Below are 72,089 nucleotides of genomic sequence, written 5' to 3' on the forward strand. Positions count from 1 at the left end.
ACCCCCTCGCACGATCAATAAGCCATTTGGACCGGTCCTGAAGGGACAAGGGGCCACCTCATCAGCACGAAAGGATGCCGTGGCCGGCTGAAAGGAACACCGAGGCTGGCTGAAATGAAAGCTGAGTGGCTGCCTCACACGATCGATCACACAAACGCAATGTCTATAGCCCTTGGACAAGTGCTACCACTCCTCCAAGGCCTCGGGGGCTACACCCGCGGGTGCACTGACGCGCCCCCATGGAGGAAGCTTCACACTTTCGAGGAAGAAAACCCACAACCTAGCATCCGAGTCACTACTCCGAGGGATCAAGCCTCTGTAGGGCTGATACTCATCCCTACAAAGGCTCAGGGGCTACTGTCAGTTACCATTATCAGGAGCACCTTAACCTAGGGACTAAAACGCCCTCAAAAACACAAAACGCAATTAAGCAATCGGGTCCACAACACCGACCACCTTGTCAGACTCCACAGTCATGACGAGCCAAGGCGAACCGTCCTCCTCCGATCCGAAGGGGAAGAAGGACTACTCGACGGTGATCCTGGAGAGGAAGAAGCCACCCTCGACAGACAGAACAAGCAACCCATCTGCTCACCCACCCAACTGACGGAGGCATTAAATGCCAACCACTCCACTGCTAAGTGCGGGGTCAGACGGCGTCAGGCCACCATGCCTCATAGTAGCTACGACCGGAGTCCCGTCCGTCAACTCCGATCAATGTACCGCCATTCCCGGCACTGTCCCGACCCTGTGGGAACCTGCGACACCCTGTGCGGGCGTGCCTGACACTTCTCTTGCCACTGTGTTGCCAACTCCCCGTACCTTCCCCTACTGCAGAACCCTCGACAAGCATGGGCACAACCCTCGGACGAGGTACGGACCATGACCAGAGCAAGACCTCCGCTAGCAGAACCCTCGGCGCACCGCCAAGTCAAGCATGGGGGATGGTACCTTCCACAGCAACCACCACGACGCCCACAGGAGTCACCAGGACGCCGTCGCGATCTCCGCGAGATCAAGGAGCTGCCCAGGACAACTGCCACGCCCGGCGCCACGCTCACCAGTACTCCACAGTGTACTTCCAACAGTAATCGTCCACTGCACACCCCCGATTCGGGGAGACAACGACGACTTCTGATCTTCCCGTACATGTACTCCGCCCCTCCTTATGTCTATATAAGGAGGAGGCGAGCACCTCCACGCTCAACTAATCCCACCGTGCATACAACCATCGCCTTCCACCCATTCATTCGCACCCAACTCACAGAGCACTCGCTCACTCTCCCGATATTGGCACTAGCCTCAATCACTTAGCAAAGGCTTGGGAGCTTCCCTCTCTCTCTCGCCTCGCTTGTATCCCCTACTACAGGCACTCCGGTGCAAGATAATACAGTGCACTCGCACACCCCTACTGGACGTACGGCCCCGTGTCCAGAACCAGGATAAACCGTTGCGTGTTACCTCTTGCATGGACCATCTAGGGTTATTGACACACAGCATCGTTACTAGTTGGTGCTAGGCCGCCAGGTCTGGACACCGACAGCAATCGAAGCAAAAGGGACAAAGAAATACAAATAGAGCACTTACGTTCTTTTCCAAGTTGAAATGAGGCAGCGAAGTCAGGGACGGGGATGCCCTTGACCCACTGGTTCTCCGGTAACTAGGAAGAGACATACCAACCTGCCTTCATAGGAAAGCAGCGGCAAGCCACAAACTCCTCGATGTCGCACGTGCCAAAGACCTTCGATACCTCATGAAGCACAGTATCATGCTCGGGCTAGTCCTCCACCTTGACACTAGAAGTGTCCCCTTTGTCTTCGATGCTCCTGACCACGAGCGGATGGCTCTTCATCTCTAGGTCGAGGTGGACCTTGTTGTAAAACCAGAATGACGCCCAGTCCCCTGCCATTTGTTTATAGCCGCGATGATAGGGCTCGGTGCAGTGGTGCGAAATAGGAAGGTATAACAGCCATAATGGGGCTTCGCCTCAGTCACTTGGCTGTTGCGGCTTCGAATCACAATGGTCTTCCGCTGATAGTGTACATGATGAACATGGGTGAAGCTTTTGGCGGTGGGAGAAACATGGCATGTCTTGACCAGCCACATGTATAGGTTCTACCAGACAAAGGAGTTAGGGGTCATCTGATGCGTGTACACCTTGTAGAGTTGGAATATATCTACCACGGTGGGGTCTAGAGGAAAGCGAAGGCCCATGGTAAAGAAATCCTTGAACACGATGACCTTGTCCACTTCGGGGCGAGCATGAGTCTGCGTCGACGGGGCCAACCGCACGGCACCGCGGGCGATCACGCTGCGGTTCTCCAAATCCTTCAGCATGTTCTTTGTCATTGCAGTAGGCCCCAAGAAAGAGGTGGGTGGAGGCTTTGCACGATCCCCTTTCGACGCCATGTCCTCTGGAGAAGCCATGGCTGCGGCGACATGCAAAGGAGTTGCCAGCGATGTGGAAGCTAAGCAGCAAGCGGAGCTTCAGCGACAGGTGGGAACAGGGGCTGCAAGTGCGATGAGATGACTGTGGTGAGTAGAGTGACAGCACGGGTGCCCTACCTTTTTAGGGGGCGCGGGAGTCGAATGACCAAGACAATCCTACCCTCACCGCGAGATGACTTGTAGGGGCGCAGTCGGGGTCTCGATCATATTTTTCCCACCAAACAACTCTCTGACTTCCTTATTAATATTCTTTTCCATTTTTCTTTTTACCTAATTAACCAAAAATGTTTCCCAGCAATGTCGGTGCAGGTGTATTAGTATAGGTGATCTCGATCCTTACTCGCAAACACAGTAGCGGGAGAAGTTCCGAAGGGTGGTGCTTCGGGCGGCATCACATGCCACTAGGGGAAATAGTTGCTTCAATGACGAACAATTTTCATTAAGTAGAATCCAAATACGTCTTAAAAGCCGTTCAATGACGAATTAATGATGAATTCTTGTTTGTCAAAAAAAGCCGCATCAAGTTTGGTGTACCACAACGTATTACCCGATAACATCACGAAACTATTTTTTACTATGAAGAAACAAATTTCATGACCGAACCATTTTTGCTTCTATGACGCGTTGTAAAAACATCACCGGACATTCGGGTCCACATGTCTCCATCCACGCTGGCAGCTAACATGGCATGCCGACGCCATTACGCGCCATGTCGGCAGCACGTTTTGCCGGTAGACGAACATGTGGCGAGCTAGGGAAAAGCCACATGCCGAAAGTCAGGAACCACCAGGTTCGACCACGTGTCATGTTCCGGCTTGCCCTTATGTCAATTTCTTGTCTGAACACGTGTTTCATCTAGGTTCTGACACATGTCATCTTTGTACAGGTCCATGTGTCACGTTCGCCATTGGGCCGCGTGTCGCCTCCAGGTCCAGACACATGGCCTCTTCCTGTTTCCCACGTGGCACTTTCGTGCTGCCTCGTGCTTGTGACACGTGGCATCTTCCTGCTTGTCCACATGTCACTTCCTTATTCGGCCATATGTCGCCTCTTGCTTGTGACACGTGGCTTGTTGGTGTGTGTCCACGTGTTTCTTTCTTTCTTGGCCACGTGTCTCCTTAGGGTTTTGACACATGGCATCTTCCAGCTGGCCCGCGTGCCACTTTATCGCTTGGCCACGTGTCGCATCGTTGTTGCGACATGTGTCATTTTCCTGACTGGCAGCATGCCCTTTCCAGGCTTTGCCACATGTCGTATTCTTGTTGCTCCACGTGCCCGTCATGATTTGTACCATGTCCGTTTCTTATTAGACCACGGTCCGTTTCTTGTTCTCCCACATGTCAGTTTCGGACCACCACGTGTTCGAAACCTGGATGTTACACATGTCCATTAGATGTCAACAATGACACAGATCCATTTCATCACCATTACAACAAATGATACGGCATTATTATTCCGAGAAAGTACACCACAATCAATCAGTCACAATCAAATAAGTTCCTGAGACAACCAAATAAGTACATGAGACCACGACAACAAGGTTCAGGATCAAGACACACATGATTAGGTCTGAGAAGATGTACCAGAGGTGTTCTAGAGTGTCCGAAGGATGAGATTGCTCTCTTCCTGGAGCTTCTTGAGCTCCTCATACTGTCTTGCAATTCTCTCTAGCGCTTCCTTTGTTGCTTCATTCTTCTTCTATAATTCTTCAAGTTTGTCATGGAGAACAACTGAACCTTGTTTTTCAGCATCAAGTTCTTGATGTAGCGCCACTTCAGCAGCTGACAATGGAGACTTTGAGGAAGGAGTGGATATACTAGCATTCTTCAAGAACATGCTGTTGGAGTTGTTCTGCGAGAGGACCTTGGAAACAACCTCAACACTTGGCAATGGTGGCTGCCCATCAGCAACAGCTTCTTCCCGCATGGTTTCCATTGAGAGCTAGAAAATGGAAAAAAGAACTATTAGTTTATTGATTAATGTAAAAACAAAGGAGTGTATTAAACATACTGGAAACAAAGGCAGATTGGATTTGTGCTAGTAAATAGTGTTAATGCAATACACCACCGAAAGATAGGGCAGTCATAAATATTAAAACAATATAATGCAGCATGGACAAAGAGTATAAAGGACAAAAGTTTTGCAAAAAGAATTGAGCATGTACATGGACTTACAACTGCTTCTCTAGCAGCGTCACTCATACCCTTCTTGTAGCTAGTATGGCAGACCTTGAACGCTTCCACAACATCAATTTCTTCATCAGCTGCACCAACTTGCGCCTAGGGTTCCTCCTCGTTGACTTCAGTGGCTTCAGAATTAGTGTTCTTGTTCTTGTGCTGATTGATGTACCTAAATGGTGGTTAGAAAATCAGCAAAACCATGAGAAGCAAGCAGGAACAACTAATAATGGGACTTGCTACGAGTGTTGACAGTTACATATGAATGTTAGAGTGTTGGCACTTAAATATGAATGCAACTGCCCAACGTAGCAGCGAGACGCTATTGATTGAGACAACTTACAAGGTTTTCACCCTAATGCCACGAGTCTCAATTGCAACACCACTAATTTGGGTGCAATAGCGTGTTGTTTTGCCCCCAAACCGTGCAATGGCGGTAATATGTGGCCATATTGCAACACTTTTTTTGTGTTGCAATTAGTATATCTTTAATTGCAATTAAAAGGTGCTATAGCAACCATTTCTTGGATTTGTGTTGTAAATGGTTGTGGGTATTACCACGACGGATTGCCGTGGCATTAGTATTATTTTTGTTGCAATAATTTGGTGCTATTGCAACCAATTTAGTTGTGGTTGCTTTTGCGTCACACTATTGCAACGTGTTATTTAAGTTGAAAAAAAACTTCGATGGTGTTGCAACAGGTAGGTGGATATTGTATTGACTACTGCTTCTGAATAATGCTAACATGTTCATATTGCCACAGTTTTATGTCAATATAATAATGTTCGAAGTCGTTGCAATTGCTAGACGCTTATTGGAAGGAACATGCTCTCTGTTTTAATAACGTGTGGCTATCGCCACACTTTATGGTGTTGCTATTGGTATTTCTCGTGGGCCTCTAGGTAGGGTCCTGCAAAATTGCGGGCCTGTTTGCTCGCAGCCCTAGCAAAGCTGCCTAACCCAGGAAGCACATGCAAGCTGTCAATTTTCAACACATAGGCCATGATCGCTGCCTGGAGACAATTGCCAGGCCTAGGGTGCAAACCAAATGAGCCCTACATATGTCGACTTATATCTAGCCGACGGATCATCATTTTTATGTAGAAATAAAAAATGTAAAATCCAAAATAAATTGTTCGTCAGATTGCCAAGTTAACGAATACGATTCTTACGTCGTCTCTTTAAATCCTCCCTCTTATCAAGCCATTGATTAATAATAATATTCTACATAAAAAAATGTACAGGCACTAGATTTAGTTGTGTGTCGAAGACTTTGGATGAAGGATTAGCTGGGAGCAAATGGGATTTATTGGCAGCAGATGGTGCAGTAATGTTACCGGCAAAAAAAAATAAAAGACATGTCTAAAATTGTACTAATGGTTAGAAACAATAGATACAAGATTTTAATTTTCCATAAAAAACTAAACATAAGCATGGTAAGAAACAATATAACATTGTAGAGTTGAGTTGTGCCATCTGCACTAACGCCAGGCCCAATTTGAGTTGAAGGCAGGGCCGGCCTTGACATTTTTGTGGCCCAATGCAGAACAAAAAATGGGGGTCCCCATTCATCATAAAAATAGAAGATAATATGGACAAATTCAGTGTCATTAAATCTGAATAAATCTGTCCATAGCACCTTTCTGTGATTCAATCAACTCATCTTGACGTTTCTTTTTTCTTCTTTTCTCACTGCCGGATGCAAACTTTCTACTGGAAGACATGTGATTCGATTGGGTTACAACAATCCTGCCTATAAACTGAAAAGAAAACTATCATTGATACAAAAATCAAATTAGTTTGAATATATCTAACCCTGCTGTTAGGAAAAACTTTCTACTGGTTGAAGGTACAAAATTTTGAACTAAAATGAGTTGGATGTACACCTAAAAGTCACCAATTAACACATCTATGTCTTCATATGCATGGCATCAGCTTTTGATCTACTACACCGATCTGGCTCGATCGGAATGTCAATTGATTTGAGCAACTGTAAATTGCATCTAATTCCAACACCATCCTCAAGATATCATCTAATTGTGTTCCCACTATCATGTTGGAAACGTGGGCAAGAAATGCTAATAAGTTTGTCTCTCGTTTAACTACATGCTCGGAGTTTCCTTAGCCTATCGCCCGTAATTTGACTCGTTGAAAATGGGTTGACCTATAAATAGCTAGCCATACCAATCAAATTCCAAACATTGTTTACACACTAGTACTACCGATGAGATGAATATTGGACGCTGACATATTTAGCAGGCTAGTTCGTTCGTCCCCTGTTGTTGGACCTCCCAGCATTATTTTCCCGCCTTTTCCTCCCAACCAGAAAGCTTGCTAAGTGACCCTTTCCTGGCCTGCAAAATAAAGCGAGACCCGCAAGAATAACCTAGGCTGACCTCCTCCCTCGCACGGCCTACCGGCCCCACCCCCGCCACCCGTCGACGCCGGCCTCTCACGCTCGCTCGGAGAGTCGGAGGAGCCCGCGGCGGCCGGAGGGCGTCGCTCGTCGTCGCTAACCCAATAATAAAGCCATCTACAGCTAGATAATATATATAACATATATATATACAGCTATCTACTAATTAACCCATGGGTAAGGGCGGTAAGCGCAGCGTGCCTCGGTACCCCGAGGACGAGGACAAGGGCGGCGGCTGCTGCGGGTGCCTGTGCTGGTGCTGCTGCTTCCTGTTCCTGATCGTGGCGGCGCTGGCCGGCACGGCGGCCTACTTCTTCTTCGTGTACAAGCCCAAGGCGCCGTCCTACTCGGTGAACAACATGTCGGTGTCGCGGTTCGACTTCAGCTCCTCCGACCTCACGCTGTACGTGAAGCTCACCGCCTCGGTGCGCGCCGAGAACCCCAACGAAATGATCGGCATCAAGTACGGCGAGGGCTCCCACACCGTCGTCTCCTACCGCGGCACGCCGCTGTGCTCGGGGAAGCTCCCGGCCTTCTACCAGGGCTACAAGAACGTCACCGTCATGGACATCTCCATGGAGGGCCGCCACGGCTTCGGCTCCAGCCTGCAGCAGGCGCTGGAGGAGAGCGAGAAGCTCGGGGACATCCCGCTCGACATCTTCGTCAGCGTCCCCATCGAGCTGCGCCTCGGCACCGTCGACCTCCGGGAGGTCAGGGTCAACGTTCACTGCGCGCTCGTCCTCGACAGCGTCTCGCCCAAGAAGAAGCCCAACATCAAGACCGCAACCTACCAGGCCAACGTAGAGTTCTAATGTAATTAACTAATTATTAACTTGGTATGCATCGTGTATTCCCGTTGGTGATTAACCGAGACGGCGCCCGTCAGTCATGTATGCACACCCGTATGTATGTATACTGATTGCTTGATCGCTATTCAGTTGAGCTGGGGAGGATTTAATCGTACACACACACACACACACACACACACACACACACACACACACACACACACACACACACACACACACACACACACGTGTGTGTGTGTTCATTGTATTATTGTAAGTCTTGGGAACATTATTATTGACTCTAGTCAAATGGATTGTTGCAAACTAGCTAGTACATTGCTTGGTTAATTTTGCATACATACACGTATGCTTGGGCAAAGGGTCCGATTTAGGGCCTGTTAATTTGAGATGCTGCTTTTGAAGCTTTTCTAAGGGTTTGTTTGGTTAGACTTTCCAACCTGCTTTTGAAGCTTTTGAGTCGACCCAGAAACTCAAACAAATAGGCCCTTAACCTTGCGCAACCATCACAACCTATCATCGCTTGATGGACATTTTGTTTCATTTCATCGATGTAATACTGTAATGGCATTTACTATTCTTTTTCCAAACACATTGCAACTAAATACATAGTACACTCACACCTATTGACCGAGGTGGACCCCCGGTACACTGATAGAGGGTCCGACTGGTAACCAGATGGGCCGGGCGGCTGACTACAAGGAAGGGACCTCGACGGCCTCCCACCACCAGCCTCACCAGCCTCAGGGGACTCTCTCACCATTGGCCTCGACGACTTCCAATCCTGAATGATCCTGAATGCAAGGCAATACAAATTCACCCAACGGGATGGAGATATTACACACATCGCGGCCCAAATCTGTCTAAATCGTTGTCTTGTGTTACATCAAGTTTCTGGTTCTGCGATCTCCCTCATCTAAAATCTACTGCCTAGCATACTCCTAGTGGACTTGCCGAAATCCCAATCCGACAGTTGGCATGCTAGGTAGGGGGATCGTGATATGAACGGGGGTGCCCGATCTTCCGTCAGGTGAAGGATAACTCGTTTTGGTCGGAATGCGACACACCGATCCGGCTTCAATGTCAACAACTCGAACCCCGCAATCTTAGCACCACAACTCCTCTGGTTATCAACCGTAGTCACAATCCGGTTGACCTCGCCGAGAAGGCTAATTCCCTGCCTGCGAAACGAAGAACACAAGCAAAAACTCAAAAGAAACGCAACACTCAAATTGTAGTGACAACTGCAGATGAATGATTAAGCTCGAAAGTTGGGGTTCTACAAACCGAAAGACGGCGACTGTTCAAAGACAGATTGATCTAAAGCAAAACCCGAACCCTAATGAGAGCAGCGGCTACTGAGATATAGGGGATAGGGGCGTGGCTCCCCCGTGGACGCGCCCCTAATGGGCTCAACGAAGATACACGGCCCAAAGTCCAAATTACGATGTCACAGCACCGGGACAGATTCTGGACACCAAATTCCTCGGACAATTCCCGACGACTCAGAATGAGTTTGGGCCTTAAACCAACGCCAATAGAAGCTCCATGAAATTAGCTTTCCATCCATATGTGGATCGTCGAATTCCGACTTCGGATGTGGCCTGGGCGTCCAATTTACGTCAGGCTGCTCCTGGACTCCGAGGTGGACTCGAAGTTAAATTGGATTGGGCCTCCATGTGGCTTGGCGGCCCTTGCTGTTCCTCCACGCCTCCATGCTCCTCTCCATGTGTTCCCTGGCCCTCTCCTTGGTTCCTAATCACATTGTAAAAATTAGGTAGCAAACCATTCTCACAATTATTAATAGAAATGCTTAGGACCGAACTCACCTCTAAATTTAATTGTCGCGCGCGAGCTCTTGTGATTGGACCTTGAATGGTTTGAATGTCCAGCAGAGGAACCTCTTGTATATCCATAGGAGTGATGTCCTCATCAGATCGTCAGGATCCTTACAATGAATTTGATGGCAGCAACATCTATCCAACCAGGTGAGACATTCTTGATATCAACATTAGATTGATTTGCTTTTCCATGTGATTAATCAAGAGCCGATCTCTTGTCTAAAATTTTTTTATGCTAAAACCCTCCTCATCGAGCACCGCCAGCCACCGCAACGCACACAACTGCACTATTGGTATTTGTAACATCTTCTCCAGATACAAGGTTACTGATCCTATTTTGGTAATGGCGCCAGAAACGCTTATGACATTTTATAGAGCAATCACTAGGAACAGGGTCAGTCATAAACCATGAATCATTCCGCAAGCGCACAGAATAACCGAAGTAGCATTTTACCCGAGAATATTCCGGGGTATTATTTATATTTCCGCATGGAAGGTGGCGGCTAAGATGTGTTGGCAAGTTTGTGAACTAATTGCAATGGAATATTCAAGTGCATAAACAGGGGTAAGATGAATATGGGATAAAGCTAGTGAGACAAACAAGTATTCTCAGCTCAAATAAAGATAACAAGCAGGAAGATAGGTAGAAGACAGCAGCTTGGGCTTTAAATGTTCTTACATTAATTATATAGATTACTAAGCACTTTACGCTTAACATGTGGATAGCTTAACTCTAGTCAACCTAGTACTACCGGAACAACTGTGCAAAATGACAGACAGATAGAACAGCCTAGCCATCACATCGTTTTATGAACCTCCTACCCCCCTAACCGAACGTGGACGATTATAATGGCACAAAACAGGGTTGTCACCACCTGCAGGCTACCTCTACAAACCGTTGGAAAGGGTGACATCCAGCAACACTTAATTAACCCAGGCACCATGTCTACATTATTAAGCGATACTCTAGTATCTCGCACGGAGCCCCCACCCTTCATATAGACAGACATCATATAGTAGAGCAAACTTGCGAATAATGGAGCGGGTTCCAATGAACTAAGGCTAATTGTCTAACCATGCAAAGAATATAGTAACTAAGCAAACTAATCATAAAATTTATATCTGACACCGCAGGAGATAGATCTTGCAAATATAAATAACTGTAAGATAAGTCTATTACAAACGACCGAGTATTACAAAATAGAACTAGAACCGAACTCATACCTAATCTCCGATGCAACCTCAGGGACCCGAAGACTACTACTTCACCTAAACTCCACTAGCCTAAAACTACACAAGAGAAGGAGCTTGAGCTTGAGGATGGCAACTTGTGGTGTATTCTTATTCTCACCCCCACCCCCACCCCCACCATCATATACATAAAGGGCGCAAGGGCGATGCTCTCGATAGGTTTTGTAGCAGCTCGGGCACCTGGAACCGACCTAAGGAAGGTTCAAGGAAGCTGGCTGCACAAGAGGTAGGTCGGTGGCGCCAGGGGGAAGTCGACCGACCAAGGTGGCCGGCAGATGGCCCACTAGGCCCCACCACCTCCAACTCACTCTAGTGTCCTGCCACGTGTCCCCTGATCCTTGTTCCATATGCCTAAGCTTCTGGTATGTCAGTTTGATGCTGCATGTGGGCCCTTTGATCCATGTGAGTCTGGTTCTTGCGCTCTGATTGATCGATGATTTTTTTTCCTTGAATCAATATGTGCTTGAAACCTAAATTTTAGCTCATTTCCAACATTGTATATTTTCTAAGGGCATAGTGGGTTTAGGCATAGATAAATATTATTGCAAGAAATGCAAACCTCAAGATTTTCTGATCAAATTGACATTTGAAAATAGTCTCTAGCAAGCATCAACAAGATCCCCCAAGCTGTCCATTGCTTGTCTCGAGCAAAGTATCAGGTTCTTGATCAGAAAATCACTCTGAGTCATGCTCGCTTGTCATGTCATAGTTTACAACAAAGTAGTCCATCTAGAAATTTGTATAAGTTGGCCTACGTACCTTTGCCTTACTTCGTACTCATCATGGGGTGTGATGAGGGCACGACACCTTCGGATACGACCATTGATTATAAGGTGAGCTCGTTCCAAATAAATCTGTCATCTGGATTTGAGAATAAATTACTACCTAATGATTTAATTATTGTTAGAAACCATGGAGATGATGAAGAGGACGTTGGGGAGGAGTTTGGAGGCGTGGTGGACCAGCAAGGGCAGCCAAGCCGAGTTGGAGGCCCAATCCAAATCGAGTTCGAGTATGCTTCGGAGTCCAGAGCAGCCCGCACCAAAATCAATGCCCAGGCTGCATACGGAGTCCATTTTGGATGCTATTTATATGGATGGAAAGATAATTTCAAGGAGCTTCTAATGGAACTGGTTTGAGGCCCAAATTCATTCGGAGTCGATGGGAATCATTGAAACAAGTAAATGTTCGGAATCTGTCAATTTGCTGCAACACCATCTTTTGGGCTGTTGGCCCGTGTATCGTGTTGGGGTCCAAGATGGACGTGGCTAGGGGGTTATGCATGCCCCAACACTCATATAATCAGCAGCCACCGCCACATTAGGGTTTAGGGTTTTGTTTAGTTCTTGTGTTTTCCTTCGAGAAACAGAGATTGCATCGTTGTATCTGTGGCGAGAAGTCCTTATACATTGATCCAAGGCCCCCGTTCTTGATCTCCTCCAATGTGTCGATTAGTCCTTTGGAATCGAGTTCTTGAACCCCTCTTGTGATTCGCTTAATCCATATCTGCAATTATCAGATTGCGTGTTTACATCTTCTTGCTTGTGTCCTTCGATTCGCTTGCAAGAAAAGCCTTCTCGGCAAGGTCAATCAAGTTGTGCTTGGTTGATAACCAACGGAGCGGTGGTGTAATGGTTGCAGGCTTCGAATTCGTGTTTGATTAGAAGTCAGATCGCCAACGTCACGTACTCCATCAATCGAATTTACCCTACCTCTCGGAAGATCGGGCCTAGCCTACATCAAGTGGTATCAGGATTCCAGGTTGTCCGTGAGGTATTATCGTGTCCCCCCCCCTTTCGATTCATTTTTTGTCATCACCCATAGTCCACAAAAAGCCCTAAAAAATTTTGTTTCCACTATCCTATAACCCATTTGTGCCCCACAATTTTTTAGTTCAGTTTGCGTTGCTGAATTTTAGTCCCTTGTTGGGTCGTTGTGTTTGTCGTGTCTAGATCTTGTTCGTGGTCTTTAGTGTCAACTCTGGTTTTTAGTTCGCTGGTGCATGTGATTGTTGCACACCATTCAGTTCTGAAAAAAACGGCAAAGAGGTGCTAAAAAAAGAAAAAAAAGCAGCACCAACAAGAAAAAAAAAACAAAGAAAGAATAGGCAGCAAAGAAAAAAAATCAGAAGTGCTTGCATCCTTTTGTGGTCTTGTGGTGAGTTGTATTGTTGTTTGCTTGAACTAGGTCAAGGACGGGTTTAGGCCGGCGACATAGACAATCTTGGGACTACTTTTCAGTCTTGCAATTCTGAATTGAATAATTGCTATTCCTTGCTACTATATTGTGCCTACCCAAAGCTACACATATACTTCAATCAGCACAGGTTCATCTTGCAACTGTTACACCCAAGCTTGACAACTGATTGTGCCGCCTGTTGGCTTTGGTAAGAACACTTGCACGATGGTGGTAAGCCGCTTGAGATATTGCATTCCACTTTCACCACCACCCAGTAGTTGCTAGTTGATAGGGATAATACTTTTGTGTTGTCTTTCGCTGTCTTCTAACAATGACAGGTTCTTCATATCCACCAACATATGATGGTATGGGTGCTGATGCGTACTTGGAGTGGTAATTGCTATAGATAACATATTTGCAACTCGTTGCATGTGTCCAAGGAGGAAGGTAAAAAATGCAGCTAGTGTTTTCCGACACTCAGCTTTAGTTTGGTGGGATTCTTTAAGTTCTTCAGATAAACCCCAAACTTGGATAGATATGAAACTTCTTATGCGTGAAACCTTTGTTAATCCACCTCCTGCTTTGAATTCATATGACGAGGTGCATAACTTAGAGGATCAGTCCATTGTTGTATCTCTTGCACCACCTAACCTTTTGCAGGATTCTGAACAAAAGCAAGAGGACAAGGTTGACATGGACAAAAAAGAGGAGCTCACATCCTCATGTGAAAATTCAGAGCCATCACTTCACAATGCACCTATTACTCCCGCTGAAATTGAGAGCAAAGGTAATGCTTATGGTGCTGCACTCATGGATGGTGACGCTTCTTTTAATGTGCTAAATTCTTCCACAAATCATGCTATGACAGAGCAACTATTATTGGGACCAACTCTTGATTTAACTTTGTCACAATATGATTTGCTTCATATTTCCTGTGATAAAGATGACTTACTTGATCACGAACATGAGAGCACTGAACCACATGTTTTTGCTGAATTTACAAATGTGATTCATGTTGCTAGTGATACAGATGAGATGAAATTGTTGTCTTCTTTACATACCTTGGGTTACATTGAATTTGATGTTTTGTGTAATCTAAGTAATTTAAAGGAGAAACTCTTTATGTGTGCTGATTTGCCATGGTTGTCTAGACATACATATCATGTTATTGGCAAATATAACAACAAAAGACAATATTTGATACATCGGGTTTACATTTGTGCAAATATGAATTCTTCTTTTATTGTTCAAGATTGTAATCAACTAAGTGGATCCGACACTATTGATATTCATACGCCATCTATTCCTATGCTGCCTTTTGTTAGTACTAATCTTTTGCAGGATAGTATTGACAAAGCACATGTGGATTCGGATCAAGGAGCCTACAGGATCAGGTTCGAGTACAATCGGTGCCGAGGATGGATTTTCTTTCAAGAAGGGGAGGATGATGAGAGCACGACACCTTCGAATACGACCATTGATTATAAGGTGAGCTCGTTCCAAATAAATCTGTCATCTGGATTTGAGAATAAATTACTACATAATGATTTAATTATTGTTAGAAACCATAGAGATGATGAAGAGGACGTTGGGGAGGAGTTTGGAGGCGTGGTGGACCAGCAAGGGCAGCCAAGCCGAGTTGGAGGCCCAATTCAAATCGAGTTCGAGTCTACTTCGGAGTCCAGGAGCAGCCCGCACCAAAATCAATGCCCAGGCGGCATACGGAGTCCGTTTTGGATGTTCTTTATATGGATGGAAATATAATTTCAAGGATCTTCCAATGGAACTGGTTTGAGGCCCAAATTCATTCGGAGTCGATGGGAATCATTGAAACAAGTGAACGTTCAGAATCTGTCAATTTGCTGCAACACCATCTTTTGGGTTGTTGGCCCGTGTATCGTGTTGGGGTCCATGATGGACGTGGCTAGGGGGTTATGCACGCCCAACACTCATAGAGTTTAGGGTTTTTTTTAGTTCTTGTGTTTCCCTTCGAGAAATAGAGATTGCATCATTGTATCTGTGGTGACAAGTCCTTATACATTGATCCAAGGACCCCCGTTCTTGATCCCCTCCATTGTGTCGATTAGTCCTTTGTACTCGAGTTCTTGAACCCCTCTTGTGATTCGCTTAATCCATATATGCAATTATCAGATTGCGTGTTTACATCTTCTTGCTTGTGTCCTTCGATTCGCTTGCAGGAAAAGCCTTCTCGGCGAGGTCAATCAAGTTGTGCTTGGTTGATAACCAACGGAGCGGTGGTGTAACGATTGCAGGCTTCGAATTCGTGTTTGATTAGAAGTCAGATCGCCAACGTCACGTACTCCATCAATCGAATTTACCCTACCTCTCGAAAGATCGGGCCGCGTCTACATCAGGGTGTTTAGCCTTCTCCTCGCCTTGAGCTATTGAGAGTGAACAGTGCATAAAGCTATAGTCACTTATTCCTATATCAGCAATCCATCTGGAGATTTTTCTTAAAAAGGTTTTCGAAAAACAAGGCTAAGTTCCTCAAATGACTCTCTCGAATCACTCAATGTGTATAAAACCTTACCAAGGCAATTTTTGCCTCTTTTCTTTTCGAGTAAATTGCACCCATCATACAACAACTTGGTAGGTAGGTGCAAATTGGTCCAATAACTTGTAAAGTGCTCAATTTAGTACAATAACTTGATAGCTGGGTGTAGATTGATCCAACAACTTAGAAAATGCTTGATTTAGTGCAATAACTTGATAAATTGGTGCATTCACCGTTTAAACATTACACGACAATATATTTACTAACGTCAAGTAACAATAAAGAGTACATTCACATCGGAACGTATTATTTGACCATGGATTTTTGTGTCCCAATGGACACCAATAATTTTATTCTCAGAATAAATTAATTATGGTTTTATTAAAAATAATATATTATTTAACCACTATTACAACAGCAACATATAAGCAAAGTAGATGAACATCAATAATTCTTAAATTTTATAAATAGAAATTATTGATAGTGATCCGGTTGTTGCTTTTCAACTATGTACAATTTTTTATTTGTTCAAATGCAAATAAATTTTAGAATTACACCATTAGCATCACTCAAACACTGAAGTCGATAAGAGAGACCCTTTTCTTTTGCGCTTCTCCTCATGTATTCAACAATGCTCATATTTGTTTCTGTTTATTTAGCTCATTTTTCCTTTCTAATAAATATATGAGGCTTTAAAAATATATGTACCAAGCTCCTAAAAGGTATCAATAGTTTGTATCAACGTATTGGCTTTTTTAGTTTAACATTGCATATAATTAAACATATAAAAAATAGTGAGGGTGAATTTTTCAATATTGAATGTTAAATTAAATAGTTTTAATTAAAATTAAATCACTATACAAAAATAATTAATGCAAAGACATAATAATAATTTCTAAACCGTGACGGTTTTTATCCTGGCTAAATACATTGCCACGCAGGCGCAACACAAAAATCAATGGTCAAATAATACTTAATAATTTATATACTCTTTATTGAGACTTTGTGTTAGTTACATTGATGTGTAATGTTTGGACTGTGAGTGCACCTATTTTCCAAGTTATTGCATTAAGTTGAGCACTTTACAAGTTATTGGACCGATCTGCACTCACCTGTCAAGTTATTGCACTGAATTGAGCATTTTACAAGTTGTTGGACCAATTTGCACTCATTTGACAAGTTGTTGTATGGTGGGTGTAATTTACTCTATCTTTTGTGGAGCTTAAAGTAGGACAAAGGAACTAGGCATACTTGCATTTCATTACTGTAAAGTCAAAAAGTGAATCTTTGGAGAAACAAATCATACAAACGGGATCAAGATGTGCATGTGTGTGTGGATGGAATGGATGGTAGGATGAATTACTCTTTGTTGACTCACTCTTTCCTTTATTCTTTCCTCATATTTTATTATTATTATCATTATTATCATTATTTTAGACATGGCAGTCCATCTTTATTTTTTTTAGATCGGGCTAACCATGACATAAATAACTCAGGGTATTTATTCTGGAGAGAGAGATTGTCAATACAAGGAGTATTTATTTGGTGGATGATGGATGATGTTGATTCCCAATGTAGGAATTTCGCGGATGGAGGTGGACGTGTATGTGGACTTTATCACAAGAGTATGAAAAGATTCCCACTAGGGTCACACAGTTTGACAACACTCAATGACAAGGCAAGCAACATATGTAAACGGTTTTGCAATAAAGTACTCATATAGCTCTGGAAGTTATTTATCATCATTGAGGAACTTGCATTTCTTATTTTATTTTAAAATCAAAACTCCAAACTTACAGCACCACTTAGAAAAAGATCACATTGCTCCATTCACTATATTTATACTCACAACAACCTAGACTTGGATTAAGGATTGCAATCTACAAGACTTTTAGGTTCATGGCAAAAGGTTTATCAAGCCAACAAACTCAAACTTAAGAGAACAAGAAGTTTTAAAAAAGACTGACAAACTACGCAGAACAAAGCAACCTCTCATCCTTTCAACTTGTTGGGGAGGCGAATCAACCAAGACAGCCGAGAGGAGAGGAAATAAGAGAGGGAGTGAGAAAGTTCAAGAGGGATAGCCGGCCCCCTTGACCCTTGGATCGTCCGTATATATATAGGAAGGGGAGGTGGTAATTTGCTCCCAGCCTCCCGGTGAGTACAAAATTTAAAATTAGGTCCTTGGGCCGCCACATGAGGCCCATTTTCAACATGGGCTAAGCCATTCCTTCAACAGTAGCCCCTCAGCTACTTTGTTTTGGTTGGTACAACAAAGCATAGTAGCTGAATTCATAGGAAGTGACCCAGCCCTATCTATGACCATGGCCACGGGGATTGTCCTCATGACCGCCCGCTCGTACGCCTCGCTAAAAACACGATCCGAAAACCCAGTGGGACAAAATAGATGGAGAAAAGAGCACGCACGCCTAGCGGGCCCACATATACATGCTGATAACACTCCTGCCGGTAATTGGCTTCGGTTCTAATGATGATGAAGGTCGTCGGCAGTGATGAAGGCGGAATCTTCATCGCTCGACTTCATTGCGTAGGCCTTAGATCCTTGGTTCTCGAGCGCTCGCACCCTTGGCACCGGTTGATCCTCGTCGTCTCCTTGGATCACTCTTCCTCATAGCTGATGTAGTCGATGTAGGGTATGCAGCGTCTTCGGTTCTCCGCTCTCGAGCGCCGGGCAAGACTTGATGCGCAAAGTGATGGTCATAACCGATGTAGTCGATGTAGGGGATGCAGTGTCTTCGGTTCTTTGCTCTCGAGCGTCGGATAAGACTTGATCAGCAAAGTGATGCTAGTGCTCCATGGCCCCACCATAGCCCCTCATGGCCGGGATTCGTAGCAGACGGAGCGAAGATTCTTCAGGAGGCATAGTTGAAATGGCTGATGTCGTGGATGAAGATGGCGATGAAATATTCCTCGCTGATCCCCTCGAGTCGAGTTGCGTCGGCAAGGGCGAGGGCCGAAGTAGTTTTTGCTGAAGTAGAAGGCGAGCCCCTCGAGTCGTACGGTGTCGACAAGGCAAAGGCCGGGTCGTCATTGCCAGAGTAGAAGGCGAGCCCCTCGAGTCGAACTATGTCGACGAGAGCGAAGGCTGAAATCGTCGTCGCCGAAGTAGAAAGCGAGCCCCTTGAGTCGAACTGTGTCGATGAGAGCAAAGGCCGAAGTCGTCATCACCGAAGTAGAAGGCGAGCCCCTCGAGCCAAACTGTGTCGACAAGGGCGAAGGCCAAAGTCGTCGTCGCCAAAGTAGAAGTCAAACCCCTCGAGTTGAACTGCGTCGACGAGGGCGAAGGCCGAAGTAGCCGAAGTAGAAGGCGAGCCCCTCGAGTCGAACTATTGTCGGTGAGGGCGAAGGTCGAAGTTGTCGTTGCCGAAGTAGAAGGCGAGCCCCTCGAGTCGAACTGTGTTAATGATGGCGAAGGCCAAAGTAGCCGAAGTAGAGGGCGAGCCTCTCGAGCCAAACTATTGTCGGCGATGGCGAAGGCCGAAGTCGTCGTCGGTGAAGTAGAAGGCGAGCCCCTCGAGTTGAACCGTGTCGACAAGGCCGAAGGCCAAAGTCGTCATCACCGAAGTAGAAGGTGAGCCCCTCGAGGCGAACAGTGTCGATGAGGGCGAAGGCTGAAGTTGTCATTGCCGAATTAGAACACGAGCCCCTCGAGTCTAACTATGTCGACGAGGGCGAAGGCCGAAGTCGTCGTCGCCGAAGTAGAAGTTGAGCCCCTCAAGTCGAACTATGTCGACGAGGGCGAAGGCCGAAGTAGAGGATGACAATTTATACACCTGCAAGGTCTGAATAATTTCACTTGAGTGGAAATTATTTTTCACATTTATTAGGATGCCTTTGGCTCTTTAGCTCGAAGAGGTCTCATCCTAGCCTTCGGCATTGTGCGTGACAGGACTTTCCTTGCATTCGGCATTTCGCAAGGCAAGACTTTCCTTGCCTTCAGCATTTCACGCGATAGGACTTTCCTTGCCTTCGGCATTTCACACGACAGGACTTTACCTGCCTTCGGCATTTCACACAATAGTACTTTCCTTGTCTTAGACATTTCGCACGATAGGACTTTAATGTCTGTGAAGTGAAGCTAAGAGGTGCAGGGCCACTCTGCTTGTGCGGCCCGTGCTTACTTTTTTCAAGCATTCTTGCTTGCTTCGGTGCACCCTTGTCCATTTGGACGCTCATTCTTTCTTTAGGGGCCAATTAGTACTCAAGGCCAAATAGAATTTCATAAAACCAAGGCATAGTCATTTCCATGTACAACCGTGGTTGTTTCGGGGTGAAGGCCAATAGCCTGAAGAAGAATCTGCATAAGACTTTGGTAATCGAGGCTCCATAAAGAATTTTAATTGCTTCGGGGTGAAAACCAATATCTCGAAGGAGAATCTTGCATCAAACTCGGATAACAGAAGCCCCATATAGAATTTTCTTTAGGGTGAAAACCAATAGCCTAAAGGTACGAAGAGATGGAAGTCCAAAAACTCATGGGACTCAAAGGGTAGACGTCATCTGTCTAGTTCCTTTGTGAATTAACCGAAGCCCAATAACTACAAAAATGCCGGAGCCCATAACTTATGAAGCTCATGAGGGACGAATGCCCATAATTGACAAGGAAAATTTGTGATAAAGGCCTTGACTGACGAAGTCCATAATAGATGAAGCCCATGGCTGACTAAGCCCATTTGTGACAAAGACAATTTCGACTGAAGACAATTTCTGACAAAGGTCCATGACCGATGAAGACCATTTCGGATGAAGGCTATGTCAGACGAAGACCATTTTGGATGAAGGTCCATGACCGACGAAGACCATTTCTGACGAAGATCATTTCTGACGAAGGTCCATAACTGATGAAGACCCAAGGCTGACGAAGGTTGTTGCCTGACCAAGATCCATGGATGATGAAGACCAATGGATGACGAAGGTTGATGCCTGACGAGGACCATTTCGAACGAAGGTCCATGACCGACAAAGACCATTTTGGACGAAGGTCCATGACTGATGAAGACCCAAGGCTGACGAAAGTTGTTGCCTGACGAAGACCCATGGATGACGAAGACCAATGGATGATAAAGACCCATGGATGACAAAGGCCGATGCCTGACGAAGACCATTTCGGATGAAGGTCCATGACTGATGAAGACCCAAGGCTGACGAAGGTTGTTGCCTGACGAAGACCCATGGATGATGAAGACCAATGGATGACGAAGACCCATGGATGACGAAGGCTGATGTTTGACAAAGTCCATTTCGGATAAAGGTCCATGACCGATGAAGCCTATTTCTGACGAAGACCATTTCGGACGAAGGTCCATGACTGATGAAGACCCAAGGCTAACGAAGGCTGTTGCCAGACGAAGACCAATGGATGACGAAGACCTATGGATGACGAAGGCTGATGCCTAACGAAGACCATTTCGGATGAAGGTCCATGGCTGATAAAGACCCAAGGTTGACGAAGGCTGTTGCCTGACGAATACCCATGGATGACAAAGACCAATGGATGATGAAGGCTGATGTCTGACGAAGACCCATGGCTGCGGAAGGTTGATGCCTGACGAAGACCCATGGCTACAGAAGTATAATGCCTGATGAAAACCCATCGATGAGGAAGCCTCATGTTTGGGGTGATATGTTTTCTATTATGAATAATGAAATAGATGCGCTTAAGGGCAAAATCAGAGGGTGCAGTGCTTACAGCGGGAATCTCTTCAACCTAGTTGTTGTTCAGTTTGAAGGATGGCATGACGAACTCCTCGACTCTATTGACAAGGCCACCACAATCCCCCTTGAAGCCCTTCAAGAACTGCGCCTTGAAGTGCTCCACAGCGATTAGGTATGCCTTGCACTCCTCCTCGCTGAGCTCCTCGATCGTCATTGAGATGATATTTTCCTTGCTGACATATGAGGTACTCATCTTCTTTGAGGTAGATTAGACTGGTTTTTTGGAACAACCAGATTAATCTGTTCCCCAGCGGAGTCGCCAAAAAGTGTGTTGACACAGAATCTGGCCAACACACTTAAATGTGCTAAAACGCACGCAAGATCGTCAAAACGATCAACCCCGACGAAACTGTGGGCCGAACTGGTATGACCGATTGTGCCGATCGGTCTGACTGGTGTTGCAGAGCCTCGCGTGAAACCTACCGCCTCGAGCTCGATAGGGACTCCGTCGGATCTCAAGAAACTAGGGTTGTCCTAAAGTCGGTCAGGCCACTCAAAATGCCTTCTAACACAGCCGGGACACACGGAGAACAACAAATTAGGGTTGGAGAAGGGCTAGGGTTTGCGAGACAAAAGTAAAAGTAAATTGTATTGAATAGATTAGGATTACACTCAATGGGCCTTAGCCTCCACATATATATAGACCGGGGAAGATGTACTTCCAAATCGGTTTATATGAGGATTCCTAAAATAAATCTAAATCTATTCGAATTACAACTGGCCAGCTCGGTCGGACCGGTCGGCTCGACCTATCAGACCGTAGGCCATTTTGGAGCCTAATTGGTTGGCAGTATCACCCCCGTCCAGGTTCCGTGGTGCGACCTTGGTTCGTTTGGTTATCTGGTGTGGGTAGCTGACCTAGCTCACGCGTGCAAAAGGGATGCTCGTGCCTGGCTCTCGAGATACGACAAAAATGTGTGTTTCTCCGGAGCCTGGCTCCGGTGGTGCAGGTGCATCGTGGGCGTGCACACAAACTTCAATATGTAGCAAACCAAACAAGATCGCTGAGGTGTTTAGTTGGTGAAAAAGTGTGGATTTTGATACTGTAGCACATTTCATTGTTATTTAATAATTAATATCTAATTATGAATTAATTAGGTTTAAAGATTCATCTTGTATGAATCAGTTAAACTGTGTAATTAATTATTTTTTTATTATATTTAATGTTTCATACATGTATCAAAGAAAATTTGATGTGATATATATTGTAGTAACTTTTTAAGAAACTAAACGCCCGTGAGTATTCAAGCTAGATAAAAAATAGTCAACCAATCAATTAAGTGCTGCATGCATTCGGCCTGGCCGGTGGGAGCCTGGTTCCGTGGCACGAGCCTGGCCCGACTCAGTCACAATCCAAAGAAACCACTATTAGTTTCTATATTTATTATATTATATAGATATTTCTCATGGAAACTATATTTCCAATGGATATTTTCTTCAAAATAAATTGCTATCCAATCATATCTCTTCTCTCTCCCATTTCTCTCCAATGTTCTCTCTTTTTATCTTGATTTTCGTGTAGACATGATTTCTTGCATGAGATCTAGTTTCTTCATACTCTCTTCATCCCATAAAGACGGTTCGTTTAGAAAATTTCAGACATATTATTAGTAGTGGAAGATGACCATATTACCCCTTATTTATCATAGTAGTTGTGACTGAAAACGTGCTGTTTATTTGATTCTTTAGGTTCTCAATAAATGCAACTGCATTGGGACTAGAAAAATAAATATTTGATTGGCTCCATGCCTTTCTCTATGCAATTATTTTTCTTAGTATTTGATATTGCTTTAATTAGATGAATTTTACTACATCTATATGAACAATCTTTGTGGGTCAAAATTTAAAGGCTAAATGAACCGTCTTTGTGGGGCGAGAGAGTATTTTATCTTCTCTGTTTATTAATTTTGCTGCCACCTCAATTTTTTGCTTATATAATAACATATTTAATGCTATAGAAATCAGCTGAGTTAGGATTGGGACTGCTCTCAGCAGCAGACCAATCACGCCCTTGGCTGTCAACAACACGAGCCTTGGAGTGCACACAAACGAGCAGATCAGCCGGCCGAGCTGGGCCCGCGCCGCTGTTCTTCCTCTCCCAACGTCACCAGCCGTTCCACTCCCAACCGAACGAACAAAGAAAATAAACACTCCAAACCCATTTCAATTTTCAAATCTGCTCCTCCTCCTCCTGCTGCTCCGCCGCCGCCGCACGTCCAAACCCCACCCCGTCGCACTCCCTCCCGAACCCTAAATTCGCGAGCCGTCGCCGCCCGTGGCCCGATGGGGTTCGTGGATCCGGCGGCGCCGCTGCTGGCGACGTGCGGCGGTGACACGGTGAAGCTCTTCGACGTCACGGTGGAGTCCGGTGACCCCTGCGTCCTCGCCTACACCCCCGCGCCCGGCAACCCCGTCAACGCCGTCAAGTGGAACCACACCAGTGAGCGCCATCGCCTCCTCTCAGATCTCCTGAATTTGGTAGCTTTGCTTCGTTGCGCAAGGATCTGCAGCGGCGATATCCGTACCAGTGAGAGCCAGCGGATTCAATCCAGCCCTTGGGTTCTTCGTCAAGAGTCGCTTGCTACATTCTGGTTGAATCGCGGCAAGATTCTCCTGTCCCTTGTACTGTGGCGGAATTGTGGAAAGGAGGCGGCCGCCATTGTTGAGTTAATAGTATCCATTTACTGTGGGGGTTATATGGTTGGGTAGTGTATATCCTTGCCCTGGGTCGGAAGCCTCTGGACTTCTTGCCGTGATCTAAATCTAAATTCCACGCTGATTAGTTTCGTAGCTTTTCCTGATCCAATAAATGTTAACTACCCAAAACTTGACATGTATACGATCAATAGGCTGTTTAGGGCTACCAAGATTATGTGTATCATGTTAATATTTTTGGTGTAGAAAGTCTCAAATTCAGGATCTTCCGCTGCACGGATTTCCTCGGAAACAAAGTCATAGGCACATAGGTTCAGACTTCAGTGCCAGGCCAACTACGCCAATAGCACAATTATTATAGGTCATTAGAGCCTGATTTACAAAAGAAAAACAGCGCTAAAGAAATTGAATGCAACACTGATTCACCTACCTCTGCAATTTTTTTTTGAGCGAGGAGAACTTACAATGGCTTAAGCATCTTTCCTTTCTGGATAGAGTCACTCCCTCTATCTTTTCTTACGTTGTTCTCTTTGCAATAGGATGTTCAGACAAACTACGCAAAGTTTTATTTTCTATTGGAGGTTGACCTAGCGAGCGGTTGTCTATTGTGCTTGTGCTTCACCTCACAGAGCCGAATGCTATAAGTAGCATCTGTGGTGCCTCAGCAAAACTATCGTACAACTGATGTTAGTTTTGGCTGTTTAATGCTTGGAGTTAGTTGCATTATGTCCATGAGCAATCTGGTCTTTGCAATGCTATTTCTCTATTCTTTCCATGTTATATAGCAGGAGACATACATCAACCACAACCAGCAACCTGTTATTGTGAATGAGAGGATATCCATTTCTTTCCTACAATAGGTGCTAGAAAAACATTATTAATATACTTCTCAATGCTTGGCATATGAAGACTACTACATAGTTCTAGTTCTAGTTTATTATTTTAGTGAAACATCTGTTTGGTTGCATTGAGTCTACCAATTTGTTTCGTTAATGAATACCTTATGGCAAGATTTTAATCTCGACATTCGAAAAAATGATTTCTAATTGAATTGAACTTTCAAGCTGCAACCAGAAGCACTAACACTGACAGCCATTTTCTTTTAACACGCAGATCTAATTGTAGCAAGCGCTGGGGATGATAAGAAGATCTCATTGTGGCATAAAAAAGGTCAAAATGTAGGACAGCTACCAACATCCACTGTTGATCGTGGTGATGACATAGAGGTATCAGTGCATTAGTTTGATTTTGTGCCAAAAAATATATTCCTTATGGCCATGCACGTGCTACTCCACTACTTTTGATGTAACATTCCATATTTCCATTGGGAAATCTATGTAGCTTCTTGCAGAACTGTTACTCGTTTAACGATTATCAATTGCAGGCTAGAAATTTCAAATCTTTGTTTATAGACATTGCTATTAGTTATTAATTTCGTATCCTTATTTCCTTTCACGCCAAAATCACCGGCAAGAACCAGCTATGTGCAGACTAATTGCCTGCACTGTACTCATGTCTTTCTCAAAACAACTTGTTATTAGGATAAAATTAAATGTTGCACCCAAATAACCCTTGAGGGCCAAATGTCTCATGTCATTTTTATAAACATAACTTTTTTAGTATTTTAGATCATTTAAAATTTACGCTTCTTTAGATTTCTTGTTTGCATTGGCAACAAAGCATCATAAGAAATTACACTGACACCTTTTGAGTATATTAATTTATTGTTAATTGAGTTTCTTTGTATTGTATACCCTAATAATATTAAAAGTATGTTTTTAGTAAATATGCGTATAGTGCATGAGCGGTTCTCAAACTTGTTCGGGTTTATCATATAGGTCTCCATACTATAATCTGACCCCTAAACTTGTTAATTGTGCCGCCCGATTGAGGTCCAAACATCATTAATCAGCATATACTTGCTTGTGTGGCATGCTAGCATGTTCATCCAAGAGGGAGGGATGATGATGTTATGAATGATGAGTTGGGAGTTTTTGGGTGCAATGGATGCCACATTGGCGCCAAGTAGGCTGATCAACACAAGCTAGAGACGTTTGGACTTTGCACATTTCAAGTGAACCACTTAGCAAGTTTAGGGTAGATCCTCGAATAAATAGTCCAGAGACCTAGGTGATACCTTTGAACAAGTTTTGGGACCGCTGGTGCACTTTACTCTACAAAAATTTAGGCACCTTAAATTTTCAATCACTGTAGTGCTTGGTAGATCTGAAATTTTCAATCATGTACCTTATATGTGCATATGACACTTCTTGCCGTGTGTGTGAGATTACTTAATAACCATCTGATAATATTTCAAAACCTTTATTTCTTACTTAACAAGAACATGTGGTTGAACCTGACACTTAGACCACCCCCTCTAGCCACTCCGACCCTAAAACCCAGGTGTTAGAGTGGGGGAGAGGGGGGGTTTTATCACTGGACCAACATTCCCCCTACGGCGAGCGAGCCGCGCCGCGCCGCGCCGCGCCTGTGGCTGCTGGTCTCAGCGAACCCCGCAGGGGAAATCGCGCAGCGGAAGAAATGTGTGGCCGGTGGGTTTCGAACCCGGGACCTGGCTCTGGTACCAACTTAGACCACCCCCTCTAGCCACTCCGACCCTAAAACCCAGGTGTTAGAGTGGGGGGGAGGGGGGGGGGGCTTTATCACTGGACCAACACTGACAACCAATGTTTTCAAATCGAGCGACTAATCGCGATTAATCGCGATTAATCGACCTTATCGGTCCAGCGTGCTCGATTAGGGTCCACGACTCGATCAGGAAGCCTGATCGACCGATCGACCGACTAATCGGCGATTAGAGGCGATTAATCGTCCGACTAGGGGTGTTCTCGATCAGGTTTGTGTAACTGGGCTGGATTGCTTGTGGGCTGGTGAGAAAATGAGAGGCCCAAAGCCCACTAGGGTTAGAACTTAAGAGGCAAGACTGGAGAGGCTCCCAGCCAGGCAGTCACCATTTGCTCTATATTCAGTACTAGACATAGAAAACTAGACAATTTTTTGGCCTGAAATATATATGAGAATATATACTAGTACTTCAGGACTTAACTCCTATATATATATATACATATATACATATATATATCCTAAATCCAATATTTTCTTCTTAGGAGTGCATTTATTCTATCAGTTTTAGCAACAAAGGTTCTCGATATCTTTGCTCTGGTGGGAGTGGCCATATTGTCAGAATATGGGATTTGCAGCGGAAGAGATGTATCAAATGGCTAAGCGGTCACACTGACACAATTACTGGTGTAATGTATAACTGCAAAGATGAACATTTGGCATCGATCAGCATGAAGGGGGATCTCATTCTTCACAATCTTGCTTCTGGAGCACGTGCTGCTGAACTTAGTGATCCAAATGGACAGGTAAATTTATCTACTTCTTTGCATTTTTCTGTAAAATATTCATGCCTCACATTAGGCTAGGAGTACCTGAATTTAGAATTTAACCTTCTGAATTTCTTTTTTTTTCTGCATTATTTATGCAAGGTCAGGTGTTGAGAGTGCTGGATTATTCACGAAACAGTAGACATTTATTGGTGACAGCAGGAGATGATGGTTCTGTGCATCTTTGGGATACAACTGCAAAGTCCCCGAAGGTATCAAAATTTGTAGGGTGCTACTTATGTTGTGCTTATTCTTCTATTGTTTGACTTTCATATAGTTGAGATAATTAATTTTACAGATGATAAGAAAAGTTATTTTATGATAGCCCCTAAAAATGGACTGTGATGCTACCTTTTGTGCAAGTCACCTTTTGTGATGCCAATAGAGAGCTATGTTAGCTCCCTGTTCTAAAAGGTGCTAAGCAGGCAGTATTTTTGCCTCTGTAGGGCACACATGCGGGGCTAGCTGGACAAGGCAGGTTGAACATAGGAAAGTCAGTGAACAGAGTAAGATAAACAGAGATGGAGTTGTAGCTTGGCAATGATGACTTGGCACTTAAGCTTGATTAGCCTAGTGGGTGCTGGGCTGAGGAGATGAGTGATTGGTGGCCGAACGTTGAACAATCCTAAGCTCAAGTCAAGCCAATGTTTAACAACCCTAAACTTAAGGCATATTCTGAGTTCCAACTGCCTCTCACTCTTCAGCCTCTCCCTCCCCTGCCTTCTGCCTTGCTCAACCTTTGACTGCTTAGGAGGGCTGGCCAACTAGCTCTCTGCCTTTACCAAATTCACAGAGGAAGATTTGTGACCAGTCCCTAGGTAGGTGGTTTCAACAGGGCGCATCTTATAACATTGCTAGCTATATTTTCTCCCACCATAGGACTTCCATACTTTGGAGAATTAAATTCATATTCCCTTGTTCCATTTATGTTTGAATCTGAGATTTGAGGTACCGTGAAATACATGCAGATGCACATCTTGACTTTTTCGTTATGCAACTATAATTGATATAATTATTTTCTTCAATTGATTTTTCATTCTGTTGTCTCAATTAATTTGGTAAACTTAACTGACTTAACATTTAATCCATTCATATATGCCCTGGTTATTGTTATTTGTTTCAGAAAAGGTTAAAGTAAGTGATGTACATGGTGTTTGCTATTTGTGATGACTTAATCTGCTGGTCAGCTTCATTCGGTTTGGTATTTGCTGCAATATTCTGAAATTGATTAATCCCTGTTGCGCAGGTGTCATGGCTGAAGCAACATTCTGCACCCACAAGTGGTGTTTGTATCTCGCCATCAAGTGACAAGGTTTTGTAGTTGTCATACAGCTGGTGTTCATTTCTGAATGGATACTGTCTTGCCTGGAATTGAATTTTTATATTTGGTATTTGTAGATAATTGCTACGGTTGGCCTGGACAAGAAGTTGTACACATTAGATTCAACGTCAAGAAGACCAACACACACCATTCCTCATGAGGCCCCATTCTCCTCGTTGGCATATAATGATGATGGTACTATATTAGCTGCAGGCACAAATAGTGGACGTGTGATATTCTATGATGTCCGGGGAAAACCTCAGCCATTGACCATACTTCGTGCCTACAATAGCTCTGAGGTTGGAAACCACAATGATCTCTGAACTCGTTTATGTGTGCGGCTTGTTGACTTAAAGATAATGCACCAGTGGTAGTTTGTATATTGTATTTGCACACATATCACATCTACTTGTATAAAAATCTTTGATAACTTATACTCCCTCTGTTTCAAATATATAATGTTTAGGACAATCTAATTAGTTATGTCACATTAAAAAAATGAGAGTATTATTATTTTATATTAAGCGAACACGTTTGCTAACATAGCTAAAGTATGATTGGAACTAATATATTTTAGCACTGGAAGACTGACATGAGTATTTTCTTGTTTAGCTATGATATGGAGGTCTTTTCATCTGTTGATATTCCAATTTTATATGTATCCTTTGCTAAACAATAACCTCATATAATCTTATTTTGTTGAGGATGAGGAGTTTATTGCTCTGGTCAAATGTCATATACTTAATATGGGTAATTCGCTCTTCCTGCCTACTACTTAATCTTTCCTCAAATGTTGTTTTTACAACTATCCAGTTGTATTCGAAACATATAATGCAACTTAGGTTCACTGCATGAGTGGCTGTTGGTAGTTATATACTTATATTATGGAGGTTGACAGATTTAAAAATAAGGTATGCCTGCATGCACATGTGCAGCTTATGCAGAAATACATTTTTGTGTAATGCTGAATCATTGTCATTAAAACCTGATAAGCGATATATCCTTCTTAATATATTGATGTGCAGCTCTCTTGCGCGTTCGAGAAAAAAAAACCCTGATAAGCGATAGGTTATCAGGAAAAATGTTTAAGGAAAAATGTTTAAAATGATGTGATGGCGTTGACATATAACTGTTTCACAAAATTCTTATGCCAACACTCCACCCTTTTAAGTTATCTTTATCTTTTAACATCTTTGAATTTGTGATGTCAGGCTGTGACAGGTTTATGTTGGCAACGGTCGAAACCTGTCATTGTTAATGAGAACAGTTCTTCTGAAGTTGCTCTTCTTGGTGGAACTACTGAAGAGTCTGTTCTTATGCCAGATCCCTTGCCTTCGGCAACACCTACAAGTTTTTCTTCTGGAGTGGTCACTGCAGGTCTTCGCTCTTCTTTGACACCAAACACATGTGGCTTTCTTTCGACCTCAAACTCTTCTACCATGGAGGAAACTCCATATAGAGCGCGTCCGTTATCTGGAGGACCATTATCAAAGCTACAGGCACCTCGTAGTAACTATAATCTAAAGGATGATATGGATGTCTTTTCTCCACTTGTTGATGTCCAGCCTTTCACACCATCTAGTGGCAGCTGGTGGGATGAGCATGTAAGTGATGATGCCAAAAAAGATGATAAACCAGGAGAAAAGAAGTTGTCAACAACTAGGAAGTTTTCGTATATGGAAGGCAATGATGAGCCTCATCCGATGTCAGATTGGAGGTCTACTGCAAATTTAAGACAGGTCCTTAATGAAAAACTTTATGTTATTGTTTGAGGAGGCATATATGTCTCATCATGGAAGGATAACCCATCTAAACTTTTCTTTATGTTATACATGTTTCCATTGTACAGGACTTCTCATCTGTGACTACTACATCCATGCTATCATGGAAGAATGAACTGTCTACATCTTTGCCAGAGGCAGGTGCTGGAAATGCATTACCAGATAGGCTAACTCAACGTCAACAGCTCTCACGCTTTGGGGCTTCATCCTTTTCAACAGGTGGCTTGGCCTTTACAGCCTTACAAGATTCATCTTCCGCCGGTCACTCGCTGAAGGGTTCTCTAACAAGTAACATTTTAATGAACCTACAAAACAAGGGCATCTTGAGCAACTCACACTCTTCCCTGGATGCATCGTCCCCCAACCTTCAGAGTTCACTTCCCTCATCCTATGGTTCAAAGGCTGTTTCATCTGTGAATCCTGATCAACCAGGAGCAGCACAATCCAGTTCTATGTGGAGACCAACAACATATACTGATAAAATGAGCTCATCCTCTGTTTTTAGTGATGGGTTAGCTTCAGCGTTTGGCTCACCAAAATCAAAGAAGATGGGAGCAGAAACAAAAGATGAGTTGCTCAGTAGTATTTTGTCAAGACAAGAGGCTGCAACTGCCTCTTCATCCTCAAGCCCTCTAGCAAGCAATGTAAGAATTCCTTATTTACTGCTCGTGCAACTAATATGACTTGAATGTTTTAACAACGTGATTTACTAATGAACTGGCTACATTCTATTTTATTAGGGGGTAGGGCCGCCACAATTGTCAAACACAAGTGCTTCAACTGACCAACAGGGAGTTTCTTCCTTCTCACTTCAGTATGTGCAGCGCATGCTTGAAGAATCTCTTGGGTCTGTTCAGAAGTCCATCCATGAGGATGTGAGAAATCTCCACATTGAACTTTTAAGACAGTTTCACATGCAGGAGGTAAAATCACTGACCCTTCAAGTTTGCACTTGATAGATTCAAATCTGATATCCATCTGACCTCGTTTTGTTCTCAATGGCACACACACCAGCCTGCTTCAAGGCCATGCAAGATCTGATAATAGTTTTTTTAATTAAAATCTTGTGGGCTCTCACCTAGATCAGATTTGTCAAAAGAAGCATCATCACGAAGGATTATACAAACCTCATTCTTTTCTTTGTAAAAGAACAACAGAATAAGTACTACAGTAGGTCCCAGATACATAAAAAAACAACAGAATAAGTACCACTTATGCGTTCGTTTGCCATGCTTACCACATTCTCTGTTGAAACAATGTCATACTGTGAAAATAGCTCCCCAATTTTATTCTGTAGTACTAATGCTTTCCTTTGCCATGCTTACCACATTCTTCCTGTTCAAACAATGTCAGTGGTAATCAACCACCTACGCTGAGTGACGCAGGACGCCAGCTGTAAGACTTTAGAATCTCCCTGATGATGTGGGCCTAGATTTATTAGCCCATGCATTAACAATGTCATTTGTTCTGATATATCCTTTTTAAGTAAAAATAATAATTTAGTAAAAGCTCAAAAAAGAGAGATCTGGACGGAAAAGTTTGAGTTCAAACAACAATATTTACATTTTAATAGCTTCATTTTAAAAAATAAATACATTCAAATTATGAAAGTTCAGTCAATCGATCAAGTTATATTCTATTTTCAAATCGATGATACACTTGAACACCATTGTAAAACGCAAGTGCCTATTGACTGAAGTGTCAATGTTGCTCCAAATTAACGACATTAAGTAGTCTTTTTATTTTTTTCCCCTTCTTTTGGTGCTTAGTGATCCTTTTTTGTTCAACCTCCCAATTTTCCCATTCCATTTTTAAAAGGAAAAAGTCTATTTTACTACCCTCCTCAATTCACTTTGTCCGCTTAACTCCCAAACAAAATTTAGGCTCGATTTACTCCCTTAAGCTGTTTCAATTGGTATAATCTACCCCCTAATGGGATTTGTCTTTTTTGTTTCTCTGATTACAAGTTGAATTTTAATTAAAATTTTGTGAGGTAACTTGTAGCATGATATCCTATGTTAGAAAAAGAGTAAATTGCACTCCAGGTCTCCGAACGTAGAGACGTTCCACTTAGGTCCCCAAACTCTCAAATCGTCTAATTGGGTCCCTAAAGTCCTTTAAGTGGTTGATCCCAGATCCCAAACGTGCCACGCGTGCATCCGAAGCCGACGTGGCATGCCACGTGGCGCCACGGTGGCGAATATTTTCAAAAAACCCCTGACATAGTCTTATCTTCTTCATTTTGGTCCTCTCTCTCCCTCACCAATCTCTCTCTCTCTGTCAGTTTACTGACTTCTCTCCAGTCTCACCGTCTGCGACGCTCCCGCTGTGACTGCGGGGGGATGTTAGAGTATATTAGGGATATATCTATATTAGGTAGATTAGGATTATATCCGTATCCTACCATATCTGTAGGAGAGGCTTCTTGCCCTCCAAGTCATGTACCCTTATATATTCAGCCCCAAGACTCAGGCTAATACAATCCACAACATTACGCATCTCTATTCCCTCCTACATGGTATCAAGAGATTAGGATTTGGGATCCTAGGCTAATCTTCCGCTGCTGCTACCCACGCCCCTGCCTTCCTCGTGCCGCTGGTCGTCCACCACGGCATCCATCAAGGGCGCCCCCTCGACGATCTCCTAGCGCGCCCCCGGGGAGGTCGTCTATGACCTCCGCCGGGGGCAGCGCCCCTCTCCGCGGCGGATCAGCTTAATCCGTCGCCAGATCGCGTCAAGCAGCAGCAGATTGGGGAGTACCTCGTCATCCACCAGGGAATCGTCGACGACACCACCGTCCCGCGCTGCCGTGGTGGTAGTCGCGGCCTCCTGCAGCACCCGCCTCCTACCCGTGCTGCCGTGGTGGCAGCAAGGGCTGCCGAGTGCTGCTTACGCCCGTCGCCGACGAACCCCCTTGGCAGCGTCCCGCTTCATCTCATCGCTCCGCCGCTGGGCGCCGCCACCTCCCGGCAGGATCCGCCCCCTCCCCCTCAGGTCGTGGCTCGCCGATCGCCCTGGCGGGATCCGCCTCCGGGCGGGATCCGCCACGGCTCCAGGCGGGGAGCCTGATCCGGCGGGATCCACTGCCGCCCCGACGAGATCCGTCGCCGCAACCGGCGGGGAGCCTCCCGCCCGACGCCTCGACAGGATCCGCTCCGCCCGTCCAGGCGAACCCCCTGCCCTCGGCGCGATCCGCCGGCGGGAGCCTTCCGTCGCCGCTAGTTAGAGCTCGCCGCTCGATTCCTTTTCTTGCTCGTGCTCTGCTTTTGGCCTTTGACAATGGTGGGCTGCGGGCAGAGAGGAAAGAGAGGATAAGGGTTCCAGCTCCGTGCACCCCAGAGGTACTACCAGAGAAGCTGCTGCATCATTTTCTTTCACCCGATAAGAGATCGGGATTATGTCGCCCACCGCCAGTCGACCTTGCGCCTCTACCTCGACGTCGGCGTCGATTTCACCGGCCTCTTCTTCCTCTCCGACCCTGCGGCATGGCGAGATGGCCGGCACCCTAGGGGGCGTTCGTTTGCGCCGCCGCCTACATCGCCGCCTCATCTGCACGTCGACCTTAGCCGGCTCGTCATCGCCTTCACCGATCGGGACGCCTTCACCGACTTCGCCCACCGTCGTCTCGCCTCACGCTACTCGGTCTGATCAGCCGATGTGCGTGATCCACCCGACTCCCTTGAAGTCCGTCCTCGTCGAGCGCGCCCTTCACCGAGCACGGAGGGCTGCCGCTGCATCGCCTCTTCGAGAAGCAGTGGCGTCACCCCGTGGTCTTCTCCGCCGTTGCTTCCTCACCGCCGCTGACCACGTCCACGACCTCTCGTCGACTCGTCGCTGCGCTCTTCGCGCATGGCCTTCGTCAAGCTGTACGAGTTCTTCGCCGTCTCTTTCGAGCGCCGCCGCCGCGTCATCCGGATCATTCGGCCTTGTGCCAGAAAATCTGGGTTCCCCTCCTCGCTTCGTCTAGCACAACCACATCGCCAGCGTCGCCATCTCGTCCCCGACTACTTCGTCTACTTCAGCAACAGCAGGCGTTGGCATCTTCTACCTCGCCTTCTTCTGCGTCTGCGACCGCCATGGAGGCCTTCTCTGCTGGTCCCCCTCGGCGACGGCATCTGGTTGTGCATCCTCCCTTGCACGTTCGGTATTGGTAACACCGGAGCGTGCCCATCGTCCCCGGCGCATTTCCGAGCCTAGCAAACTCGGGCATGTGTCGCCCGATGGCTTGACTGCATCGACTTCGGCATCGCTCCCTCTACGACTGCCTCGACGTGTCGCCATCTTCGTCTCTGGCGTCTTCTCCATTACGCCACCACCATGGCGCCTCCTCGTGCGCCCGTGACTTCATGTGCGGCTATCTTTTCTTCGGCAACCTCGACATAGCTATGTCGACCACGGCTACCCTACGCACGGCATCATCGACCATGGCTACTCGGCTACCTCGACATCGGCATAAAGGGCTATCATCTGCTTGAGCAACCTTGTGGGTTTCTACTCCAGCCACAGCATCTGCGGTGCACTGACCGTTGTGACTGCGGGGGGATGTCAGTATACCGACTTCTCTCCAGTCTCACCGTCGGCGACGCTCCCGCTGTGACTGCGGGGGGATGTTAGAGTATATTAGGGATATCTCTATATTAGGTAGATTAGGATTGTATCCGTATCCTACCATATCTGTAGGAGAGGCTTCTTGCCCTCCAAGTCATGTATCCCTATATATTCAGTCTCAAGCCTCAGGCTAATACAATCCACAACATTATGCATCTCTATTCCCTCCTACACTCTTGCTAGACCTAGGAATGGCGACCTTAGACACCATGGCCCGTGAGGGAGCTCCGGCGGCCCTCCGCCCTGCCTCCCCCACCACCACGCGCGCATCCGCCCACTAGCCTGGGGCGAATGGCGGGCAGCAGGGGCCGTGCCACCCACAGGAGCAGCAGGGACGGCTCCTGCGCCCCCCTCCAGCGTCGCCCAGCGTCGACACCATGCGCCCGCCGGCGCTGGAGGAATGGCCGGCGGCAGACAGCGCGTGCGCACGCCTCCTGCTGCCCAGGGGCAAGGACTTGCAGTCGCCGCTGCTGGAGGAGCGGCGGGCGGCAAGGGCCGCGGCACCCCGCGCGAGCAGCGTAGATGACGCGTGCTCCCTCTCCATTGGATTGGCGCGGGCATGGGGTGCGTGGCTGAGGCAACGTCGCAGGATCACGCGCCGGCCTCCGCCGCGGTTGTCACCGCGCAACGCTTAGAGGAGAGGCACGGCAGGCGGCTGAGGAGCAGCAGGGAGAGGCGGACGGGAGCGTGGGCGCACCGGCCTCCTCGCCGAGCATGTTACCGCGCGAGGTGGCTCCCCAAACCGAGTCAAGGCAGGCTAGAGGCCTTGACCCGCAGTGAGGGTGCGGCCAGGGCGCAGCCCGCGTGCCCACGGCGCGGCACCGGCGACGGCGAACGGCGAACGGCGACGCGGCGAGGAAGTGGGCACACGGCATGTTCCCAGCACGGGCGAGCCTCACACCAACAGCGGATGGCGTGGAACGACGGCGGAGGGGGCGGCGTGGCGAGGAAGGCGGCGGACGACGAGCTCCGGCGAGGGGGGCCCTGCAAGAGGAGCGGCAGGGTGAGGGCCCAAATCGGCCGAGGAAAGGAAGGAGGAGGAGGTGGCGCTGTCAATTGAAGGGGAAACTCACGGGGAGGAGGAATCGAAGGTCGCCGGCGGTGGCAATGGAGTTGGGGCGGCCGCCAATGGTGGAGGAGGGAGAGGCGGACGGGAGCGGCGGCGCACGGGCCTCCTCGCCGAGCACGCTGCCGCGCTCGCTGCGCCCAGGGATGGGGAGGAGCGTCTCCTCGACCGCCGGTGTGGGGAGGGCCAGGGACGAACGGCGTGTGTGGGAGAGAGAGCGGCACGGCGGCAGCCAGCTCCGGCGGATGAGTTGGTGAGAGATTGGAGAGGGAGAGGGGAAGAGAGGGAGAGAGGAGTAAATGTGAGAAGATAAAAAAAATTAGGGTGTTTTTTGCAAATATTCGCCACCGTGGCGCCACATGGCATTCCACGTCGGCTTCGGATGCACACAAGGCACGTTTGGGCCCTGGGATGAACCACTTAAAGGACTTTAGGGACCAAATTAGACGATTTGAGAGTTTGGGGACCTAAGCGGAACGCCGCTACAAGTTCGGAGACCTGGGATGCAATTTACTCTTAGAAAAATACTTATGAATTTGGCAACGTATCAGGTGAAAACCAACCTATTCATGCAACCGTGTAAACTTCTAATCTGGGCCACAAGATCAACATCCAAGGGGCATTGGGGATTGGGTAATTTTACACTTAATTGCCCGCCTCTAATCATACTTTTGCAAATCCCCCTCCCCCTCCCCTGCGCACCCGCTTGGATGTTGATCCTGTGGCCCAGATTAGAAGTTTACACGGTTGCACGAAGAGGTTAGTTTGCACCTGATACCTTACCTATGAATGTTTCACAATAACTTTTCTTGCAATTTTTATCATTAGGATCAATTTAATATTACATATTCCTAACCTATGAAAATAACCATGTAAATACTTATTGTATTTTTCTAACATAAGACATCATGTTCTCTATCCACTCACAAAGTTTAAACTTAAACTCAGCCTTTACATGGAGGAACAAAAGACAAATCTTATTGGGGTAAATTGGACCAGCCGAAATAGTTTGTGGGAGTAAATCCAGCCTAAATTTTATTTGGGGGATAAATCGGACAAAATGGATTGGTGGGGTTAGTGACATAGACTTTTTCCTTCTTGAAACAACAGTTTGCTGTTTCTGTCCGAAAATCACACTAATTCTGAATACCTGAACCTGATTAGTTGTACAATGCTTATAGTGCTTGTTTTCTCACCCCATTAAAGTGAGCTGAACTGGGCTGTTCTGTTTCATTGTGGAGTTTCGAAGCTATAGTTGTCTATCTATTAGAATACATTTGCACATCACTTTTGTGCAACATTTTCAGTCGTGTTACTTTAAGTATGATGAGAATTTACTAATTTTTTTTATGACCTATCTTGCTTTTTGCTGAAAATATGAAGAAATTCATGATCAAGCAAAATATTTTGTTTTTGTTGCTGTCATGCATACACTTAAAATTTTTATTTTCACGATTCTGTGTGTCTGTGGCTATAATTGCACTTGATTCTTTTCCATTCTATATTTGTACTCAGTAGCGGACCAATTTATTTTTTTTATCCAAATTGCTCTTTTTATTTCTGCACCCAGGGAAAAAATGAAAGCAAATACATTAGACTAGTTAAGCCCTTAATCCCCCTCAACTTCCTTTATGGCTTTATCTGATCTGTTTTTACAACTAAATACATTAGACTAGTTAAGCCCTTAATCCTCCTCAACTTCATGTATGTCTGTATCTGATCTGTTTTTACAACTAGGCATTTATTATTTTAAAAGTTCAGGGTAGCTTGCTATTCTTCTGTGCTATTCTTCTGTGTTATCACTAGATTCCTTTGGCACAATCATAATTGTTATCACTAGATGAGCATGCACATTTGTTAAAGAGTTAAATACACCAGCGGCCCTCGAACTTGTCCCCAGGTGCCACTTAGATTCACGAATTCGCAAAATCGAAATCTGGCACCCTAAACTTGATAAGTTGTGCCACTTAGATCCATAAACCTTCAAGGGGCATGAATATGCATGTCCACCTTGTTCCAAGTGCTGAACCCATGCTGGAATATCTTCATGGAGATCTCTATCATAGCTTGCCGGAATATCTGGAAACAGAGGAATGCTTTAATTTTTGAGGGAGTCAGACCTTCCATTAACTCCTGGGCCTCTCACTTCGTTGAGGAGGCCAAGCTGCAATCTCAGAGACTAAATTCTATCAGTAGGGATGAATTTCTGAATTGGGTCAGCTCTGTACAGTAGCTTCCATGTGTAGCCTCTGAAGTTTCTTACTACCTGGGGATTGCATCATCCCCATGCTTTGTACAGTTTTGTTTTATTTTTCTATATTTTAATAAAAATACCACAGTGGGGGTCTCCCCCGCTGTACAGTTTTCAAAAAAGTGCTGAACCCATTCCTAGTATTTCAAAATGTTTTAGGCTAGTTTGTGCTCAGCCTTTTCTTGTACCCTTCGTTTAATTCCTTTTTAACATAATGGAGCTTGTTGGGACAAGCAGATGGAAATGTCTGGCGTGCTGAATTTGGTCCTGGAGAAGGTGGAAGGCCTGACAAAGGAGGTGCAGCAACTAAGAAGGGAGAACCAACAGCTCCGGCAGCAGCTTCTCTAATCTATGCTTGGCAGGATGTGGGTGAACGGGTGCGGTGTTTTCAGTTCGGCATTGTTGTGCTTTGTGGAAGGGGACCGGTTTATCTGACATGATGTGACAATGTGCCTTGGTCTACATCAGATGGGCCCACGCCCATTGGACCCGCGCATCAGCGACCATGTCAAGGGCAGTTATGTTAGAGGATGTCCTTAGGGAAGTGGAAGACCGCAGTATGCACGGATTTCTGAGGTAGGCCCAGATGATTGATTCCTATGTTGGTTTGTCTAGTTCATGACAAATAGGAAGTTCATGTTCGACACCGTTGTACATATAAGCTTCTTAGTTTAGAAGCATATTGAATTATCGGTTTCTCTATTTGGTGGGCACGGTGGCACCTGGGCGCCCTAATTTTGGATGGCCTATGTGAAAGACTAACAACAGAGAGGTTTTAATGTAGCTTTTGTTAATGGCCTTCTGTGATAAACACTCATCCTTAACATAGCATTAGGCTAGTCTCAGTGTACATTTTCATGACACAGTTATCTAGATTGAAACTAGGTAATTGTGCTCAGATGAGTTTTATGGTGATGAAACTTTCCTCACATCTTATGAAACATCATACTTCTCTTTTCTTGCCATGTCAGCAAAATTGATGATATTCATGAAACCCTCCATGAAACTCCCGTTGAGACTGACCTTATATACTACATTGCTTGTCATAGCAGCTGTGAGTAACTAATTGTTGGAGCAACGCGTATAATGAAACCAAGCTGGCTGTGTTTCCGATGTAAGATCAGTTGGCTGTGATTCCGATGAAAGATCCAATACATAACTGCAGAACAGGTGTTCCTAAATAGCATTATTTGAACTGCCAACGTTATGCAGATGTGAATCTGAATACTTGTTTAACGAAGTGGATTCCGCTTTCAAAATGGTTATTTGTAATTAACTAGGCAATTATGCCCGTGCATTGCTATGGGTAAAGTTGGTATAAGTATCGGATACGTATAGCTGTCTGTACATTAATTTATAGAGATATATGGGCAAAGTTGGTATAAGTATCAAATACGTATAGTTGAACGTGTGTTAATTTATAGAGATCTACGTGATCAAGTTGTGGATGGGGAACTTATCCGACTCGTATACCGAATGGATTGAGGCCCGCATGTCAACAATACAAGATGAACCAAATTAAAAATTTAGGTAAAAATCTTACTCACTTTAGAAATAGGTATAAATTTAGATAGATGTAGATGATATAGAATAGATATAGACAGCTACAATATTAAGAAAAGACTAGGTAAAGGCATGTGCGATGCTACGGGCACAATAATATTCGAATAAAATTAAATAATTTTAAAGAAATATGGTACAAGAAGATAATATACACTTCACCATGCTCCAATTATGTTCAACAAAAATGCCAGAAATGTGGAGAAACATCAGCTGATGACAGCTTTGGGAATTAATGTGGAAGCACGCACTGAGAAATACCTGGGGTTGCCGGTGTACATGGGAAGATCCAAAGAGAAAACATTTACACATCTGAAGGACAGGGTGTGGAAAAAGCTTCTAGGATGGAAGGAGAAGTTGCTATCAAAAGCTGGGGAAGAGGTCCTAATTAAGGTTGTAGTACAACCCATCCCAAGCTATGCCATGTCGTGCTTTGATCCGACAAAAACACTGTGTGATGATATTATGACAATGATTTGTCGCTTCTGGTGGGCACAACAAGAGAAGGAGAACAAAATGCATTGGCTGTCGAAGGAAAAACTCTGCACAAGGAAGGAAAATGGTGGGCTTGGGTTTAGGGTTCTACACCTTTTTAATCTAGCTATGCTTGCAAGGCAACGATGGTGTGACTGATAACTTGGCTGGATTCACTGTGTGCTCAAGTGTTACGGGCGAAGTATTTCCCTGATGGAAAACTGGTCAGTGTAAAGGAGAAACCAGGAATCTCTTACTCCTGGCGCAACATTGTACGTGGTGTGCATGCTCTTAAGGAGGGATTAATTTGGAGAGTAGGGGATGGAACACAGATCGATATTTGGTCTGACCCTTGGATACCAGATGGCATCACTAGAAGACCAATTACCCCACGTGGCCAAACACTTCTGCGCCGAGTCTGAGTTAATCGATCCGGAAAGTGGTAATTGGGATAGACAATTAATTGAGTCTATTTTCTGGGAGGAAGACGTGATTTGCATTTTGCGTGTCCCGGTTAAACAAGATATGGAGGATTTGTTGGCATGGCATTATGATAAGGAGGGTATATTTTCAGTGAAATTGGCCTATCATGTGCTGGACGATGGCAAGACACGAGATAGATGTCGCCAGCAGGGGGAAGGCAGTGGAAGCTCAGGATCATCAAGGGCATCCGGTTTCAGTTGGAAAAGAATATGGCAACTAAAATGCCCACATAAAATTCATCACTTCTTTTGGAGGTTTACTCATAACAGTTTGCCCTTGAGAATGAATATTGCTAGAAGAGGGATGGAAATCGACATGACATGTCCTATTTGCTGGAGATTAGATGAGGATGGTGGGCATTGTTTCCTACGTTGCAAATATGTCAAGGCATGGTGGAGAGCTATGAATTTGGAAGGCTTCAGGATCAAGCTGAGTGCCCTGTCGCGTGCAGAACAAGTCTCAGATTGCATCCTGTCCCTAAAGGAGGAAGAGAAAATGGCGACGATTGGCCTACTTTGGTCATGGTGGACTGCCCGGAGCAAAACCAATGTCGGAGAGCATAGGAGATCTACTGATGAGGCGATTTTTAGTGCACGAATGGCTATGACATCTACTGCAAACGCCAAGGGGCCTGGACTGGCATCCGGGGGCCGAAGTAGAAGATGGGAGCCACCATCGGAAGGTGTCTGTAAAATAAATGTAGATGGTGGTTTCTGTGAGGAAATCAAAAGGGGTGCCTGGGGCTTTGTGGTGCGGGACTCTGAAGGAAGGGCGGCAATGGCAGGTGCTGGATGTATTGATGTTGTTGCAGCTGCCATTTGTGCTGAAGCCCATGCATGTGCCGAAGCTCTGAAAGCGGTTGCTGATGCAGGGATGTAGAGCATTGTGCTGGAGTCGGACTCACAAATACTGGTGAAAACTCTGCGGTCGAAGGAGCACAATCAGGCTCTAGGCGGAGTGCTTTTCAGGGAGGCAAAGTTTCTTATGTCAACTTTGTTTAGTTCTGTTAGTGTGAATTTTGCTTCTCGTTCTTGTAATTTTGCTGCTCATGAGTTGGCCAAGCTTGGCCGATATTGGGACCGGAACATCCGATTGTCTAGATGGATCCCTTCCCTGACTCTGTAAACTTTGCTTTGGTTCACGGTCTGGCTGAGCCTGGGTTTAATGAATAAAGCAGCGAGTTGCATGATCAAAAAAATCATGCTAGCCATTTGCTACAAATAATGAAAGAACAATTTCATCACATTCTAATGCACCAACCGGATGCTCATTTAAGGATCACCATTTCACGGTGAACACTAAATCCCCACACCCACATGCAAGCAACAATCCATCCATTGTCTCTGAGATAAGGCTATATGCACTCGTTGTTCTCTGAATCCATCCTCTAAAAAAAATATTCTCGTCTGGTCATCGAGATTCTCTTCTTTACATCCAGTTTTGCTGTACTCGTTCATACTCTATATCTCTACTTTATATCAATTACCAGCAAATGGGACCCACGCATTAGATTTTTTTTAACTTGGCGCCCTCCCTCCCTCATCTTTCTCTCTCCCAGCCTCCCTCCCTCTCCATCATCTCCCTCTCCTCTCTCCGCCATGGCTGAGCTCGCCCATCTCTCTGCCCCCCTCTCTCTGGCCCTCTCCTCCGGCCAACCCTGCGCCTCCCTCCCCCGCCGGCGAGCTGCGCCTCTGCAAGCGGGGGCCGCGGGGCGAGCCGCGCCTCCGCGGGCGTGCTGCGCCGCCGTGAGCTCGCGACCGAAGGGGACTGCGGCATGCGCGGCGCGGGGCAGCTCTGTGCGTGCTGGCTAGGCTCGGCTCTGCTTGAGCCCCTGCGCGTGGCGGGGTGGCCTGCGCGGCGACGGCAGGGCGGGCGTCAGTGGAGCTCCTCGGCTCTGCTTAGAGCGCGGAGGGCAGAGGACGGAGGCGGCGCATGGCGGGGCGGAGGGCGGCTCGATTTGAGGAGTCGACGCAGCGGCGGCCCGTGGCGTGGAGGTGCAGGGCCCCGCGAGCACCTCGTCCTCCCCGGCGGCCATCTCGGTCTGCACGGCGAGGCTCGCGCCGGCAAATCGGAGGAGCAGAGGCCAGACGCTCCTCCCTTTGGGGCTCCCTCCCTCCCGGTGCTTCGGCGCGGGCGAGCTCCGCGCTGTCGCGGGCGGGGGAGCAGCGCCGACTGCTGGTTCCACGCCTCTCTCCTCCCTGCACGCCCGCACGCGGCGGCGGAGGAGCTCCAGCCCTCCCTGCTTGTCGGCGCATCTGCGGCGCCCCTCTCCTCGCTGCTCGCCGCTGCCGGCACCCTCGTGCGGCCTCAGTGGAGGCGGGACGGAGCGGCTGTGGCGCCGGTGGAGGGCGAGCTCGACGCGGCGAGGCGGACCTGGCGGCGACGCGCGGCGGTGAGGCGGAGGCGCGCACGGGGCGAGGCGGACCCGGCGGCGAAGCACGGCGAGGCGAGGCAAGCACAACTTTCCCCGGGCATGGGCAACAGCAGCTCCGAGCATGGGCGGGAGGATCGGCGGTCGGGTGGTTGGGGCCGCGGCCTCTGGAGGCGGTAGCGGGTGCCTCGTTTTCCCGCTAGGAATACCGGACCACGTCTCGTTCGGGACCATACCGGACGTCTTGCCGTCCCCCGCTGCGGGGGATTTTCCTGGAAAGCGGTACTGCAGGGTGGCATTCCGTATGAGTTAGAGTACCCACTGCGGACAGACTAAGATGCTGCTCTCCTGTCACATCTGTTTTTTTTGAAAAAAACCAAATACATAACTATATGTATGCCAGGATCAAGTTTCATGCATATAGTGACGGCATAATGGAATAATGAGCAACGATGTGACGTAAAAGAGACTTACAACGTTTAAAAGGTCTATCAGAGATACATAGTTTCAGCTCCATACTTTACAGGCAATCGACCGGGGGTTGCATGCACCTAGAACTCAGCAACATCTTCAGCAAAATTCAAGCAACTTTCTCTTTTGAGCAATGTGGTTATAGCAAGGGTAAGCACATGTTGTACTCAGTAAATATTTTAAAAATAAATGATATGCAAGGCTTAATCAAGGGTAAAGGATGGCTAAATAAGCGTTATGCATTTTAATTAGCAGTTGAGCATTAAAAGCTATTTACTACTCACGTTTGAAACCGACCCCACATTTATTAAAAAAGAAGTTGATAACTAAAATAAATAAGCCTTGGAACAATTAAGCATCTGAAATAAACAATTAATTCAATTAAGTAGACATGTGAGGGTCCTAGCCGCTCTTGACCGTGAGCACGACTGATATATCAGTTTTCACTCAGCAGAGGTTACACACTTTCACCACAAGTCTCATAGAAGTTCAAAAGAACTTTGGACCCAACCATTTCGTGCTAGCTAGGAACAATACCACACTTCCTTTGGTGTGATTGCATAGGAACGCTAAGAGACTTTTACAAAGACTCCCTAACAAGTAGTAGCCCGCTAAGGTTTCAGCAGCTACGCGAGTGTACCTTCCCCAAGGCAAGAGCCATATAATCCTTGTGGTTGCGTTGTTTTCCCAAATGGTCGCTCCATGATTGATTTTAATTATCATTAACAAATCCATCATATTGTTCCAAAAGATATAAAGTATAGAATCATGTTTCATGTATCATTGTTGTAAACCACCCATAACCATTGTTCAGCAACTAAGCAAACAATCTAAAAGATTTTATGAAAAACAACTCGGCTATTCAAACACAAGGATAAACAATAAGGATAATAGGAACCCACCAATTTAATGCATGCAAGCGAATAATAAAGTTATTAGGATAAAAACATGACCAAGAAATATACTTGCCTTTAATCCAGATAAAAGCTACTTAGAATCTTCAACTCTTGCTCTTGAAACTCTTCACCCTCATAGCTCTCAAATTGCATTCTTTCTACTCACAACAAACATCGGCACAAACATAGAAGAAACAAGCAAAACAAGCACAACTAAGAAAAAAGCACTAAACAAAAGAGAAGCATTAAAAGGGTACACTAAAGGAGAGGGCTCGAAGATACAAACGCGAGGCCGCAAGAAACACTGAAAATAGAACTACGTTTGAAAAGAAACAACTATCGGGAGATTTATATTTATAACAAAAAAGAAAATCTATAAGCTGCATTTAGTTTAATTATTGAAAACACATGTAAAAGATATATTAGAATTAATTCAACTTATATTTAAATCTATAGGATGTACTCTTCAAGCCTCCTAAGGTTCAGCAATGGTCTCATTGGATGCTTGCTGAAAACTCGAAATCCTTCCACGAAAGGCGTTGGTTTTGCCCGCCGGGAAGAACTTCGCGAGGAATGCCTTGGTGCAATTATCCCAAGTATTTACTGAACTCTTATTAGCATAGAACGACTGCTTCATTCTCCCCAGAAGAGAAACTGGAAACAATCAGAGCCGGATAGCATCTTGCGAAACTCCCTTGATAACAAAAGTACTGCAAAGCTCCAAGAATTGCTGGAGGTTGGCGCTGGCATCCTCATTGGCATTGCCATAGAAAGGGCTGGCCTGCACCATCGTAATTAGGCCCATCTTGATCTCGAAAATCTCTCCTCTAGTGTTGACATCTGGCCCAACAGTGACATTGCTGGCAGGAGGAGTAAAGTAATCACGAAGAGTCTTCTAAGCCATAGAGTTGGAAGTGGATGGCGCACTAATGGCTGGTTCTGAGGCCGAGAGTGTACGCTGAGGAGGTACGATACGAGGTCAAACTCTTAAGAGCGACTCTGAATTCTGTGTGAAGTTTTGTGGCAGATCAAAACCGGTCATACACTACACTGTTTTCATCACAACAAAGGAGAAAACAATCCAAGTTAGCCTGTTTAGCAAATGAATATCCATTTTCCTTTTGTTCATGACCTTGCCTACACAATTAACCTATGGCTTCCCCGGCAACGGCGCCAAAAATGCTTGTTGGTATTTCATAACGTCTACTTCAGATATAAAGGTTGTTCAGTTTGATTCCTGTAATGGCATAAAAAAAGCTCGGCGTCGGCGCCAACAATGCCTTGACATTTCATATAGCAATTACTAGAAACCAAACTATCATGAACCATGAATCATTCCGCAAGCGGACAGAATTACCGGTGTAGCATTTTACCCAGAGAGTATTCTTCGGTGTCATTTATATTTCCGCAGGAAAGGTAGCGACTTAGTTGTGTAGGTAGGCAAAATAAACTAATCTCAATGAAATATTCAAATGCATAAATGGGGGTAAGATGAATATGGATGAAGGTAGTGTGATACACAAGTGAATACAGCTCTGATAAAGGTAAAAAGAGCCAAGGAGTTAGCTAGAAGTTAGTTAATTAGGTCTCTCTAATGTTCTTATAGCATTTATACAGTTGACTAGTACTTTATACTTTGCACAAGATATGGTTAGTCTCTATCTAGTTATTCCTAATACAAGGGAGAACTATGCAAATGGCAAACAAATATAACTGTCTAGCCATCACAGCATTTTATAACCCTCCTACCCCCTAACCGAACGTGGAGGATTACGATAGCACTAAATAGGGCTATCACCACCTGCAGGCTATCTCTACATACCATGTGAAAGGGCCACATCCAGCAACACTTAACTAACCCAGACACCATATCTACACTAGTAAGCGATACTCTAGTATCCTGCGCGGAGCTCCCACCCTTCGGATGGACAGACATCATACTAGAGCAAACATACGAATACTGGAGTATGTAAAAGTTATCTAGAACTAAGTCTCTAACCAGGCAAAGCATATAGTAACAAAGCAAACTAATCATAAATTCTATGCCTGACACCGCAGGACATAAATCATGCAAATATAAATAACTGTAAGATAAGTCTATTACACACGATCGAACATTACAAAAGAGAACTAGTAGCGAACCCGAACCTATTCTTCGAAGCATGTCCGGGGATCTGACAACTATTTCACCTAAACTCCATTACCTAGAGTTACACAAGAGAGTGTTTGAGCTAGAGCTTCAACTTGGTGTGTCCCTATTCTTACCCCCCTCCCTCTCATATTTATAGAGGGTGCCAAGGGAGGCCTCTCAGCTAGTTTGCAGCACTCCAAGCACCCCAAACCGACTTAAAGAAGGTGCAACAAAGCAACCTGCAAAGGGGATAGGTCGGTGGCGCCCCTGGCCAATCGGCCAACCATAGTGGTCGACCGACTGCCAGGTGGGCCCCACCAGCCTCCCCTTGTTCTGGTAAACCGCCACGTGTCGTCTAATCCATTTTCCATGTGCCTGGACCTCTGTTAAGTTGGTCTGATGCTATAAGTGGGCCCTTTGATCTATGTGAGCCTGAATTCTGCATTCTAATTGATCGATAATTTTCCTGTGGATCATAAGGTGCTCACAATATGCATTTTAGCTCTTTTCCAACATTGCATAATTTCTAAGAGCATAGTGGGTTTTGGCTTTATTTGAGATAAAAATGCATGTAAAATATTCAAACTCTTAAGATTTTCTGATCAAATTAAGAAATTGGTCTCTAACAAGCGTCAACAGCGGTCTCCCAGTAGTACTAGTATGACTAGAGCTAGGATAATCGTGTGTGTGGTGTAATGTACAATACAAGTTATATAACTAACTTAAGTAAATGAAACCCGAGCTGCTAGCTTATTTCTTTCTCCCTACCTTTATCTTATTTTGAGTTGAGCATGAACTTGTGTCACACTACCTCTATCCATCATTTATGTTACCGCTATTTATACAATTGAATATTCAATCACGCTTAGTTCATGAACTAGCCTACGTATTAACCACCGCCTTCCTTGAGAAAATATAAATGATACTCTGGAATACTCCCTCGTAAAATGCTACAGTGGTATTCCGTGCACTTGCGGGTTTATTCGTGGCTTACGAAATACCTGCAGCACACTTGGCATTTGCGGGCATTGCCGCCTTGGAGCAACCAACCTAGCGGTGATGCTGGTAAATGCCAACAAGCATTTGGCGCCGTTGCCGGGAAAGGCTGTTGGCGTTTCCTAACATCGCTACTAGATTAACTAGTAACGGCACCAGAAAGTAGCCCACGGGTATACTGAGTCTCACAAAAGAATCCGCAAGCATACGGATACTGATGTAGCTTTCACCTTAGAGTATTCCAAGGGTTATCGAATCCAAGGGAACGTGAGTATATTGTCTAAGGCTTGACTTCGTCCAAGGACACCACACTATGGAAGAGATAATGGGCTGAGAGGACTATTCAGATTCAAGGTAAGATCAGACTAAGAATCAGCGGTAAACGTCGGGCACTAGCTTCGCCTGGTCAAACCAGAAGTTCCGACATAAGCTTCTATCATGCAACCGAATATGGAGGATTACGATGGCACTGAATAGGGCTGTCACCACGTGTAGCCTACCTCTACAAACCGTGGAAGGAACAACAATCGAATGGTAAAGTCTAGCCTAGGCACCATGCCTACACTATCATTTACTAACTCTAGTCTTACGCAAGGACATCCGTCTCTATCAGGAGCCTTAAACTAGAGCTAACTACTATAGTACTACTAGACACTCAATCTAGTAACCAACATAAAACTACTAACTAAACATGACAGATAATTATGAATACTGAGTAAGTTACGAACACTTATAGACCAATAAGCATACGTCGAGGTACAAGCAGAGAAGAGTGCTGACATGTCCGGCCCTTCCCCCGACTCCCTCTCACTCTCGTAGAGGTACTAGATGGAGAAGAGCACCAACATACCGACGCCCCTCCTAAGTAATCTCTGCCCCTAACCTTTTCCTAACTTCAAAAGTGAGAGAGGAGTGAATTTGATGGTGTGTAGTGTGTCCCTATTCTTACCCCCTCCCCTCATATATTGTAGAGGTGAATCAGGGGTCCTCAGCCGGGAGATGCACCGCCTATCACCTGGAACCGACTTCTACATCAAATGGAGAGCCGCTACATGAAGATGAAGCCAAGAGGAACGGACCTATGTCTGGCCGACCGATGGGACCGGCCATTTGGCCCGATTATTGTCCTGGAAGCTGCTAGGAAGGTCCTAAGGTTGGTTATGTGTTCCTGGGACCTTCTTATGATGGTTTGCTAGCTCTGGTGGGCCCATGGATCCTCGTGAATGCGCCTGATTCATCGAGAAGGTATCACCTTGGACTGATGACGTGTCATGCTCATGGGCTGTGTTCCCTTCTCATGTGAGGCTGTCAAGTTGGCCCTTTTTGCTTGCGATTATTTGGGAATTCCTGCCTCGGATCAAACTTGCTCGTTTCTTGCATTTTTTGGCCCAATGTCACCTACATACATTCTCAGACTAGCATCTGTGGAATTCGTCAATAAATCATCCTATACTAACATTAATCCCCTTTGATGCTCATAAATTTGCACGAAAGTTGACGGTCAAAATGGGTCAAAATAGACCGTCAATAAGATTCCCCACACTTATTTCTTTGCTCGTCCTGAGTAAAGGATAGGACTAAGGTTGACCTGGCTCCCATATGACATGACACCTGCATACAAATTATTCTATGCTTCACCTTTACCTGTGAATTTTGATGTGTCTACCATAAATTGTTTGGGAAGTTGAATATTGGAACGGTGCTGACTTCAGTCTCCTCCACTTTCCTGCTATATGACTGGGGGTTGAAAAATATATTTTTGCAAGAACCAACCATAGCTTTACTTCCCCCATAGGATCTCTCATGTCGCTCAATGTGTATGAATATTCTCAGCAAAGCATTGCTTCTTTTCACCCTACTTCTAGAGATAGCTTATGTGGAGCTCATGGTAGGTAAAAAGAAAGCATGAACATGTGTCACATATATTGCAAAATCAAATAATAGATCCATGGAGATGACAAATCATACAAGCTGATCAAGATTGTGCACACGTATGGAAAATGGATGGTGGAATATCAAAATAAAAGACTTCTTACATGAATCCCCCTCTCCTTTATTTGAATGACTTGAGAACATGGCTATATTATTTCTCTCTCTCTTTTTTTTCTTGGACATTTGTGTCCATTTTTTTTGGTCGTGCTTCTCTGGCACGCCATCTTTTCTCTCTTGCTCACTGTGGGCCATAATTCTTTGGCATGCCATCTCTCCTTTCTTTCTCACTGTGGGCCATGCTTCTTTGGCATGCCATCTTTCCTCTCTCTTTTTTTATACATAGCCCATGCCTCATTTGAAGGATAATATGGAGAGGGAGATCATTTTCATGGAGTTTTATTTTGCAGAATGGATGGAATGGAATAGCTAGCTTCCAGTGTAGAAGTTTATCTTGTGGCGTGTACATGATCTTGATCAAGCAAGTATGGAATGTATCTCACTAGGGTGACAAATTTGATGAAGCTCAATGCACAACAAGGCACACATGTATAAATGTTGTATCATGAAGGTTGACATATGGCTCTAGTAGGACAAAACACTTAGAGTTGTAAAGCTATGGAGCTTTCCCTTTATATAAAAATTTCCCAGACATATAAGCATATCAAGCAAGGATTCTTTCATCAAATCATATCTCACTGTTCAACAACTTAACAATTATGGGTTCCCTAAGATATGATTCACAAGTTCAGATTTAGCGAAGAACAAAAGGTATGGAAGCCAATCATAGAGAAACACACAACCAGAGGATATCTTTGAGTTTAATTTTAGTGATTAATCATGAATATCATTTAAACTCATAGGTTGGGGAGAGTGAGGGGTAGAGTGCACAAATTGTCGTGATGAAGAACAAAAGCGACTAGAACTTGATTGACCAAACCTGAGGTTCCGCCGACCAACGCTAGATCCCGTTTGCACGAAAGTTGGCGGTGAAAATGGGTCAAAATAGATCATCAACAAAGGCATAGGTTAATAAATAGGCAAACTTATGATCAAAATCAAAATTGGTATTCATTGTCTAAAAGGGCTAGCTTGGCTTGTTTTCTTTTTAATGTGGAATTAGGGTAGTGCATGACCGGTTTTGATCAACCGCAAATTTTCACCCAGAATTCATAGTCGCTTTTAAGAAATTTTATGGCAGATCAAAATCGGTCATACACTGCCCTATTTTAACATTAAAAAGAAAACAAGCCAACTTAGCCTATTTAGACAATAAATATCAATTTTGATTTTGATCATAAATTTGCCTATTTATTAACCTATGCCTTCCCCAGCAACGGTACCAAAAATTCTTATTGGAATTTACCAGCATCACTGCTAGGTTGAATGCTCCTAGGCGGCACTGCCCATAGATGCCAAGTGAGGTGCAGGTATTTCGTAACCCATGGATAAACCCGCAAGTGCACAAAATATCGTTGTAGTATTTTACCCAAGAGTATTCTGGGTTATCATGTATATTTCGGTAGGAAAGACGGTAGTTAATGTGTAGGCAGGTTGATGAACTAATCTTAATTAGATATCCAATTGCATAAATAGGGGTGAGATAAATAATGGATAGAGGCAGCGTGGCACACAAGTTCATGCTCAGCTAAAAATAAGATAAAGGCAGCGAGAAAGGAAGAAATTAGCAGCTCGGGTGTCATGTAATTAAGTTAATTGTGTACTTATATTGTACTTTGAACCAGGGGGGAGGCCAACTAGGCCCCCCGAGCTGGCTGATGGCTCGGGTATCTGACTGGGATGCGGGTTGTTGAGTAGTGGAGTGCTCCCAATGGGGCTCCGTCGACCCGGCCGTCCGTGGCAGGGTCGGACTTCACTCGGATTGTCCTTAAATGGGCGTACCCACTATCGAGCTCACCGAACCCGCCATTCGGGGCCACCTAGGTCAAGTGGCAGGGTTCACCTCCTGCGATCGCAAAGGATCACAGTGGAGTTCATCTACCGTTGAGGTATGAAAAATGAAAAGACAGTGCGGCAAAACTAACAATCAAAAACGCCCCAGAGCGAACTCCATTTCAATAATCATCTCCCTAAAACGATCGGTCGAAAGCCATTGCAACAAACAAAAGCTAGCTGTCCTCAACTCGGGGAAACAGCGGATACAATGGATCAAATCCATTCACTCCCAAAAAGGGAGCAACAAAAGGGGGCTAAGGCAATGGCCGCTACCTGGCAAGCTGGAGTACATGGCCAAAGAACGTCGCAAGACTTCTTGTAGCACCTCGCAAGCCTTCTCCTAGCATGAGCCGCGCCGAGAGACCCCCGGCGGATATAGAGGTAGACGACGTTGTCGAAGAGTTTAATGGAGCTGAGGTTAGCTCAAGCTCCTCGTCGTCGCCGCTTCTGGGTATCTTCCTCAAGCTCTGAAAGATGGGCCATGATCTCCTTCCCCCGGCCGCGACGCCTTCTAGTCGCCCCTCAGAAAACCGCCCGCCTCCGGACGGAGGCGCGGAGACCCATCCTGGCTGCAAGACCACCCTGCTAGACGAGAGAGGAGCCCATGACCGTTGCCCGCTACCACAAAGCACATCGCCAAGCTGTGCCGCCTTCCAGTTGGAGCTGGAAGATGAGGCAGCAGATCCGCGTCAACAATGCGTGATGCACCCACCCGAAATCTCGGGGGAGCGGTACCAACAAGAAGGACGCAGAAGGGCGACCCCCCGTGGCAGGATAGGTCCACCACCGCCAGGACACCGGGCCGACGTCGAGGAGAGACCAAGGAGGCCACCAGCGAAGCTGGGAGCCCCCTGAGCCGATTGTCAAGGGAGCCGGTAGACCAGTGGCCTGGCTTGCCAAACTCTAGCAACAAACCCTCGAACTCCTCGGCGCCGAACAACGGTAGGCGGGATGAACTCGTTGACGAGTTCATGCCTGAGGAAGATCCCCCGCCGCTCGCAAGCATTCTTCTAGCACCAGAGACATAGGACATGCCCGCTCTCATCTGGAGGGCAGGTGTGGGGTGTATGGAAGAAAACTACCAAACAGATTTCCATGATCCGTTTTCTCGTGTGGAACCATGTCTCCATAACGCCCCTATTTATAGGCAAACGTGGACACGAATGGCCCCAGCACCCAACGGACCGGTCAAACATGGCACACCAAAAGTCTCCACCAAACCGACGCCCTCTATTAAATACTGGTGGAACGGGCCCAGCTCGCCGAGTGACCGCCGCATCACTCGGGGCACGGGCGCCGCACAACCCACCAATGAGGGTTGGCCCCGAGCAGGGGGAAGCCGAGGCACCCGCGGCGCAGTGATAAGACGCGACGGCAGGCCTCGAGATTCCACGGTACCCGCTCTTTAGCCGGCCACCAAGACCGGCACGACTCCGTCACGCTAGCACTGGCGCCCGCCGAAAGCTGGGAACGCGGACAGGCAGATGGGACGCCTCGGCCAGGGGTCATCAAACCGAGTCCAGCGGCTCCGTGATTATCAAAACCGCAGAACTACTCGGGGGACTCTGACAGGGGTGTAAACCCGGGACCCTGACGGGCCAGACCCGCATGAGGGCAACCCCGCGAGTCTCCTGGGCCGGACGCGGCGTGGCCCATCAACTAGCGTGGGCGGTTGCCTTCCCTCATAAGCCAACATGGCCGGGAGCCCGACCACCCGGGACACGTGGAGGCTCCTCGACCTAGCGCCCCGGGTCAGAGCCATACCGGACGACCCGGGCCGTGCGCTCCAAGATTGCCGCCCCGCCTGACAAGCGTGCCGGTCAAGATAGGCTCCCGTACAGGCTCCACGACATCTGTTCCCCTTATCTCGCGGCATAGACATAGGCTACAGGGCTTCGCGAGCCCCGTGACACTACGGGAGAGGGCGTCAACGGATGTCGCCTCCCGCGCCGTAATGATGGTCGCACCTGCGCACCACTCCATTACGCCAGCGAGCGTGACCGGGCGTCCCCTGCCTGGCCTCAGTAAGGTACCCCTCACTGGGCGTGCTGCCCTACGAACAGGGGCTACGCAAGGAAGACGTGAAGTAGCCCTGCAGATGAGGAGCGTAGACCCAGGCGGATAAGACCGGAGATGATCCCCGAGCGACCATCCGAGTGACCAGGCCATCCCGACTGGTCTAGGATGGGACAATGCTTGGACAACCCGTTGCCCAAGAAAACCAACCAGATTCAGGCCTCCCCACTCCCGACTGACCGAGTGGGCCTCGACGACTGACAAGGGCGAAGGACTCCCAGACGAGGCCAAGACACAGCGCTAGATATATGTAACCGGGGGCCCCACCTTGGACTATAAAAGGGAAAGCCCCCCACGTAGGAAAGGGTTGGACTCCTAGAGGTTCGACACTGCTTGACACCGCTTGTAAGCTCCCCTCAGAACTTTTGAGCACCCGAGCTCGAGAGCAATAGAGTAAGAACACCACCCCCCATACTGAACGTAGGGCATTTTCGGCCCGAATCAGTCTAAATCCTCGAGTCTTTGCGTGCTAGACCATATCCGATCAAGCGCACAATAAACGAGCAATCGAGTAGTTTAGTAGTCACCCATTTCCCGCAGCGATACGATGATTTTGTCAATCTCGAGAATTTGTCGGCTTAGTTTTCGAAGATGCTCATAGAGTAGGATTTGCGTTCGTGTGTTCATAGGGATAAGTGTGTGTGCACTATAAGTGTCTGAGTTTGTACTATGTAATCGAAAAAATATATGTGTTAGATATTTGTATTTTTCAAAATATAGGGCCACTTTCTGTGTTTCGCACCATAGCCTCGAAAACTTTGGTACGGCCCTGCTGTGGGTCCTCATGCCTAATTCATGTGAGTGGCTTCTGTCCTAAGTCGGTTACGTCTATAAGTGAGCCCTTTGATCTGTGTGAACTTGAATTCTTGTTATCGCCATAAATTAACAGGATTAATTTATGGGCCGAAAGTAAGATGGGCTTAAAGCAGAAAGTTGAAGAAGGCTTGTAAATCGGCTTCTGCGTGAGCGTTTGGGCCACATGGGCCATGTATTTTTAGATTTAGTTTAAGATTAGAGATAGAGTCCGATCGGGACAAGATTAGTTTTGATTGTTTCCCAAGTCTCCGGACTATAAATATGTACCCTATGTTATTCATGAAAGGAGATAATCATCATGTCTCGCAAACAACAATCTCGACGCATCGCCACCCCTAATCCTAGGGTTTCATCCAAGTAAGCGTCATGCTGCCCTGATCGCTTCTTGCGATCAGGGCAGCGTTGTTCTTGCTTTTACCTTGGTGTTACTCGTACTGAAGCATTTTTTATGGCGAGTAATGCTAGTTATCCTGATGTTCGTAGCATAGCTTTAGTAGATCTATCGCGCTTTGTTGCTTATTGTTTACGAACATCATGTTGTCTTTACGCGATTATGTCATCGTCTTATACTAGCTCTTGTTGCATAGAGTTAGTTGCGTAAAGGCAACACCCTACTTTTTTTATATCTAGTAGATCTAATTTGTTACGGTTTGCTCTTTTCTAAAGAGTTGGTGTAATATCTGTTAGATTAGGCCTTGCAAACGGGTTGGATGATCCGGTGGTGTACTAGATGCTTTATCTTATTCTTAATAGGGTTTGTTCCGGGAATCGGCTCTTGCTAGTTCTTAGGCCTCTGTTTTGGGTTATGGTTTAATTATCTGTTGCGTTCATTAGGCCCAATCACGTGTAGGACATTCCGATCTAACAGTGAAGCCTTTACTGTCGTGGATTAGATTAGTTAGATTTAATTGAAGCAGCTTTACAGTTATTCGCTTTATTTATCAATATCCAGATGCAAACAGATCCAATCTGACACCGGGACTCGATCGGCTCCTTAAAGCCGATGCAAGAGTCGTCCCGGGGAGCCGACCACGGCTCGGACTTACGTTTCCACGTGTTTGTGTATGCAGGCTAATCGTTGCAAGCACGTTCGCACCTTCCTGATCGGGTATAGGTCAGGTGGCACGCCCTGCGTCTTCACAAGCCGCGGTGTGTGCTGGAATTGCGGGTCGTCGACGAGGGAGCAGTGCCTGCCAGTGCCCCGGCAACCTCCCGGCTCTTCGTGTTGCCTGTTGCTACTCGCCGGTGGGTTTCGACCGACAACAATTCTATGCACTAATTGGTCGACATGTTTTTACCTCGGATTGATTGGTGCTTGTGGCTTGCATTTTAGCTCAAATTCCAACACTGCATATTTTTCAAAGTCATAGTAGATTTTGGCATTATTTTGGATAAAAAGATGCGTGTAAGAAATGCAAACTCTCATAATTTGCTGATCAAATTGATGCTTGAAAATAGGCTCCAGCAAGCGTCAACAAAAATCTTGACTATGGATTGGACAACATTTATGGGACCCAGAAAGTCAACAAATATAAACTCACAAGTTTCGTTACTTCCATTGATTATGTTGTCACATAATCACCAAATTCACAAAGTATGGCCTAATGAGGCTATGTTTCTTACGTGCCACGAGCAACCTATTCAATCGGAAATCACTTGTACTCCTCGCCAACAAGTCATAGTAGTCCAAAAGGATTATTTTGGGCTGCCTCTTGTTCGAGAAAGAATAGAAAAAGGAGAAGCTATGTGCTTCCATTAGGATGAACATGGCTAGCATTTTATGGTTTTAAGAGAAACATAGTAGTAACAAAGCAGCCGGAGATATATATGGAAGCTAAATTTTAGATGAAGTCCCCAGGTCTAAATTCTTTTATCCATATAGGTACTAGGTAAGCAAGATCGAATAGAATGAATATTTTTTGAACGAGCATGAAGAGAGAGACTGACCCCGCGCTGATGAGATTAGCAAAAAATTGTTTCTACTGTAGCAATGATGGTTGGATAACAAGCCGGCTCGACTCGTTATCCAAACGAGTTAGCTCAGCTCAAACAAACCGAGCAAAAAAAGCTAGCTCGGCTCGATCCAGCTTGGGAGCTAGCTCGGTGAGCTCGCGAGCCAGAACAATATTTTGGCATGGGCTGGTTGTGCTCCTTATCCTCCATGGCTCCATGGTGACACTCTCCATCCGTGTGCCACTCGGAGGAGGCCCGAAGGGAGCCATCTTGGGGCGTGAAAGGCGCTGTTGTGGGGTGGCGCCCATCCCTTGAGTGCCCCTTGCTCAGGCGGCGAGGCACGTGTGAGGGAGGTGGAAGTGTAGGGCGAGGGGAAATCGCGAAAGGAGGACTGTCATAAGAACAACTCTAGTGTACTGGGCTGATAAATTTAGATGAGCAAATGTTTATTTAGAAGTTCATTTTTAAATTTTACTTACTCAAATATATGTTTCTATTCCAACAGACTGAGTAAATTAGATTTTCATTTTTTTCAACTGACAACTAGACCCCACTTGTCATTACCTTAGCACGCCACCCACCTCTCCCACTCATCAGTGCCCTACCCGCGCCGCCGCCGCCGTCCCCGCCCTTGTCGCCGGAGGAACCCCTGGCCAAAGCCTCAAATTTTGCAGCCGCCGCCGAAGCTGGCGTTCGCGTAGGAGGTTGCGCCATCTCCTGGATCCATCCGGTGAGCCGCCGCCGTCTCCTTGTCGGGATACTTTTGCAAGCCGCCGCCGCCCTCAGATGTTGATTTCACCCCCGAGGTTAAAATTTTCTTCACCAGAAGCTATAGGTGTCATGGATGGGCATGCAAAATTACTGTTTTATTTGCTGAATTCAAAATGGCAATCGACTGCTGATGCACTTTGATGCTTTACGCTTATAGTGCTACTGCATTGCTTGTGCTTATATTACAGCTTTAGGCACAAGTATGCAGGGGATTTTAATTCCAGAGATGCAAGCTTCTGTTGTACCCCTAGTTGCTCATGCAGCCGCTTCTGAACTTCTATCTGCATTTGGAGGGCTTCGCTTATATGTGTTCTCTGTTGCAGCTTGAAGTTTCAGAACATTCTGAATGAGCTCCTCAATTGGCGCATTGGAGCTTCATGTTGGGATGATGCATATGCACCTTTCAAGTTTCAGAGAACACTCTGAATGAGCTCCTCAATAATCCAGCTCTTAGGAGTCTTAGGAGCCAGTCGTTTGCGTTTGGCAACATGTGCTGCTGCAAACTGAAAAGGGATTGGCACCAGTAATTCACAGGATATGTATTCATTTTCGGTCAGTATGAAGTGCAGAATCCATGAGTTCCCCTCACTGGTGTCAATAGAACTAAATAAACATTGATTATTTTCTTTTCTTTGGTCTCTCGACCTGTTATCCTGAATTTTGCATACAGTTCATTCTGTTTGACCCTCTCCCTCTCAGGTGGTCTGAACATTGCATTGGCTTCTTTGTGATGATCAGCTAGCAAAAAACAAGTAATTCAGATAGCAGCACCTGATCTCAGACACAAAAGCCTAGCATTTGGAACAGCCCAAGCAACCTGATAATTCAACACTTGTACAAGCTTCTTCTCTGTCTAGTGATGATCAGAGCTCGACAGGTGACAGCCAGACATCTGCGCAAAGCTGTACAGTACAACTCTAGCAAAAAACCTCTATGCACTAAGTTTGAGTATCAGAAAGAGGAATGAGTAGCAAAAAACTCTAGCAAAAAGCCTCAGCCTATGCATCAGTATTTTCAGTTAAAATAAAGACACCCTTATCTGAAAGTGACTGTATTCTAAGGAAGTTCCCAACAGTTGAATGTGCAAAAGCTTTCTGACTAGTTGGTGAAGTGAAATGCAGGCACTACATCAGTATGATGTATTTGAATGTAAAAGCTTTCTGACCAGTTGGTGAGCTACAGGCTTCCTCATCCATATTTGAATGTGCATTAGAACTCAAGAAAAAAGCACAAGAGATTGAACAGAACTGAACAAAATTGCTAACTTATCTTTGTGCACAGAACTGAACAGAACTGATACAATATTTGGCTCATACATGAAGCAAGTTGAGTACACCGTGTTGACAATATTCTGAATTCTGAATTCTTTTACTGGAAGCTTTCCAAAAGCTTCTACAGGAGGCATTCAGTCATATTTCATATTACCAGAAAGTCTCACCAAAAGTGGATGAACCAAACAGAATTTCCTCCCAGTAATTTGAATTTACTACTACCTACTAACAACTCCAAACAGAACCGAGACTCATGACCCAAATCTAAACAATATTACAACTTGGATGAGGAGTTCAAGAATCAAGATGATGGCTTTATGCAACATCGGCATAACATAAATTTCCTCTGCTTGTGCTGCTTCTCAAATCCAGTAATCCGGTCATCGATAATTTCCTCCCAGTCACCGTCAATTGCTTCAAGCTGGAATGGAAAAGAAATACCTGGTTAGGGGCATTCTGCAATGATAACTGGCTACAGATCTATGAATGTTACCAATAATACCAACATTCAAGTAGAATACTGCAGCTGCTCAAGGCCGTTTTCGTCGCATTCACCTGGGCCTTCGATGTGCAGCTAGTGTTCATCTCGGCGATCACGGACGCCGAACCGCGGTGTCATTGCCTCACCGCCGCCTCTGCTGGCAACGCTTCTGATCTCGCACCGGGCTCATGGGCGTGGGGCCGGCCGGCCGTGGCCTCGGTAGTCTCCAAGTGGGCTTTCCACTGCACTGGTTCGGCGCTCATCTCACTCCCCGCATCGTCCTTCTTCGCCGGCTGCCTCGCCGGCGGGTTCTTGCTCGCAACGCTTGCGGACTCGCGCCTCGGCCGCAAGAAGATGCTCCTCGTGTCTCTGGCAACGACTGGACGGCTGGGCGGCGGTGTTCATCAGCGAGTTCGATGGCCACCTTCGCTTTCAGCACCATGGCGCCTCCTCAAGGTGCCACCTTCGTCTTCGGTTCGTGGGTTTGCGTCGCCAACGGTTCGGGCGGCTTTGACAGCCACCTAACCAACTCACCCACGCTGAAGACTACCATGTCGGAAAGCTCCAACAAACTCGCGCGGATCAGATGATCATGGCGTCATGCTGCTTCCCGACCTTGCCAAGGAGATCGAGAAAAACCTCGAAGACAACTTGGGTTCTACTCGGACTCAAATTGATCTCAAACCGAATTCTACTCGGATTGAGATCCCTCTCGCTCAACCTGTCCTTGGGTTGCGTAATGCATCATCTACTTACAAACAGATGATCAGATCCATCTATGAAAATAGCTTGGATCGTCTCCTCTACGTCGAGAACCACTCAGTCGCCGCTAGCCGGGAGGCACCCGTTTTCGATGTATATCCAGATCCAGTCGAGTCATCTCAAGACAGCCTGGATTTCATCATCAATGCGCTGGCAAAAATCCAACTCAAGTCCTGCCAAAGTCATACTCTCGCAGAACTACTCGATGACCTTCGAGAAGTTGCCAGCATCAATGATCTCCCGTTTCAACACAGTACTCCCCTTGCTACCGAGAGGGAGACGGGTTCCGGGGAAACTGTCCTAGCTGATTGCGAATCAGATCTAGAAAGCTTCTCCCCCGAACGTTTAGTTCCGGTGATCATCTAACAAGCCGGAGGTGCTCCAAGTCAGCATGACCACAACGAAGCTTTGAATCAGATTTCAGAAGACAATCTAACCCAAGAAGCTCCACAAGATGAGGATGAATCTACTCGCACAGTTCGCAGGGCAAGAAATCAACGTAAAGGAGAACGCAGGGTTCGAAATGCTGAGCGAGCTCGCCTTCCCCCGCGCAATCTCAACAACGAATTCAACAACGTCGCGGATCCAGTCTTCAGAACCCCAATCGCCGCGATGATAGAAGCAACCCTGCTTCTCATGTAGATGCCTCAAAACCCGGAGATGGAACGAGTCATTCACCTTACCAAAAACACTGTTGAACAACTCGAGAGACAAAACCCGTTGTCCTCACTTCACGGCACTCGGTCGAGGGCCACAACAATAGTCATACCACAAGCAAGCCGTACTCCTTGAGGCCATCATCGTAAACAACAGCTAGATTAGCAAAATCAAAGGAACCAGAAGGTCCAGGAAGTCGCAAGCTTTCATCGCCCCAGGGGTGGCCAGCTACCTGCAAACCAAGCTCCTGGGCCTCAACCAAGTCGCAATAACAACCGCGGGCACAACAGGGAAGAAGTAGCCGATTCCATAATGGACGCACGGGACATCATCAACGCAAGACGCAGATCGCAGCTTGCAGATAATTCTGATCGCTTCCAAGCCCTCAGCAGGGTCTTTGACAATGTCGAGTACCCGAAGGATTTCAAGCCAACGAACATCCAGAAGTACGACGGTAAGACCGTGCTCAATGGTTACGTCTATACCCGACCGCTGTTAGTGTTGCAGGAGGAGACACCAACACCAAGGTTCTCTACTTCTTGATTGCCCTAGAACCCGTGCCCCTCACGTGGCTCGAGAGCTTGGCACGCGAGTCCATACACTCATGGGATGATCTCAAGAAGGCCTTCATCGACAACTTTCAAGGGTTGCTACATCGAGTAGCTACTCGACATGCCTTGTCGATGTGCAAGCAGGAGCAAGGCGAATCGATCAGATCCTACGTCAAGCGCTTCTTCGACACAAGAGCCACCATCCCCAACGTCGCCGATGATGACGTCATCGACTACTTCCAGAGCAGGATTACTGTCCAATCTCTATACCGTGATTTCGGGCGCAACCGCCCCAAAATGGTAGTGGAGTTATGCGACATGATGCAGCATTGGGCAGACAAAGAGGAGCAAGAACGAAGCCGCTTCCCACGCCGTAACAACGACAATAATGGGAAGCTCCACAACGACCGTGGAGGCCCCAGCAACCAGCGGGATCCCGCGCGTAAGTGCAAACCTGACGATATTGTCGATACTATAGATCGCACCTCGCGTGGTAAGAAGAATGATAAGCCACAGGACCAGTTCGACAAGATCCTTCACAACAAAAATTGTCCAATCCACCCCAAGAGCAACCACTCGATGTGGGAGTGCACAATCCTACGCAAATCCTTCCAGTCGGTGCCTCTAGATGCTCCTAAGAAAAAGCAGAACAAGGATGACAAAGACGACAAGAAAAACCCTGACGGGTTCCAACAGCCGCAAAGCGTCGTCAACGTCAAATTTGGAGGAGATCCCAGCTTCTCCAAGCGAGCCCAGAAGCTTTTACTCAGAGAAATCCTTTCAATTGAACCAGCAATTCAGAGGCCACTAAAATACAGCGAGGTCCCTATCACCTTCTCCAGAGAGGATCAATAGACCAGCTTCTCTGAACCCGGAAAGTTTCCGCTAGTACTCGACCCAGTTGTCCAAGGATCCAAGCTCACTCGAGTACTCATTGATGGTGGCAGCGGACTCAACCTGATCTTCGCGAGTACATTGGCCAAGATGGGCCTCAACTACATGAGCCTACTGACTCCAAGTAAGGCCCCATTCTACGGCATTATTCCCGAAAATTCTTCTACACCGATTGGCTCGGTCACCCTCCCGGTCACATTCGGTACAGAACAAAACTTCCGGACGGAGTACATCAAGTTCGAAGTAGCCGACTTCGAATCTTCCTACCATGCCATACTGGGAAGACCTGCGCTGGCTAAGTTCATGGCAGTACCACACTACGTGTACCTGTTCCTCAAGATGCCAGGCAACACAGGAGTACTCTCCTTGCGAGGAGATCTCCTCAAGTTCTTTGAGTGTGACAAAGAAGCAATAGATCATGCTGCCACAATTCGAGTTCCTAACTCCGTCAATGAAATACTTACTACAGCTAAGGAACTCTCACTCAACAAGGATTCAACGCCATCCAAGAAGCTAAGCCAGTCGTCGGTTAAGCCAACCGGCAACGTGGGCACCAAGACTATACAACTACAAGAGGGGGATGACTCCAAAACAGCTATCATCGGAGTTGGCCTGGGCGACAAATAGGAACTCGAAGTCGTCAACTTCCTTAGGGCCAACCGAGACATATTCGCGTGCAAACCAGCGGATATGCCAGGAGTGCCCAAGGAGTTGAACGAGCATGCCATGAAAGTTGACCCCACAGCTACACCAAAGAAGTAGCGGCTACAGCGTTTCTCCCCGGACAAGCGAGAAGCCATCAAAAAGGAGCTGGCGAAACTACTCGCAGCAGGGTTCATCAAAGAAGTCTACCATCCAGAATGGTTGACCAACCCTGTACTCGTCCAGAAGAAAAACAACAACAAGTGGAGGATGTGCGTTGGCTACACCGATCTAAACAAGCATTGCCCGAAGGATCCTTTCGGGCTACCCCGCATTGATTAAGTAATCGACTCCACAGCAGGATGCGTCCTGTTATCCTTCCTCGACTGCTATTCAGGCTATCATCAGATCGCCCTGAAAGAAGAAGACCAAATCAAGACGGCATTCATCACCCCTTACGGGGCATACGCCTAAAAGACCATGTCCTTTGGGTTGAAGAACGCTGGTGCCACATATCAGTGTACGATACAGCTGTGCTTCGCTGACTAGCTACATCGCAATGTTGAAGCCTATGTTGACGATGTCGTCGTCAAAACCAAGATCCAGGATCAATTCATTACTTACTTGGAAGAAACCTTCAACAGCCTCCGAAAATTCCGTTGGAAACTCAACCCAACCAAGTGTGTCTTCGGCGTACCTTCTGAAAAACTACTCGGGTTTATCGTCAGCAACTGAGGAATCGAGGCCAACCCAGAGAAGATCAATGCCATCATGGCCATGGACGCCCTAGCCACTATCAAGGACGTCCAAAAGCTCACAGGCTGCATGGCAGCCTTGAACCGTTTCTTGTCCAGACTTGGTGAACGGGACCTACCCTTCTTCAAGCTTCTCAAGCGACAAGACAAATTTGAGTGGAATACAGAAGCCGCGGAAGCACTCGAGAACCTCAAGGATCATCTCCAGTAACCGCCAGTTCTAACAGCTCCACTACCAGGCGAGGAGCTACTCCTCTACATCGCTGCGACTACTCACGTAGTCAGTACGACAATCGTAGTCGAACGCCTGGAGGAAGGCCATGCTTACGGCGTCCAGAGACCAGTCTACTTCATCAGCGAAGTACTCTCTGAATCAAAGGTTAGATATCCATCAATCCAGAAATTTCTGTATGGAATCCAAATCACCTCCAAGAAGCTTCGATACTATTTCAATGAGTACAAGATCTCAGTAATAACTGACTTCCCATTGGGGGATATAGTCCAAAATCGGGAGCCTTGGAAATCAAAGTGGGCAGTTGAACTGGGAGCCTTGGAAATCAATTTTAAGCCAAGAACAGCAATCAATTCACAAGCACTAGTCGACTTCCTAGCTGAATGGCGGGAAAATCAAGTCCCAACACCTCACAACGTCCCTGAGCATTGGGTAATGTACTTTGACGGCTCACTCAAGCTCGATGGAGGTGGCGCGGTGAAAGGCCCTTGTTTGGTTTTGGTAATTGAGTGACAACTTAGGTGGACTAATAAGTGTTTATGTCAAGATACACAGGAGATTAATCCACACAAAGACACTAGTATGAGCGACATGTGCCATGGAGGAGAAATGGCTAAGGGTTGATGCTATGCTCATATAGTGTGATGGAGGAACTCATTGCATATGAGACATGACATGGAGTTATGTGACCAAAGTGGAGAAGATCAAGACAAGGCTTGGCTTGATGGACCGGTTGCAATGGAGAAGGGCAAGTCAAGGCTTTGAAGCGAGGGACCGCGAGGCGGTGAAGCTTGGGCAAGATTTGGCGCCGATGGACCGAGGCATCGGTGAAGAGCGAGCAAGGTCAAGATCGATGGACCAAAGAGGTCATGTGATGTTATGGAGTGGATCATATCATTCAAGGAAGATCAAGCCAAGTGTTGACTCATGATGATGATCAAAAGGCTTGATGAAGTTTGGTGGTTGTGTGGCATCAATATTTGGAAAGATGAAATGGAATGCGCAAGGCAAAGTTATGACTTGTAGGGCATTTCATTTCACCGGTCAAAGGTTGTGTAGAGAAGTGCATGACCGGATTTAGGATAGATGGCCGTACTATCAAGAGGGGCAAACTTGTTTGCATATCGGTCATCTAGTGCCACTTGAGCGATCTAACATTGCGATGTTGCTAGGATCGAGTGGCGTGGTGAGATCAAGTGAAAATCCTTTGAAAATGTTTGTGAAATGCTAACACACATGCACATGGTGTTGTTCACGTGGTTTTGTTGGCACTTTTGCAAAGGAGAAAGAGTTGAAGTTGATGTTTATCAACTTGGGGAAACAAGAAAGGCTTTTCGGTGTTCTTCGGAGATTAGGTTGGCTCTTGGAGTGAAATACTGCTTTGACCCATTGTGTTTTGGATCAAATATTCAGTTGGGTTGTGTAGCCCTCTGAATAAGCTTTCCATAGAGTCCAAGATCACCAAATTTGGACATTGGAGCTAAGAGTTATGGCCGTTTTACAGAGGTACTTTTTCTGCTGGAAATAGACCTGCGGATGGTCCGCTCCTGGGGGCGGACGGTCCGCCGTTATCTCGGATGTGCTCGAACAGAACCGTTTTTAAATCTGTTGGTGGTCCGAAATGAACTGCGGACCGTCCGGTCCATGGGGGCGGACGGTCCGCCTTTAAAAGCTGAAACGGGCGCAGAAACTTGGTAGTTCTGTCTTGGGTGTCCAAATTGTACTGCGGACGGTCCGGCCCTTGGGGGCGGACGGTTCGCCTCCTACTGAAAATTATGGGACAGAAACACTGCGGTTTCTGTGTGTGCTCACTTTTTGAACTGCGGACGGTCCGCCCCTGGGGAGCGGACAGTCCGCCGGTCACTTCCAGATTTAGTCAGAGACGTTTGCAAATCGGTTGGTTCGAAGTTTTGAACCGCGGACGGTCCGCCCCAGGGGTGCGGACAGTCTGCCATGGGCTCTAACGGTCGACTCTGACACATAATCATTGCAGTTCTAGCCGTTGGTTTTGAATGGCGGACGGTCCGGTCTCTGTGAGGCGGACAGTCCGCGAAAACTCTGTTTTCACGAGATTTAAGTGTAACGGCTAGTTTGGAGCCTCCCTCTATAAATAGAGGGTGTGGCCGGCCATTTGAGGTTGCTGAGCATCTTGGGGACTTGGTGTCCATGTGTGAGAGTGCTTGAGAGCGCTCTACTTACTCTAACTTGATATTAATCATCCGATCGAGTGAGAGAGCGATTCTAGTGCGATTGCTTTGAGAGATTGCATCGAGTGGCACTAGGAGATCGTGTTGCAAGCCGGTGTGATTGTTACTCTTGGAGGTTGCCACCTCCTAGACGGCTTGGTGGCAAGAGGCTCCATTGAAGCCCGCAAGAAGATTGTGCGGTGCTCCGGAGAAGAGATCGTGAGAGGTATTGTGCTCACCCCGCGGGAGCCGCGAAGAGCAACTCTAGTTGAGCGAGACGTGAAGAGCAACAAGTGGTTCGGCCGGATCATGTGCTAGAGCTCGGTGTGAGCACTCCACGTGGGAGAGTGTGACTTGAGAGTCACCGCTAGCAAGAGGATCGGCGGCAACCTTGGAGCTTGTCTCAATGGGGATTAGCTTGGTGGCAACCAAGTGAATCTCGGGATAAAAATCACCGTGTCCATTTTATCTACTCTTCTCAGTGGTTTGCATTCTCCAAATCACAAGCATTGTATTTACATTCATCTATATCTTGTGCTTGTGTAGTTACTCTCTAGTGTAGCTAGTTAGCTTGTGTAGCTTAATTAGTTGCTCTTGCTTAGATTGTGTAGCTAAGCAAGTTGAGCTCTTGGATTTGGATTGTGTATCCTTGTCCTTGAGCATCTAGTGAGCTTAGGTTTGGCTTTGTGCTTTTGCTCATAAGAATTGTGTAGGAGCTCCCCCGGTTTGTGAAGTACTAGTTCTTAGACTTGTGTGGCTTGGCATTAGAATTGTTAGGAGAGGTCTTGCTAGCTTGGCACTCCATTTGCTTTGTGTACGATTTTTTTGGAGGTGCCTTAGAGTCATAGTTAGAGGGGTGAAGTCTTGGCTAAGCGAATAGTTTCAATTCCGCATAAGTTTCGGTTAGTCGGCGCAATTAGTTTTAGAAAGGACTATTCACCCCCCTCTAGTCCGCCATCTTGACCCTACACGCGGGAGTTCTGTTCATCTCCCCCAAGGGAGAACGGTTAAAGTATGTGTTCCAAATCTTGTTCAAAGTCTCCAACAATGAAGCTGAATACGAGGCACTCCTACACGGCCTTCGACTAGCAGTATCTCTCGGTATCAAGTGACTACTTGTCTATGGCGACTCTCTACTCGTCGTCCAACAAGTAAATAAAGAATGGGACATCAACAAGGATACAATAGATGCATACGTTGAAGAAATCAGAAAGCTCGAAAATAAGTTCTCAGGATTGGAAATCCACCACGTTGATCGTGACAATAACGTGGGAGCCGACGTCCTCTCCAAACTCGGTTCTACTTGAGCAGCTGTCCCACCGGGAGTCTTTGTTTATGAACAACACCATCCATCAGTCAAGGTACAAAGCCAACAAGGTACTGACGCGGAGGCCGCGGCCTCAGTCAGAGAAGTACTAATGATCGAAGAAGACTGGCGGATTCAGTTCAACAACTTCATCAAGGAGTTTAATCTTCCACCACATGTCGATGCCAAGAGCGCTGAAGCTGCCCGCATCATCAGGCGTAGCAAGGGTTTCGTCCTCGTCGGCGACAACCTCTACAAGCATTTTGCGTCTGGCATCCTCATGAAATGTGTTACCCTTTGAAAGCATCTAGGCCCCTAATTCGAGTTTTGGTAATTAATGACAACTGTTTGTGGATTAACGATTTCAGTTGAGATAATGAGTATAGGTTGATCCACGGATGAAAGAGATTTGATTGTGAACATATGGAGTTTTGGAGATGATGAGCAAAGCTCGGGCTCAAGGCAAAGGTATAAAATAGGGCTTTTGTATTTTACCGGTCACAAGGCGTTTAGTGGATGAAAAGTGACCGGATTTGTTGGATAAATAGCCGTACTATCAAGAGGGGTTGTGTACTCATGCTTGACGGATCTTTAGTGCCATTTTGCTCAAAATGTCTAGTTGCATGCATGAGGGCTAACGGCGTTTTGAAAAGATTTGAAAAAGACTAGTTTGAAAGCTGACTGAGTAACTGCGGACAGTCCGCACCAGAGGGGCGGACAGTCCGCGACCGTTCCAGAGAGCTTGCAGAGTCTCTGGTGGGCTCGCGGACGGTCCGGCCCAGGTGGGCGGACGGTCCGCCACTGTTTTTCAAATATGTACCAGAAAGGATGTCTGGCAGGTGTGAGCTTCAAAGTTGAACTGCGGACAGTCCGCCCATGGGGCGCGGATGGTCCGCCGGCAAATCTCAGGTTTGTACCAGAGAGGATGTTTCTCTGGGTTGGGCTCAAAAGTTAAACTGCGGACGGTCCGCTCCTGAGGCGCGGACGGTCCGCAGGCTAATCTCAAAATTGTTCCAGAGACGATGTTAGTCTCTGGTGGGTTGGAACTCTTAACTGCGGACGGTCCGCCACTGGGGCGCGGACGGTCCGCCAGGGCTTAACGGCTAGTTCTGACATGCATTTATTGCACTCTGACTCACTGGTTTATAACGGCGGACAGTCCGGTTTTTGAAACGCGGACGGTCCGCGACTTCGCAGAAAAGAGTGTAACGGCTAGTTTTTTTAGGGGTGTCTATATATACCCAATGCCCGGCCATTGGGAGGTCCTCTTGGCCATTTGGATAGCATTTTTGACACATTAGAGCTAAGGCATCCCTCTCTCACACACACTTACTTAGAGATTGCTTTTTGAGAGTGTGAGAGCTTCCTAGTGCATTGCATCAAGAGTTTGAGCTTTGTGGCATTAGGGAAACTTCAAGCAAGCGTCATCAACTTGTTACTCTTGGGAGTTGCCGCTCCCTAGACGGCTTGGAGAAGTGGATTTCGTGGAGCACCTCCAAGGAGATTGTTGAGGAGCCCCGATTTCGGTTGTGAGAGGTTTTGTGCTCACCTCACCGGAGTGGTGAAGAGCAACTCTAGTGGAATCGAGGTGTGGAGCGGTTCCTTGTTTCAAGCTGGCTCAAGATCAAGAGGTTCTTGATAAAAGAGCGGTTGATTCTTGGAATCCACCTCAACGTGGATTAGGGGTGACCGGCAAGTCATCGACACCACGTGATATATTCTTATGTCAAGCTTGGTTACTTCTCTTGCTCACTTTTATTCTTGTCTTTACTTTGAGCAATTTACTTTACTAGAGCTTGATTTGTGTCTTGTCACCCTAGGTTGCAAACCCATCTAGAGATAGTAATAGCATAACATAGGGCTTTCCTTTGTTACTAATTAAATTTCTCTAGTGGTTTTGGTGTTAGATTTTAAACCGCCTATTCACCCCCCCTCTAGTCGGTGTTCTTGATCCTACAAGTGGTATCAGAGCTAAGTACTCCATTAATTGCGGATTTAACCATCTTGGAGTAGAACAATGACTAGTGATCATGGGATTCATGTTGGGAAGCCACCGTTCTTTGATGGGAATAATTATGATTATTGGAAGACTAGTATGTCAGCTCATCTAAAAGCCATGAGTAGAAAGCTATGGAAAGTAGTAAATGATGGATATGTCATTTTGGACCCAAAGAGTTTGACACCCCTAGATGAGGAAAATGAGACACTAAATGATCAAGGGGTTAATGTGCTCTTTAGTGCTCTTGATGTGAATGAATTTAATAGAGTCAAGAGCCTCACAAATGCAAATGACATATGGAAGAAGCTCATGGAAATTCATAAGGGCACATCAACTGTGAAGGAGGCCAAGTTGTATTTGCTCAAAGGGAATTTTAGTGAATTCACCATGAAGAAGGATGAGAGTATAGCCGAGATGTTCAACCGGCTAAATGACATTGTGAATGACCTCAAGGGACTTGGATTTGAGGTACCGGATGGGGATTTCAACCACAAGTTTCTTAGATGTCTTCCGGAAAGATATGACACAATTGTGACCTTACTTGTAAGGTCAAATGTGAAGACCCGCAACTCCCACACAAATATTGGGAGAAATTCTCACCCATGACATGTTCAAGAAATCTCAAGATAAAGCTCATGGTGGAGAAATTGATGTGAAAAAGAAAAGTGTGGCATTCAAAGCTCAAGATAGCAAAAATGAAGAAGAAAGTGGGTGCCAAGAAGAAGAATCGGATGAGGAGATGGCTCTCTTTGTCAAGAGATTCAATAGAATGATGAGCAAGAAGAACTTTGGCAAGAGAGGTCAATCATCAAGAAAAAATCCTTTTGTGGACAAGACTTGCTTCAATTGTGGTGAAGTGGGTCATATCATTGTAAATTGTCCAAACAAGAAAAAGGACAAGAAAAATGATGAAAAGAAGAAGAAGAAGTTCATCAAGAAGAAAAAGAATGGCCAAGCATATTTTGTTGAATGGGATTCCGATGCAAGCTCCGATGATGATGATGATGATGATGACAAGCCATCCAAGGGAGTTGCCGGGATCGCCATCAAGGAGGCTCCATCACTCTTCTCTACACCACATTGTCTTATGGCAAAGGGTGGTGCAAAGGTGAATTACAAATCCGGAGGAAGACATTGGGTGCTTGATAGTGGATGCACTCAACACATGACCGGAGATCAAATGATGTTTTCCTCTCTAGATGAGAATGTGGGTGGCTATAGCCGGGGCAAAGTCAAAGGAGTTGGTACAATTCCTATCTCAAGCAATCATTCTCTTTCAAATGTATTGTTGGTTGGTTCTCTCAAGTTTAATCTCTTAGCGGTCACTCAACTTTGTGATTTTGGATATAAATGTAGTTTCACTAAAGATGATGTTGTAGTGACTAGCTTGGATGGAAAAGATCACATCTTTACGGGATTTAGACATGAGGATGTATATCTTGTGGATTTTGCTACTAAAGAGGCAAACTTGTCCACTTGCTTATTCACTCAATCATCCTTGGGTTGGTTATGGCATAGAAGGCTTGGTCATGTTGGCATGAAGCAACTCAACCGACTTTTGAAGCATGATTTAGTAGTTGGCTTGAAGAATGTGAAGTTTGATAAAGATAAACTTTGTAGTGCATGTCAAGCCGGAAAGCAAGTTGCAAATACTCATCCCACTAAGAGTGTCATGTCAACCGAGAGACCATTGGAATTATTGCATATGGATTTATTTGGTCCTACAACATATAGAAGTATTGGTGGAAATTGCTATTGTCTTGTGGTAGTAGATGATTACTCAAGATATACATGGGTTTTCTTTCTTCATGACAAGGTCGATACATATGGCACATTCAAGAAATTCTTTACAAGGGCCGAAAATGAATTTGAGCTTAAGGTGAAGAAAGTAAGGAGTGACAATGGAAGTGAGTTTAGAAACACAAGAGTTGAGGAATGGTGTGATGAGAAAGGAATCAAGCATGAATTCTCAACCAAGTACACTCCGGAACAAAATGGTCTTGTTGAGAGGAAAAATAGAACCTTGATTGATATGGCAAGATCAATGCTCTCCGAGTATAATGTTTCGGATAGCTTTTGGGCCGAAGCAATCAACACGGCTTGTCATGCCTCTAATAGATTGTATTGCCATAGATTTCATAACAAGACCCCATATGAGTTGCTCATTGGAAGGAAGCCAAATATATCATATTTTAGAGTGTTTGGTTGCAAATGCTATATTCTCAAGAAGGGAACTCGGTTATCAAAGTTTCAAAGCAAATGTGATGAGGGTTTTCTTCTTGGATATTCATCTAATAGCAAGGCTTATCGAGTCTACAACAAAACTCATGGCATTGTTGAAGAAGCATATGATGTTGAGTTTGATGAAACAAATGGTTCTCATAATGAACAAGAAAATCTTGATGATGTGAGAAGTGATGGTTTGAGAAATGCAATGAAAAATATGTCAATTGGTGATGTTAGACCAAGAGAAGAAGATGAAGATGAAGATGGTCCTTCTATCTCTATTAGAGTTAATCCTTCAACTTCTATCTCAAATGATCAAGCACAACAAATTGTACAAGATTTAAGTAATGATGATTCTCAAGTACAAGATCAAATTGGTTCATCTAGTGCACCTTCTTCATCAACTCAAGAACCCATTGTTCCTCAAAGAATTCATCATGTTCTTGCAAAGGATCATCCGGTGGATCAAATCATGGGTGATATTAGTAAGGGTGTCCAAACTCGATCTCGCATTGCTTCATTTTGTGAACATTATTCTTTTGTATCTTTTGTTGAACCTAACCGTGTAGATGAAGCATTGAGAGATCCGGATTGGGTGAATGCTATGCATGAAGAATTAAATAATTTCACCCGGAATCAAGTTTGGGATTTAGTTGAGAGGCCCAAGAATTATAATGTTATTGGCACAAAATGGGTTTTTAGAAACAAGCAAAATGAAGATGGAATGGTTGTGAGAAACAAGGCAAGATTGGTAGCTCAAGGCTTCACTCAAGTCGAAGGTTT

The 72,089-nt window shown here is 46.0% G+C and overlaps 3 protein-coding genes and 1 long non-coding RNA gene across 8 annotated transcripts; 3 read left to right on the forward strand and 1 right to left on the reverse strand.

Moving 5' to 3' along the window:
- Nucleotides 1–7,215: 7,215 nt before the first annotated feature.
- Nucleotides 7,216–7,885, forward strand: LOC120662507 (NDR1/HIN1-like protein 6). Its single transcript, XM_039941639.1, has one exon. The coding sequence runs from the start codon at nt 7,216–7,218 to the stop codon at nt 7,852–7,854; it is 639 nt and encodes a 212-aa protein (XP_039797573.1). The 3' UTR covers nt 7,855–7,885.
- A 15,510-nt stretch (nt 7,886–23,395) lies between these two features.
- Nucleotides 23,396–39,392, forward strand: LOC120660153 (protein NEDD1-like). Of its 5 annotated transcripts, XM_039938523.1 has the most exons (11): nt 23,653–23,809; nt 25,138–25,250; nt 27,153–27,413; nt 27,542–27,646; nt 28,681–28,746; nt 28,833–29,054; nt 29,967–30,494; nt 30,605–30,698; nt 30,774–31,180; nt 31,277–31,459; nt 38,699–39,390. In XM_039938523.1, exons 1-11 carry the CDS (start codon nt 23,653–23,655, stop codon nt 38,807–38,809), a joined length of 2,247 nt encoding a protein of 748 aa, XP_039794457.1. In that variant the 3' UTR covers nt 38,810–39,390. The 5 variants fall into 5 exon arrangements, 4 of the variants coding, with proteins under 4 accessions (XP_039794456.1, XP_039794457.1, XP_039794459.1 ...); XM_039938522.1 differs by having other exon boundaries at nt 23,512–23,809; nt 30,605–31,180; XM_039938525.1 differs by lacking the exon at nt 23,653–23,809 and adding an exon at nt 26,366–26,576 and having other exon boundaries at nt 30,605–31,180.
- A 3,393-nt stretch (nt 39,393–42,785) lies between these two features.
- LOC120662508 (serine/arginine repetitive matrix protein 1-like) lies at nt 42,786–43,583 on the reverse strand. Its single transcript, XM_039941640.1, has one exon. The coding sequence runs from the start codon at nt 43,581–43,583 to the stop codon at nt 42,786–42,788; it is 798 nt and encodes a 265-aa protein (XP_039797574.1).
- Nucleotides 43,584–57,143: 13,560 nt separating this feature from the next.
- Nucleotides 57,144–58,034, forward strand: LOC120658780. Its single transcript, XR_005668842.1, has 2 exons — nt 57,144–57,379; nt 57,668–58,034. It is a non-coding gene; the product is annotated as an uncharacterized LOC120658780 (long non-coding RNA).
- Nucleotides 58,035–72,089: the final 14,055 nt, after the last annotated feature.

This window comes from Panicum virgatum, chromosome 2N, assembly GCF_016808335.1.
Source record: "Panicum virgatum strain AP13 chromosome 2N, P.virgatum_v5, whole genome shotgun sequence".
Classification (NCBI taxonomy): Eukaryota; Viridiplantae; Streptophyta; class Magnoliopsida; order Poales; family Poaceae; genus Panicum; species Panicum virgatum.

What these genes read in the sequence shown, in the direction of transcription:
- LOC120662507 (XM_039941639.1), top strand. Translation starts at nt 7,216, where the DNA reads ATGGGTAAGGGCGGTAAGCGCAGCGTGCCTCGGTACCCCGAGGACGAG.
- LOC120662508 (XM_039941640.1), bottom strand. Translation starts at nt 43,583, where the DNA reads ATGGTCCCGAACGAGACGTGGTCCGGTATTCCTAGCGGGAAAACGAGG.
- LOC120660153 (XM_039938522.1), top strand. Translation starts at nt 23,653, where the DNA reads ATGGGGTTCGTGGATCCGGCGGCGCCGCTGCTGGCGACGTGCGGCGGT. An exon ending in GTGCCTACAATAGCTCTGAG is followed by an intron (nt 29,055 to 29,966) that starts GTTGGAAACCAC and finishes TTGTGATGTCAG; the next exon opens with GCTGTGACAGGTTTATGTTG. An exon ending in GACAGTTTCACATGCAGGAG is followed by an intron (nt 31,460 to 38,698) that starts GTAAAATCACTG and finishes TGGGACAAGCAG; the next exon opens with ATGGAAATGTCTGGCGTGCT.